This window comes from Nicotiana tabacum, chromosome 19 (assembly GCF_000715075.1).
Source record: "Nicotiana tabacum cultivar K326 chromosome 19, ASM71507v2, whole genome shotgun sequence".
In the NCBI taxonomy this organism is placed as follows: domain Eukaryota; kingdom Viridiplantae; phylum Streptophyta; class Magnoliopsida; order Solanales; family Solanaceae; genus Nicotiana; species Nicotiana tabacum.
In genome coordinates, this window is record NC_134098.1 from 93,784,499 (window position 1) to 93,856,587 (window position 72,089).

General features: G+C 37.0%; 2 protein-coding genes across 2 annotated transcripts; both read right to left on the reverse strand.

Moving 5' to 3' along the window:
* Window positions 1–3,176: 3,176 nt before the first annotated feature.
* LOC107799668 (pyruvate kinase isozyme A, chloroplastic) lies at window positions 3,177–7,679 on the reverse strand. Its single transcript, XM_016622809.2, has 7 exons — window positions 6,668–7,679; window positions 6,129–6,216; window positions 5,852–6,042; window positions 5,364–5,482; window positions 4,910–5,153; window positions 4,166–4,400; window positions 3,177–3,645 (listed from the first exon to the last, which is right to left on the reverse strand). The coding sequence occupies exons 1-7, from the start codon at window positions 7,217–7,219 to the stop codon at window positions 3,317–3,319; spliced, it is 1,758 nt and encodes a 585-aa protein (XP_016478295.1). The 5' UTR covers window positions 7,220–7,679; the 3' UTR covers window positions 3,177–3,316.
* A 7,509-nt stretch (window positions 7,680–15,188) lies between these two features.
* Window positions 15,189–51,815, reverse strand: LOC107776741 (serine/threonine-protein kinase TOR-like). The gene is given in 57 exon segments (NM_001325223.1): window positions 15,189–15,212; window positions 15,214–15,549; window positions 15,624–15,797; window positions 16,293–16,427; window positions 16,517–16,589; window positions 16,663–16,724; window positions 18,064–18,147; window positions 18,270–18,398; window positions 18,482–18,655; window positions 18,809–18,969; window positions 19,069–19,135; window positions 19,217–19,291; window positions 22,491–22,571; window positions 22,849–23,052; window positions 23,130–23,243; window positions 24,004–24,210; window positions 24,580–24,794; window positions 24,926–25,085; window positions 25,192–25,320; window positions 25,437–25,577; window positions 25,899–26,009; window positions 26,099–26,167; window positions 26,262–26,327; window positions 26,426–26,599; window positions 26,680–26,789; window positions 27,240–27,337; window positions 27,486–27,547; window positions 27,637–27,771; window positions 27,865–27,936; window positions 29,076–29,228; window positions 29,380–29,532; window positions 30,455–30,640; window positions 30,745–30,868; window positions 31,425–31,477; window positions 31,571–31,695; window positions 31,784–31,946; window positions 32,065–32,163; window positions 32,255–32,353; window positions 39,530–39,565; window positions 39,722–39,814; window positions 39,882–40,064; window positions 40,147–40,249; window positions 40,545–40,675; window positions 42,294–42,389; window positions 42,462–42,561; window positions 42,654–42,775; window positions 43,854–44,006; window positions 45,595–45,789; window positions 45,866–46,070; window positions 46,160–46,329; window positions 46,502–46,645; window positions 46,761–46,920; window positions 48,061–48,159; window positions 48,274–48,446; window positions 50,090–50,164; window positions 50,236–50,574; window positions 51,705–51,815. Coding segments are annotated over 57 exon segments (7,485 nt in total).
* Between the last annotated feature and the right edge of the window lie 20,274 nt (window positions 51,816–72,089).

Below are 72,089 nucleotides of genomic sequence, written 5' to 3' on the forward strand. Positions count from 1 at the left end.
TTTGTAGGTTTGGTTGAGGTCCCGAGGGCCTCGGGTGATTTTCGGATGGTTAACGAATTAGAATTTGGACTTGGAAGATAGTTGAAGCTTTAGATTTTCTGGTGTCTAGTTTCCTTTTACGCGTTCGCGAAGGTGCTCCCACGTTTGCGCAGAGGAGTTTAAGTGTCACCGGAAACTTTGCCTTCGCGTTCGCGAAGCAGGTCCCACGTTCGCGAAGAAGGTCCCACGTTCGCGAAGCTTTGGGTTCCTAGGTCTACGCGTTCGCGAGACGGTCCACGCATTCGCGAAGAGGAACAGTCAGTGGGGGCAGCAGGCCTTAAACCTACGCGCTCGCGAGTGTTCGCGGAGGCCTGGGGGCAGTAGTTACTGCATTCGCGAGTGGACCCTCGCGTTCGCGTAAGAGGAAAATATGGCCAGTAGCTTTTTGTGCTTCGCGAACGCGAGTCAATTTCCGCGTTCACGAAAAAGAAATACCTAGGCAGCAGTATTAATTTCAAAATCGAGGGTTTTTCTCCCATTTTTATTTTGGGACCTTGAGAGCTCGGATTTAGGAGAGAATTTGAGGGATTTTCAGAGGAAACATTTGGATAAGAATTCCTGACTCATTTTTTCACTATATTCCACTAATCTAGCATTTATTTCTTTATTTAATTAAGGAATTGGGTTGAGAAATTGGGTTAAGAAATGGGGGGGAAAAGTGTTGAGTTCTTAGGCCGAATTTTGGGGTTTTGATCGGGATTTTGGTATCGGATTTGAGTAATTTTGGTATGGGTGAACTCGTGGTATGGGTGAACTCGTGGTTGAATAAGTGTTTGGATTTTGTGACTTTTACCCGATTTCGAGACGTGAGCCCGGGTCGATTTTTTGGAAAAATTTTCTAATTTCTTGTTAAAGTCTTGATTTCATTAATTAGATTAGTTTCTTATAGTTATATTTATAGTATGAAATTGCTTTTGGCTAGATTTGGGTCATTCAGAGTCGGAAAGTTGAGGGAAAGGCGTTCTTATTGACTGATTGAGCTTGATTTGAGGTAAGTGGCTTGTCTAACTTTGTGTAGGGGAAATTCCCTTAGGATTTGGTACTGTTGTAACAACCTCTTATATGCGAGCATCGTGTACGCGAGGTGACGAATGCGTACATGGGCTAATTGTGGAAATTTTGATTCTTGCTGAGTTATTTTTTTTTTTAAATTCCTTAACTGAGTTGCCTTAGCATATGTAGTGATCATGTTTAGCCTAGTATCGCATGTCTACGTGTCTTAACTCTTACTTGCAATTTGTGCAACATGCTTAGTTGAATTACATGTTTCCCTTGATTTGAATTAAATCCTTAACTGTAAGATTTCTTGTTATAATTCGTTGTTCATTTGGTTATCTGCTGCATATTTACTTTGGGACTACGAGGCGATAGCTCGGGAGATCCCCTGTCTTGCATATTTACTTTGGGACTATGAGGCGATACCTTGGGAGATCCCATGTGTTGCATATTTATTTTGGGACTACAAGGCGGTACCTGGGGAGATCCCCCCTCCCTCGGTCGTGCATATTTACCTTTGGGACTACGAGGCGGTACATCGGGAGTGCCCCTGTTGTTTACCTCTATTTGGTGTGCTGTTATTTTATGAAATTTCTCGTTGATTAAATTCTCAATCATTTCAAAATATTATTATATCATCTGTCTTGCTTATCTTTTAAATGAGTAGAGCCCTGGCCTGACCTCTGTCACCACTCTACCGAGGTTAGGCTTGGCATTTATTGGGTACCGTTGTGGTGTACTCATACTACACTTCTGTACATCTTTTTGCGCAGATCCAGGTTCTTTCCACCAGACCAGATACCAGTAAGTTGGATCGCACGTGGAGACTTCAAGGTATATCTGCCAGCGTCCGCAGACCTCGGAGTCCCCCTCTATCCCTATTATGTTGTTTCCCTTATTCTCTTTAGACTTGATGTATAGAGACACTTAGCATTTTCTCTTAGAAGTTTGTGACTTATTTCTATCGGGTTTTGGGAGTTGTAATTATTAAATCGCAGTTTTACTATTTATATATCATGTGTTGAGATTGGAGTGCAGTTTTATATTCAGTTTTTCGTAAATTATTAGGCTTACCTAGTCGTAGAGACTAGGTGCCATCATGACATGTTATGGAGGAAAATTGGAGTCGTGACATACAGTGTTTAAAAAAGTGCCCGCTTCCTCGCTTTAAGCGAGAAGCTACACGCTTCACCCTGCTGAAGCGACTCAGGTGTAGAAAAGCGACCGCTTCCCACTAAAAAGCGAGAAGCGGGTAAGCAATGCGATGCGATGCGAAGAAGCGACCGTTTTTGTGTTTTAAAATAGACTCAGCCCTATTTTATTAAAAACGAGGTCTGGTCTTTCATTAAACGAACAAATGCAATGCGACTAGGGTTTTAAAGACACTGGTCGACTTCTTCTTCTTCATCGACTGAAAGCATCATCTTCTTCAACTTCAAGTTCAAACAACAGGTATGTTCTGATTTTTCTCCTCCTCCTCCTCCTACCCCTCCTCGTCCTCCTCCTCCTTCTCCTCCTCCTCTTCCTCCTCCTCCTCCTCCTTCTTCTCCTTCTTCTTCTTCTTCTTCTTCTTCTTCTTCTTCTTCTTCTTCTTCTTCTTCTTCTTCTTCTTCTTCTTCTTCTTTTTCTTTCACTGTTTCAGTCTTAAATTGCAGCGAAATGTTGCCCAATTTTTTTCGTTTCAGTTGTTGCCATTTTTTTGCTTACAGTTACATGAAAGAAAAAATTGCCCAGTTTACTGTCCAGTTTTTTTTTCTCCTCTGCCCAGTTTTTTTTATTTTACCTCTAATTTTTATATCCTTTATTGTTAGTTCTTATTGTCTTTCTTATGTGCTATGTAGTTGTTCTTTTAATGGCGAAGAAGTTGAAGAAGTTGACGAGCAATATAATAATGATAATGGAATACAATAATTTGACAATCTTGTAGAAGAATAGGATGCTCATTTTGTGCTTTAATTGATGCTACTATTTAGTTTTCACATTGAAGTATTGAACATTTGATTACAATTACATGTGTTGTCTATGCAGTATTTATTTTATTTTATTTATTTATTAAAATTCTGCTTCACTTCAAAAAAGTGAGCGCTTCGCTTCTCGCTTTAAGCGAAATGGGGGTTGTTGCTTTTTTTCGCTTCACGCTCTTCACAACGCTGGTGACATATGAATAGAGTATGGCATCCTTCACGGCCAAGAATACAACAAAGTAATGTCCTCAAAATAGTAAAAAGACTCTCTTCCAAATACACAGGAAATCATAATGCAATGTCTGCTTAAAAATATCCTATGCTATGGTCATCACCTGAATGGACTGGAAAATTGTCTGGGCAGTAGAAAATGGAATGATATCTGATACCACCAAAATAGCATCATCCGTCTTTATCATCCCCTTAGCTTTTATAAGTTGGACAGTTTTCTTAACGTTAGCTTCCATGTCATCGGAAAGGTCAGTGAGTAGGGGAGTAACTCCCCACTGCAAATTGAGAGCCATCCGGGTGCTGCTGTCATTTGTGAATGCAAATATAGGAGGATTTGGACGGTTCCGTGAAAGAAGAGACGCCATCTTCCCGTGCCTTGTGTATACAAATATAGCATCCACCCCTAGGTTGTCAGCTAGAGCGCGTAAAAAGAAACTGGTTAAGATTGATAATAAAGACATGCTATAATTAAGTACATAAAAAGGTATGCTCTATCTAACAACTTAAAATTTTAGATGATTTCAATATGGTATTGGAGAAGGCAAGAGTTTATGAGTTCAAATATCAATACCACCCATTATCAAAAAGAATTTTCAAGCCGCATATGAGGGGTATGTTAAAGATATATTCGGCAAATAAAAGTTTGTTCGTTCTAACAACTTAATCTTTATTCTTTTAGATGAAAATGGCTACACACTTCACTATAAAAGAGGTGGTTACACACTTCAACACATAGAATACCTGAGAGACAGGTATAAAACAAAAACAATGACAATGAGGGGTTTCAAGCCTTTTACCAGCCAAAAGTCAGGATCATTGTTCCATTCATTTCCTTTAAATTTATGTTCAAGAAACAATTCTTCACATTAAAATATGTAATTCTTGACACATAAAGCACATTCATGGATACAATCAAGGGAAGGAGAGGAAAGTACCCATTTCCACTGCACAATTGCAGATTTGCTCAGCAATTTGATCTGGCAAAGATACTCCAAGTTTACGTTGATGCAACAAAGTTTGCCTGTTCTCTTCACGGCATGATTGTTCCATTCGGGTGCTAGTTGTACGCAAGACCGAAAGAGCCTTCATTCCATATGATCCAATGGCTGACTCACCAGATAACATCAATGCATCAGCATACTGTCGAACCGCTTCAGAAACATCTGCAACCTATCACATAAAAAATGTTGCTATTGAAAGATAGATTGGCTTATGGTCTATTAGTAAAAAGTTTTTTCCAAAAGGGAAAGCTCTGAAGTTAAGGCTTCTAGTATTACAACTCCATACTCACAGTTGTAGGAAATTCATATCGGCATTGAAAATAGAAAACTAGAAAGTACTGACAGCATAAACTTTTAAATTTGGTTGCTAAAATATGAAAAGATTATAAGTTCACAGGAAACTTGGTAAACTTTGATATTGAGACAGTGGAACAAATTTCAAAAGACAAAAAAAGTGCAGCCCGGTGCACTAAGCTCCCGCTAAGGTCCGGGGAAGGGCCGGTACCACAAGGGTCTATTGTACGCAACCTTACCCTGCATTTCTGCAAGAGGCTGTTTCCACGGCTTGAACCCGTGATGGTCACATGGCAGCAACTTTACCAGTTACGCCAAGGCTCCCCCTTCAAATTTCAAAAGACAGAAAATGAAAACTTTTAGAAAGGTAAACAAGATTAGTACCTCTGCTCGTGTTGGTGTCGGGTATTCAACCATTGACTCCAGAAGTTGAGAGGCGACAATGACAGGCTTGTTGAGCTGCCTGCAAACATAAGTAATATCTTCCTGAACAGATGGAATTTGTTCAAGTGGAATCTCAACTCCAAGATCTCCCCTTGCTATCATAATCCCATCAGACGCCTCAACAATTTCCTCCAACCTCTGGAGAGACTCTAGACTCTCTATCTTTGCCAACACTTTTATTGCCCTGTAATCAACTCAGAAAAATTTCATGATCCAGAATACACTTTGATTCTATGTCAAAGTTTATAATGAGGATGTATTACAAGTAAGCGGATTAGAAAAAGTAAAATAGATGAAGCAATGCTAATCAATGACGAGCAAACTGCTATCTGTGGACCAAGTGGAAGATAATTGTTGAAGCTAAAAATAATATTTTGCTCAAAACGTGACTTACTTGGGGGATTTAGTTGCGAGGTAGTCCTTCAGATGCTTGATTGCATCGGCATCCTTTACAAATGAAACGGCAATAAAATCGATATCTTCAGATATTCCAAACACAATATCTGACCAATCCTGTGGATCATGAAGTTTGCATCAGCAAGATTAGAGATTCATATTGGAGATATAACTCTTCGGAAAATTAACAACTTTATGTTCAATCACTGGGTAGATCATCATCAGAAAGGTTAGAGATTCGTTCAATCACCAAAAAGCAGATAAAAGGATAGAGATTCAGTTTGGTTACAATCTTCAGATGGTAGATATAAACCTCAATCATTCAAGAACATTCAAAAAGGTTAAAACTGAACAACTCTTGGATCATTTATGTTATATCAAATACTTAGATTGAGCACGTTGAAGAAACACAATCCTGTTTAAGCTAAACTCGAGCATATATATATTTTTTTAATGAGTAAAAACCAGAGCAATAAATTTACTGACCTTTGTTGATAGAGTGGGGAGGTCATAGTCTGTTCCTAAAAGCTTGCCATCTCTCCAAAAACTCAACTTAGCTCTAGGCAGAAGCAGACCGGGGTCTGTGCACTTGCAGCGCAAGTCATTCCCGACTCTCTCTATAACTTCAAAGGTAGCCATTCCTCCATCTATGACAATTTCATCACCAGGATTGACACCTAAATAGAAGAAAGAGGATGTAACCTCAGTCTAACTTTTTGCAACCAAACAGGAAACAATTTATTTTTATCAACGAGATCACTACCTTCAGAAAAACCTTCATAATTTGCTTGAATTGTAAACGGACGAGAACCTTCAAACTTCTCAGTAGTAAAGTACCAGATTGAATCCTCCTAATGCACAACAATGGCCATACCACCATAATTCAAGTTAGACTTCAAACTTTTCCTTTTCAACTAAATTGGTTAATTTCACGTATAATCACTGAACTTTATCCACTATAACAATAAAGTTACAAAGCTAATGTTTTGTTTCACCCACTATAACAATTTAGTCAAAAAATTGATAACCAATATTTTATTAAAAAGACAATTAAAATAACATTTAAATGAAATAAAAAAAATGGATCTCGGTGCTGAAAATTTAGTCATTTGTATTTTCTTAGCAATTCACACATAGTTCAATTAAGCGACTTTACTATTATAGTGGATAAAATTTAGTGACTACAAGCGAAACTAATCCAGCAATATTATACAATAAAAATCACAAAACGGCTGATACACTACCTGTGTTTTCTTAGCAATTCACACATAGTTCAATAATGAGAAGAATTTGGTTAATTACCTCTGCTTTGACAGAAGATGAAGAGCCATGATCAACTACCTGTATTTGATTCCCCTCTGTATCAATCATGACTGATACACTATATCCTTTTTCTTGATTCAACATCTTAATTTTCCTAATCACATCTTGATGCCACTCCCTTGAGTTATGACACATATTTAACCTAGCCACATTCATACCTGCCAAAGCCAACTTCTCCAACTCATCCAAAGAACAACAAGCTGGTCCAATTGTGCAAACCAGCTTTGTTTTCCTTAACCCCAAAAATCCATTTTCCTTTAGTTCCCTTTCTGTCACCACATCAAAGCCTAAATACCCTTCTTTTAAACTCTTCAATTCACTTGAACTTTGAATTTTCTCCAACCCCATTTGCATCACTGCTTTGACAGCAATTCTTGATTTTTTAATTATTTCCAAATTTCTAGCATGAGAAAAACTAAACTTTTGACTTGAAGAAACTGGAACAACAAACACCCTTTTCTCCAATTTACCAATTAACTTATTTGGACTGATCTTAGTCCCCATCAAAGCTAAATCTCCCACTACTGCCATCTTTAGGAGTAAAACCAAAACCCTGAAAATTTTATCAAAGGTTAAGGCCTAAAATAAATTCTAAAAATAGTAGAACTTGTTGTTGTTGTCAAATTAGTAAGCTATATATAGGAAACAGATTGAGAACTCCGCCAAGATTTTGTACCTAGCACCTAGATAACATAAATTCTTTCTTTCTTTCTGTGGAGTTTACAAGGTACACGGAGGAGAATAATAAAAAAGCAGTACGGATTTTGTATAAAAAAAGCATATGCTTTATATGGAAGAAGGGTTTTAGTTAGGAAAAAACAGAAAAACCCTAGTAGACATAGAGAGGGGTCCAACCAATGTCCTAAAGTAAGTAAGGAACAGTTACATTACATTTCTAAAAAGTAGTTGTGCTGAAAAAGGGCGGTACAGTTGGCATAAAATTTGGCCTAACTTAACGGTTAACTCCGTCGGTCCATACAATTGGCCAGCGTGAGCCTTACAAAGTTTTTCGGCCTCTTTAATGCAGGTGTTGTTGTTGACACTTGGTGCAGTTTTTCGCTATTTACAAAATTACAAAATAGCACCAGTTTTTGTTGGACGTGGAGGAAAATAGGCTATGTTTGAAAATGAAAGAATAATCTGAACTCGCAAAAATATTGTAACAGTATTTACAAGTTGAAGTTTCGCCATAAACTTTTGTGATTAGAATTTGAATTCCAGTAAATTAATTACTTTAAAGCTAAAATAAAAGTTTGAAGATGTACTTCAAGTGAATTTTTTTTTTTGGTCAAAATAAAAATTTTATTCAACCAATTGTGTATATATATATATATATATATATCTCCACTAGTTCTATTAGGACTCAAGAACTAGCCATCTCTATTCCTACCTATCTAAGAGCATTCACTATTTGTATTTATAAACATACTATCTACTCTTAGCTAGGATAACTGTTTAATCCGTCTAATATCTTCCTCCATTTCTTGTAATTCTGCCCTCTAATGTATAATTGGAGAACAATTTCTCTAAGTCTACGATGACTTTCCTGCCTTTCATTCTGAAATTTTCTAGCATTTCGTTCACTCCATATGTGATAAACAGTTGCAGCAAACAATCATGCCAGTACTTCTGCTCTAGCTCTGCTTCCTCGACTTTTCTTGGACATCCAGTTCACTTCCTCATTCCATGCCTTGGGTTGTCTACTTCCACCCATTCACCTTAGTAAGGAGGTCCAGATATGTCTTGCATAGCTACATTCAAAGAACAAATCTGCTAATGTTTCTGTGACTCCCATTGAACATAACACACAATCCTTTGGGACATTTATCTCCTATTTCTTTAATTTGTCAACAGTTGCAAGTCTTTGTCTAATGGCTAACCCTAAAATGAATTGATGTCTAGGCAACTGACGTACTCCCATAGTGAGGTGTTTCCATGGAACCTTTGGATATTGTGGCTGGAAGGATAAATAAGCTTTCTTAATGCTGAAGCCACCATCACTGCTGCACTTTTGCAATTCCACCATGAAGTCCATATCTTCAAACCAGCTTCCTTGCATCAAAGATTTTCCTCACGAGCCAGCATGCTTGTGGGGGGGATATTCATTGTAGCTAATGACCATTTATCCTTTATATAGTAACCATGTATCCACTGCACCCACTGGAATTCTTTTCTTGATGCAACTGCCCACAATAGCTTGCAGATAGCTGCTTTTATTCCAAAGATTGAAGTCTATCAACTTTAGACCTCCTGCAGCCCTTGGCATACATAGTGATTCCTATGAGGTCAGTGCTTTCCTTGAGGCTTCACAACTCCCAGTCCATAGAAAGGTTCTGCAAATGCTGGTGATTAGTTGTATAACTTTCTGTGGTAATACAAAGATCTAAGCCCAATATGTTCGCATTTCAAAGAGGACAATCTTGATCAGTTGTACTCTCCCACTATAAGATAAGAATTTGGTAGTCCAGCACCTGATCCTTGATATCATTTTCTCCACAATTGGCATGCATTATTTAATGGTGATCTTCTTGGATGAGAGTGGTACATCCAAATATTTGAATGGCAGCTCACCTAATACAAATTGCGTTTCATTTAGGATATGATCCTTTAATACTTATGGAACACTAGAGATGTATAGTGAACTTTTGTCCAAATTTGCCTTCAAACCAGACACACTAGAGAAATGATTGAAAGCTTGAATCATCAGTCGTATGGAAATTCTATCAGCACTACAGCACATAAGCAAGTCATCAGCAAAGCAAATATGCACCAGCTTCATTCTACTACATCTAGGGTAATAATTGAAGTCCGGGTTATGCTGCAGCTGTTTTAAAGATCTGTTGAGATATTCCATGACCAAGACAAATAGATATGCGGACATGGTGTCACCGTGTCTCAGTCCTTTCTTTGCCATAAACTTTAGAATGATTCCACCATTTATTAAAATGGAATATCTCACAGTAGTCACACACTCCATGATCCACCCAATAAATTTCTCAGAAAATCCAAATTCTAAAACAACAACTTTAAGGAAGTCCCATTCCACTGAGTCATATGCCTTCCTTATATCAACTTTGATAATACATCTAGGAGAGATTCCCTTTTGTGTATAACCTTTTACAAGCTCATGTGCCACAATGATATTATCTAGGATACTTCTTCCTGCTATAAATGCTGATTGTGAGGCTCCAACTATTTGATTTACAATCAATTTAAGTCTAGCAGTGAGAATTCTTGCTATCAGCTTATATAAAGTTGTACAGCAAGCACTGAGCCTGTATTCCTTCACATAAGTAGGATTTGTCACTTTTGGGATTAGGGTAAGAGTAGTGCAATTGGCCTCTCTTAGCATTTTCCCAGATTCAAAAAATTATAAGACAGCTACACTTACCTCCCCTATTACATTCCAGTATTCTTTAAAAAATTCTGCATTGAATCCATCCACCCCTGGAGCCTTATCATTTGGTAGCTCTCTCAATGCCTGAAGAATATCCAACTTTGTGACAGGTTGAATCAGCAGCATTTGTTGATCCCTCTGCAAGCAAGGGCCATCCTTGGCAATGTGAGTGTTTAAACAGGGTAGTTCTTGAGCTCTGCTTCCCATCAGCTTTTGAAAAAATGCTATGAATTCCTACTGCACCTGCTTGGATCTGTTAGTTTTACTATATTCTCATTGCATATAGTTGCAATGTTGTTCCTGGCATGCCTATCTTTGAGTTGAGCATAGAAGAACTTAGAGTTTGAATCCCCATGTGTGATCCAAATAGCTCTGGACTTCTGTCTAAGGACTCTCTCCTGAACTGTGGCCCATTTCTCCAATTCCAGCACTAACTCTTTCTCTTCTATAATCAATTGAGCATTGCAAAGGTCTGCTTCCAGATCTTCCTGTGTATCTTTAAGCTTTGCTTGCAGGTCCTCAATTTTTTGATCCAGCTTATTCATCTCTTAGTTCATCTGCTTCACAGCAAGTTCTATTTGCTTTAACTTCTTACAAACTCCATACATAGCATATTCAGGTACATTGGATTCCCATATAGACTTCACCACTTCTTTGAATAAATGTTGCTGCAGTAGAACGTTAAGGAGTCTGAATGGCTTTGGGAGTTTTTGTCTGACAATATTAGTAGTGAGTAGTATAGGAGAGTGGTCTGAATATCCAGGATTTAAGTAGTGAGCTTCTATACTACTATACATGCTAATCCATTAGGTATTGCCAAATGCCCAGTCTATCAAGCTATAGATCATGTCTCCAGAATCCCTCTTGTTACACCAAGAGTACTGGCATCCCTTTCTTCTGATCTGACCAAGCCAAACCTCATCCATACAGTCTTGAAAATCTTGTGTTTCAATTTGTTGAACTGGTGCTCCATTAATTCTGTCATTAACAGATAATATGGTGTTAAAAGCCCAACCTCTACCATCATGCTGTTGATTGATCTCACTTGTCTCCAGATGTCTTTCCTTCCATCTATGGTGTTGTATCCATATACAAAAGTTGCATAGCATGCAAATTGAAAGTCCTTATCTTTTACCTTGCAGTGAACAATCTGAGGCTTTGAGAACTGGATATCAACTTCCACCAGTTGTGGTTTCCAGAAGACCCATATTCTTCCATTTGGGCAACCTACATAATCACAGTAAACATGCCACTCTACCCCTAACTTCCTTTGTATCTTCCCTGCTCTTCTAGCCTTAACTTTTGTCTCAAGGCATCCCAAAAGAGCCACTTTATTCGTAAGTAGAAAGGATTTGAATTCCTTCTGCTTGTAGGGCTTATTCAGCCCTCTAATGTTCCATGATCCAAAGATCATGGAGGCTGCTTGGTTGGAATAATGCCCCTTACCACTTTGTTAGTGGTAACCTCTGGTTGGATTCTCAAAGCACTGAACTGATTCCTTCTGAGCATAAGTTCTAGTTCATCAATCCCCTGGTGCTTATCAGCAGTAATTGGCATTGCTTTCTTTCCCCTGTCAATTTGTTTCCTCTGTTGTTGCCCATCCCCTTTAGCTTCTTGTTCATTCTTTGGTTGCTCCTTGCTAGTATCCTGCTCAGTTACTTGAGCATTAGTCCGATTGTCCCCTGTCTGATTAGGCACATCCTTAGCTTTCCATTCCAACTTCTTTTGTTTCTTTTTGTTATTTTGTTAAGGATGTTTAGGTTCTGTTGGTCCCTCCCTGCATTTCCCTGTGATATGCCCTACTTTCAAGCAATCTTGACAGTACATTGGCTTCCATTCATACTCAATAGATTGTGAGTAGTATTTTCCATCAGGAAGTTCAAGGAAGAGTGAGTCAGGCAAAGGCTGGGATATATCCACCTCGATCAATATCCTAGCATATGCAATCCTTTGCTCTTGAGCAGTTAGTTTATCAGTACATACAGGATTCCCAAGACAGCTTGCTATTCTACCCAAATTGCCAGGGGACCAGAACTGAATTGGCAGATTTGGAAACATAACCACATAGGAATAATTTGAGTAGATTCCTTATTCATTTGAAACTCTGAATCTCACTGTTTAAGAATGAATGGCCTATAATTGAACATGTATGGCCCTTGTTGGAGAATCGCTACTTTATCTTCCTCATTCTCAAATTTGAAGATAAAATATCCATTATTATGAAGAAATACCTGAGGTGTATTGACGAAATTCCAGACTCCATAGACGAATTTGAGCATTTCCTTGAAGGTAGGGTTACCGCCAATCACATAACCAATTAATGCTAGACTCCACTTCTGATTCTGGTCAGCTATCTCTTCGGGATTTAGTTTGACTAATTTCACTCCGTCTTTCATTACAGGTGGAAAGTAATCTAGCTTCAATCCCGTGTGTTGCTCTTTATTTCCTTTAACTACTTCAGCCATTGTAGCCTTGACTCCACTAGATGTGGCAGAGAAAGTCAATTTCCTCGCCGCATTCGTAGCCCCTGCATCATGCTCCGGCGGAGTTTCTGCAATGTCCGGTTTGGAGCCTGTTTGTAGCACAATAGGAGCACTCCCCATTCCTGGAAGCCAATGGCCTAATTGAATCATAGCTAAGATCTGAGAAACGCCTGATTCTGGTGTTATCTGCCTAGATTCCAGCACTAGAGCTTTGGGCGAGACCGGCGCCGGACCCGGTTGCTTTTTCTTCCTCGTCATCTCAGATTGGGCACACGTTAGTAAACCCTAACGTAACATGCGCCGAGAGATTTTCTTGGCTTCAAAATTCATGTTACTTCAAGTGAAGTTTTCCAAATCGAACTTCTACGATAACGAACGGGAAAAAAATTCCACGATAACTTGGAAAAAAAACTTCTGCTGTAACTTTCTCAAAGTGAAGTTCATGTTCAACCGCTATCTTTTAACTTCAATTTCATATAATTTTTTATCAATTTCAACTAATTTCGTCCATACATATCTTTGAATATTTTAATGAAAAATACTGGAATTTTACAAAGAGTATATTATGCTTAATTTCTTAACCTATTAGGACCGGAAAATATTATACCTCTTTCGCCTATAATATATTGTGTTGGAAGAACTTTCGTCGGCTTCAAAATTAACGAGTAAAATGACATTCACTAATCACTACTGAAATATTTAAAAGGTAAAAAATTATCATTAATTATAATAGAGTATAACATGCTTTTTCTTATCACAAAAGATTACTCTGCTTTACCGAACTTTTCTCAAACCTCTTTTTCATTCAATTGGATAAAACCCTCATTTTACTTTAACTTGGAATATCCAAAAAGTCTCTTCCCTTCAATTCTATTTGATAGTCCCTTCCATCTACTCGAATGATGCACTAAATTAATAAATAGCATTTTCGATGAATTGAAGGAAAAGATGCTAGCAACTAGCTGACTAGTACTACTACAATGCGTGGTTATCATTAATCAACATCGCGGTAGAATATTAGCCAATAATTGTGAAATATTCCAAACACGACTTAATTTTTTTGCTGACAGCGAAAATAGACTTCACCGTTCAAGTTCCTGATGTAGATACGTTACCAACTCCAAAAGAACACACATACACGCGATCCAAGCAGTGGCCCAAGCTACTGAGCAATTACAGAAGATTAAATGTAACGCCCCACCTTAATTCATTCCTAAATATACCTCTAAAAACAGCATGCCCATACACTACCACGATCTCGAACTTTCAGGTTGAGTGAAGAATATGACGCAGAGAAACCCAGATTCATCAATCAATTTTTTACTTTTGGACTCTGCAAGTTGGATGTAAGGTGATATCTTTGTAGATTCGGTCAGTCAGATAAATGGATAGATGAAATTCGCCGATCCATTCATTCATGCGCAAGAGGGTGATAATATCAAACTAGGGGACCGGAGAGAAAATACTCCTTTCATCATCAAACAGGATTACCAGATATGCTGGAGATCATGAATACAAAAGGCTTTAGATGCAGACAACCAACTAATTCTCTTCACAAATATCCATTTCACTAAATAAATTGCTGTACTATTATTTATGCACTATTCTAGGACTCTAAAAGACTTATTTAACTTTACTTGGAGCTAGATTACATACAGCCGATAAGCTGACTTGCTTAATACAACAAATTGCTACCAATAACTTAGGAATTTACATATACCTCTAAATTATGTACATGATGGACTTTCAAGAAGTTCCCAAAGGATACATTATGTACAAATATCTACATATAATTATCATCTTTAACCTACCAAAATGGACACCACCTGAAATAAAAAACAAGCAACCAATGATTAGACCAAAGAACAAATAAATAACTTTTTACTCTGCATTTCAACCCCCAAAGCCCCCGCCCCAAAAAGATAACGAGAAAAAAAGATGACAAAGATCATGATGATGATGATGATTCACTGAAGGCATTCAGTTGGGCATTAGATACCAACAAGCTTCGCAGATCACTTATCTGATCTACTTTAAATTCAAATCAGGACATTAATTACTAGGGGTCTTTGATTTCTCGACTGGACAGTCCTTTAAGGGCTGTGCATAGGAAATAGACATATCTGCTAAAAATGACACAAGGACTAGTACATGAAATCCAACATTCTGCAATCTATGGCATGTAAATGATCAACAATGCAATATATTTGACTATTGGCATGCAAATTCTCAGCAGTTACAGGAAATGTTCTTATGGTCCAAGTGAAATCTCTTTGATTCATATGATCCTTTTTTGGTCGGCGAGTGGCGGGGTTATTCTAGTCTCCTCAATTCTTCTTCTTAAGCCATGAGGCAAATCTACGGGTTTATCATACATTCAAGGAAAATAAGGGCCACCTATTCTTATGAGTTCTCGCATATTGAAAGTTCAATACCAAGGTGAAATATCAGACAGTAGCATATCTGAGAATTGTTTGCTAAAATAGGTCAGAACTACTGAGCAAGTTCACGCTTGGTGGATGCAGGCTCTTTCAGTGCATTTTTAATGTATTCCAAGTGATTTGGAGTATATAATTAACTCAATAATAAAAAACAAAAAAAATACACCAAAAAGTTACGTTCAGAGCAAATGAAACAATCCAATGAGAGAGAGAGAGAGAGAGAGAGAGAGAGGGAGGGTGGGAGAGAGAGAGGTTATCCTGGGAATCTGGATCGTACCCAACATAATTTTGGCAAAGATTTTCATGAGACGACGCTTGTTGAATAAGTTTTTGGACTTGTAGTTTCACTGATAAACCATGATCAGCTTCACGCGTCTCTCCAGAAATTAACGTACTGTGGTCCAGTGCATGTTGTAGAGAGCTCGCAGATGTAGAAGCAGCAGTAAAATCACGTCCTGTGAGTTTATTACTCATTCGAGCCATAACAGCCACAGCACGTTCATTTAGAACCTCATTGGCATCACCTAATTGATTGACCACCTGGAATAAAATTAAAAACGTCAGCATGAAGCATGCATGCCCAGGATACTTGGCAAGCATAATTGATTTAAAACCTGAAGCAGTTCTCTCTCCCTTGCACCCCTTTGTGGCTGAAGAAGCTCTCTATTTGAAGAAGATTCCTCACTGTTCGTAACAGGAGGGACATGTGCACTGGCAAGTGTGGACATTTGCGGAACTTCATTGAAGTTGAAAAGACGCCAATTTATAAGTGGATCGTGAACAAAGGCCTGAAAAGAAAAGAGAAGAGAAAGAGGAAGAATGCAATAAGCTGATAATTTGAAAATGTAATCAAAGATCGCCAACATTTACATTTACAAGACAAAAATGTCAAACTCCCCATTAAGAGCAACCTTCCACATAATTCAAGGAATGAAACCAAGCCATCTCAAAGTGATGAAAGGTGTCCCCCTTTTCACTGTGAGTTTAACTTGCTGTGACAATTATTCATTTTCAATAGTCTTAATTAAGCCTTTCAATCATTCAACATGGAATTAAAGGACCGGATAGATTCTAGTTTTTCAGTTATCTAAGTCATTCCAACTTCAGTTGGACCATAGAACCCTTCTATCATTCGTCTGTACTTGCAGAGTCTATATTCGAGATCTTTTTGGACTTGAAAAAACCCGTAAGTGTACAGCAAAAAAGGAGAGTTCAGCAGAGACCGAAGTACGGTAGCTGGGAGAAAAATATTTAACAAGGGAAGACTGATGCCAAGAAGTTACCTCCATCATAGCCATAACACTATCTTTATGCAGTCGGAGAACTTGCATTACATTCTCACATGTTGACCGGAAATTTCCCTCTATACCACTAACCTCCATTGCTTTTACAAGCATTCTAGTGAGTCGAAAGGGAACCTATACATAAAAGTTTGTTAGGAAGCTATTAGTTCCCGTTAAGAAAGAACGACAATTTGGAAGGCCATCTTTTGAATATAACAGTTTACCTTCTCTGGAAACTTCTCCCGATTCATTGAAGCTTCAAAGCAATCTCCAAAGTCAATATGCAGAATCTTCCCACTGTATGACGAACATAAAAATATTAAAAATTTTGTCATCAGCAAGAAAATGCAATAGCAAAAGTATATAGTACCTGTATCGGTGAAGCATGAGGTTACTAGGATGTCGATCACCCAAACCAAGAAGGTATCCAACCTGGACAGAGCAACCCAGATTCAACAGATGTACACAAGAGAAGCAACTAAAAAGAAAGCATCTCCATGTTTTAGCTTTGCCATTCGAGCTACCCAATTTACGAGATATTAGTTCCATCGAAGATTTCCAATAACTGTTTGACGCCATTACATCAAAGATGTTATCCTACAGAACTTCACATGCAATGATTTTCTATATCAAACTAACTTAACGCCACCTATCTAATATTCTCTTTCACCATTAATAATACAATAAAGAAGCCAAATTCACATCTTAACTTAGTCTCAAACCGAATGACCTTACATAAGATAGGACGAAAGGTGTTTTTGCGAGTAAAACAGTATCTCTTCAGGTCCTAGGTAAGGAAATTAATGACCCTGAATGAGTAGAAAAGTAACTCTTCTTTCCGAACTCGGTCAGCAAATTAACTATTCCTCATCTAAAGTAAGCATTTTAAGATACAACAACAACAACAACAACAACAACAAGCCCAGTGGAACCCCACAAGTGGGGTCTGGGGAGGGTAGTGTGTACCCAGACCTTACCCCTACCCTTAGGAGGTAGAGAGGCTGTTTCCGGAAGACCCTCGGCTCAAGAAGATGAAAAGCAACAATAGAAACAAGAAGTATCAACCACGAAGGCAAGAAAGAAAGTAACAGCAGGAAGGAAGCAATAGCAACAAGCAGTAACAACGGCCATTTTAAGATACAAAGATGTCATATTAATAGCCCAAAAATAGTCCTAGCTGCAGAATTATACAGGTTACTAAATTTCTGATATGCGTTATGCCTTCATAAGGCTGCAATAATTCTGATCAGGCACAGCAAGATCATTTCACCAAAGAGAGGTTCACCATATAAATGCAGCTTATATGAAAGCAAAACTTGTGCGGTTACTATGCATTTGCCTTGTTGTAAAATAATTTCGGCCAACCCAATAATTGCAAATGAAATTCCATAACAAAGTAGTGTTCTCATATATAAAGGCAATGGTTGCATTTAGATTCTGACATATGATTAGAAGCCTCCAAAGACCTTAGCCCCCTGTACCCAGTGTCCTCTTCCTCTTCTCAAATGAAAAGGGGAAAACAAGGAAAGAGGTTATCCAGTGCTAGCCTGTTTTATAGTATTACGCAAGGCTGATAAACAAGTCAATTGATTTACTTTCCTGTTTTTCCAGAGAGAAAAAACGATTATTGTTCATATAGCAAACCCACCCCCACAAAATGCATTGAAGAAAAGAATAAATAAATAAACAGGGAAGCATTGTTCTCATTCGAACCTGAACAGAGAATAAGCTTTAAGAAAGGTTCTGAAAAAAAGAAGGAAGGATCACATACCATACTCATGACAGCCAAACTTCTTGTATAATTTGTTCTTCTGCCCAGCCAGACTTCAGAAGTACGACTCTTTAACCAAAGAACCTATATGACCCAAAAATAAATACCTTAGGAAAACAATAAACAGAACGAAATTGCTAATATTTATCTAACAAAGATGTTACTGCAATAGGCTGAAAGTCAAGTAGTTTTCATAAAATACATACCCTTGATAAGTCATTCCCTTCTGTATTTTGCAAAGCGTATTCAAACACCTCCACCTTAGCAATAAGTGGCAAATTATCATAATCCGGTGCAAAACTCAGCATCAATTTATGCTCTTGATTTAGGGTGATCTGTAAAATTGGAAGAATATATAACATTTAGGCAGAAATACTAGTCTCTTTCAAATAGGAAAAGGTCTAATGATTAAACAAACCTTCCGGGCATCCCTATATTCTCGAATAAGCTGGTGCAAGGTGTCGCAATTTGGAACCCATCCTATCAGTCCGCTATTAGGGGACAATGGAATGACAGCATATCGTTGAATTGATAAATCTTTCTCTGCAGTCTTTCTAGAATTCTCGAGCAAAGTATTAACCAGACCAAACAACTGGTGCATAGCAAAAATCCATTGTATTTTTTAGTTTTAGGTTGAAGGAAGAAAAAAATAAAGCCTCACCAAATGTTTAGGAAACAGAGGTAGCAGAATCCTCCGAACCAGCCTCCCTGTACAAAACATAACTATACACAACCAATTGCTAACCTGCATGACACGTTCATCTTGGCGTAGATCTTCGTGCCCTTTGAGCAAAAAGGCATAGTCTTCTCCATCACTCCCATGGATTGTCAATTTTCGAGGCCGTTGTTTGGATGTAATTACAACAAGTTGGGGTGCAAATGATGCAATTGTCACCACTGGTGCATCTGAGATGAAAATTTTGAAGGATGATATAACGCCACAGTATTAATACGCATGTCACAAAACTGGCTTAACCGGTGTCCGAGTAATAATTTCAAATGTACCTGCTATATAAGTTCCAGGAACAGCTAGCTCCAAATTTCGACACTCCAATAACTCTGGGGAAACAGACTGGCATGAAAAGCAAAAAAACTTAGTTGAAAATGGTGCAACATGACTGATACCAATAACAAAACATAAGATGCTGCTTACCTGCAAATCCAGGGTTGTGAGTGTTTGAAGCTGCTTATCTATCCGCCTGAATACATGATAATAGAGATCCCAAGCCTAGCAAGATGAGAATTTGATTTGTAAAATAATGGACTGTTAACTATAAAGTTTACAGTACCTTCTCAGAAGAAAAAAAAATAGAAAACTATTATACTCTGTCGCAACTAGACAAAACATGAAGATTTCATTTTGAAATAAAATATTTAGGAAAAGAAGAAATTATTTTGTTATGGCCAAGTTAATGGAGATGCGAGAAAGCTTGAGGGACCTTCCTCCTTGCAATTCTTGAGCAGCATAACCACGGCTACTTATGAGCAACAATACTCATTCTACTTCACTCAAGTTTAGGGCCGGGATCAAAAAGCTACCAGCATGTTGCAGAGCTTTCGGCCATGGGAAGATTGGGTCTTTTGGCTCTCCCAGGTCCATGTGAAGCTTCTGCTTTGGCAGCAACGTAATGACGCAAGATTCATATAAAGATATGCACCGTCAGGGGCATATAAATCTTCTCATGTTAACTTTTTTTAACTATTTTAAGGTGAGTAGTGATCCACAAACAAGAAGTGCATCTAGAAACTTATATAGTCATGTCTCGCCAAGTCAAACTGCGAAAAATAAATAAAGTAGGAGGCCCTCCTAGAGAAGTTGATGCTAATTTACAAACTAAACTGGAGAAAGGAGAGATGGGTTAAGGTGTACAATTAGCATCATAACAAGACAATAACACCCTGCTAGTCTACATTCTTTTTTTTTTTTTTGAGAAGCCCTGCTAGTTTACATTGTACAACAAGCTAATTGCTAACAGAACGTACAGTAACGAGGAAAAAGGTCTTCCAATCCATGGACATAAAACCCTTATATTAAGACCAGTACGTACTAGACATACAATGAACTGAATTTACCAAGATGTCAAGAGCCCTATCTCTCCTCATTCTCCTATCATTTTCAAGAGAAGAGTTCAAAAGGACAAGCCTTCCCCAAAATGGGCCTCATTTCCTAGCATCGTTGAGGTGGAAGTCGTGGTCCCTGTTGTAATTTCTTGCAAATATTAAGAGGTTCAACGTCTCAAGTCCGGAGGACCTGAAAAGACGGAACTACTTTCTAAGGTCCTTCTATTATCTCCTTCACGCTACTCAATCCGAACTAATGAGTGCCGGTAGCAGCATTGAGTGATCCTCTTCATCGACACCGATAACCTAGGGGTTACATATTGTGCCAACTCTGCTCTGCTATCTCGAATAAACCGGATAATTTTCTTGCCTCTCTACCTTCACAAGGTAGGGATAAGATCTGCGTACACACCGGATAAGTTATTGTTGTTAGTTTACTTGGAACCCTATACACATATAAATGTTCAAATTATAGCTGAGTGCTGACGAGTGCTTCATGATGTGAAATCCTTTTTGTTTTGAGAAAAGCCCTCCAAGTGTGTCGACTTTCGATATTCCACCCTACTCCCCTAGTGGCTTGTAGTTCGATACTTTGATCTAACATTGTCGAGCTTATTTCGGCATCTCAATAGCAAATACCGACATCATTACAACAGACCTCTTCAACTAGAGAAAAGTTTGGATCGTTACATCTGGACCTACGGGTTTTTAGCTTTCTAATCGGATCTGGACTAGTCTAATTAGTGAACTACTTACATTACTTCTCTAGGCCAGTTCACTAATCCAAGGGAACGAATGCCTATTCTCCCTCATTCTTGATCCTTCTATTCTCACCATTTCAAAATTCCAGACGACCGCACCCCAGGGTGTAGCCTAGTGGTCAATGAAGTAAGTGAGAACCATGAGATCTCAAGTTCAAATTCCAACGGAGTCAAAAACACTAGGTGATTTCTTCTCGTATGTCCAAGCCTTGGTGGACAGAGTTACCTGGTACCTTTTGTTGGCAGGAGGTAGCATGTATCCCGTGGAATTAGTCGAGGTGCGCGCAAGCTGGCCCGAACACCACGGTTATCATAAAAGATCTAGACGACCCCACAATTCTACTTTGTCTTCGACCTAAAAAAATCCTCCTTGCCTACTTTTTTCCTTTCCTGTCTCCCACCCCTATCATCTTTCTTTTCACCTCCCTCTCCCCTAGACCTCAAATATAACCAAAGTCTATATCCTAGTTCTCAACCCCACCCCACCCCCACCCCCCACCCCCCCACCCCACCCCACACACAAAAATTTTGACCCAAGTCATGTCAGCAATGTTACACCCACGAAATATGTGTCTCCCACCTTCTTGAAGAAATCTAAACACCATATTGAACATCCACGAGTCTCCCACATATCTCCCACCCTCTTTAAGAAATTTAAAGAGCACAAGTGTGCTGTGCTAGACTCTCGTGATTCTGATGGGCACTAGTTCTTCTGTTGCTCTTTCATCAATGCACCTAATTGACTCATTCAATCAGTCGGACTTCAGAAATTACTCTCCCGTATCCATCTCTAGTCTTCATCAATACTCTCATGGCTTCTTCATCGTTAGCAAATCAGAGGAGAAATTTGAAGTCTCCTAGTTGCAGGACATCAAGGCCCAATATTCTTCACGCTTATGTTGCCTATTTGAGGACAACTTAACATGATCCACACAAAATTTTCAATTGGGCAAGTAGTCAAGAAGTTTTTTCAGTTTTTGAAGTTGGAATAATTGAATGAGTCAAAGAGATGTGTCAATACTCACGGCTCAGGGCTTCATCGTCGTTAGCAAATCAGATAAGAAATGCGAAGTCTCCAAGCTGCAGGACATTGAAGCCCGATATTCTCCACGATCATGCTGCCTATTTGAGAACAACTTAATATGATCCACCACCCCATAGGACAAAACTTCCAACCAGGCATGTAATCAAGAAGTTTTTTCTCCCCTGAGTGTGTTTGTGGAGGAGTAGATGGTGGGTTCCTTTCGGGCATCTACTCTTCTACATCTTCCTTCTAGTTTCAAAACTTTCCATTTCAAGCTGTATTTGTATGTTTGTAACTTAAGCTTCAGGAATTCTAGGAGAAGTAAGAGCATGTCTCTCTAGCCAATTTATTGCTCGCAGAAAGGACCTCCCATAACAAAAAGGATCATAATTAGTTTCCTATCCTAAAATTGTGAAACGCATCATCCAAATTATTAAGACAAAAGTTATTTAAAAAAACTTTTTAGATACTTGGCACTAGCATTCATCTCATAGAAAATACAAAATAACAAGTTAAAAAGAATTACAAATAAATAAATTAAAAGGCAAAGAACGAGAGAGATGCCAATGTCAAAACTGTACCTGCGTTAATTCAGCATCTTTACCAGTTCTCCGATACTTCATACAACATTCATAGGCCTCCAACAACTCAAGACGGTATGCCTGAAAACATATGTTTCAATCCATCGTTAAATAATGAGTGTTCTCAGTTAGTTAATGAAGTCCAAGAATAATTAACACAACTAATAGTAAGGAAACACCATACACAGAATCTAGCCTTAACTCGCTCAAGCTTAGCCAAACCAATATCATTGCTTCGGCAGACTCACCCAAGCACAGGGAAAAGCAAATGGAAAGGCAGGGAGAATCTACTAACATTGTTAAAGTATGTATGTCACGATAGGGAGAACATAAGCACATTTTAATTAGGAGCAATCACCTGGATGAATGCTTTCTCCTTTATAGTGGTATTGTTCCTCATTGCTCCTTCCTCAAGCATTTCATGCAGAGGCTCTAACACCTTCAGCATGCCCTCGATGTTGTGTTCGCCAAAATATAAACGGCTGGCCTCTTCCAGTGCCTCATGCCACATTTCATGCCACAGTATCGCAACCCTGATAAGCTCCTTTGAGACAAGTTGGGCCTTCAAAATCATGCCAAAAGTCAGAACAGTACATACAGAAACCATCAAACTATCACAGTAAACCAGTTCCAGATCACCTGATCAACGAGTACGCCGCTGTGCTGTCTAACTTTATCGACCACTTCTTGAGCCGCAGCTCTGCGCAAATTGCTAATTGACTTACATGCCACAAGAAGCGGATACATAAGGGCCTGCAGAAAAGGTGCACATATATTAAAAATTGGACAACTAAGAAGAATTATATAAAGGCAACCACAAGAGGTTAAAGATATACTATAGTCTCACTTGCTCAGAACAAAGAAATAAAGTCCTTTTGTGTCTGACCACTAAAATAACTTATAAGCACATGCCATGATACTTTGCTCCTAACTTGAGTGCAATGGTACTGTTACCCTCTCAAGGCTTTCACGTCATTAGGTTTAATTCTGATATACTACGTATTCTCAGCGTTCATTCATTTGCATGTGCATGTCCAGCACTTCTACAATTTAGTAAGACTGCACTTGTTAATTATAGTGTTGCCTAAGTACATTTGCATACACAGATTTTTATAGGAACTAGGTTATTGCTCGTACAGCTCTTCTGTGAAGAGAATGCTGTCCCAAGGTTTAGATCATTTCCATTTATAATCTATCTTTATTATTCTTATAAAGCTGCATGAATAACTTCAAATTACCATGGTAGCTCAGCCATGGATCCTTCATAGCGGGTCTTCCCGTTAAAAAATAGTTAGTTTATGTTCCAATAGCTTATAACAAGGTCAAATATCAAATAAATTAACCCAAAAATAGTAATAGTACACAAGCCATTCACAATTACGCGTTAAAGGAGAAATTAAGAGGGATAAAGTAGGGGGTGGGGATTAAAAGCATATATATTTCACGGGGAAAACAATGATGATAAGATAGCAAAATCAAAATTTTTGCTAGGTGGAAAATATCTAGCAAATACCTGTGGATGACTCTGTCCAATTCGCACTAGCAAGGATTGTATCAGCTCTCTGACAGCATGGTTATTTGAATGTATCCGTGCAATAATCTGAGGTAAAACAACCAACCATGTGTTGATGTTAACATGTGTGAATCCTTTCTGCAATGCCATTTGGACATCCGAAGTAGCTCCGTGGTTAAACCACAAAGTAAGAAGACGAAGAATATCCTGAAACTCAGAAACACGACGATTAGAAAAGTAAAACTATAATGTAACAGAAAAGTCAATGGTGAACATTAGTGAATCTAATAGGAAGGCTTGCTGGATAACAAGGCAACTATGACACAGCGCTGAAAATTAAATTCAATACAACACGTTGATTCAGCTGAACTTGTCCAAAAGATGCATGCGCTTAAAATATAGCAAGAAGCCAGCAAGAAAAGGACACCATGTCACTGCAAGGATACAAAATGCTAAGCAAACACTAAGCTAAAAAAGGACATTTAGCAGCAAGGACAGACCAACGACACCTCCACATCACACAAGGTAGTCTTCTAAGAACAACTGAATTAAATTAGCTGCAGATACACAAATTACCTGTAAACTATCATCAACACCCTTAGCATGTGCTCCGCATGCTATAGAGTGAAAATAACCAGTTACGGCAGCAACAACAAACTGTGAAGCAATATTCGCAAAACCTCTCAGTGTGTAATGAGACATCACTGCGGTATTGAAAAGTGCCCAGGTATGCCATGCCTTTCCCCACTTCGTTGCACAGTGAGTAGCATTTCTAAATGCACTAAGAATTTCTGACAAAGACAATATTATCCAAAAAATAAAAATAGTAAGATACGATATCATTAAGATGTCACACCACCAAGAAGAAAGCCTTATTATCTTTTCTTTTTGAGAAGGGGAGTGGAGTGTCTTCACGCTTTACCTTGTATAGAATCATCATCCAAACCAGGAGAAAGTGCCCACTTCCAAGTGCCGAGTCTGAGATATACACGAGCAACAAGTGGCACACCAGAAGAAGCAACTAATCCATTCTGCATTACTGGTTGAAGAGCTGCTGTTCTTGAGAGGTCCATGGCAAGGTCCTTCGACATCAAAATTAAATACATGAGACAGACCACGAAGTAAGATCATGATATTTATGGCTTGTGACAGGTATGTGATTGTAACTTTATCTCTGAAATGCAATACCTGCAACCTAGCAAAGGCTTCCTTTCGCTTATGATCCTCGCCAAGTGACCATTGGTACTTTAAGTATGCTAGCATCACCTGAGGGGGGCCATGATACCGCACAGTTGCAGGAGTTGATTCTGGATCGAACTGCAGGACAAAAGAGATTCATAGAAAGTCAGAGCACAAATAGAGCAATAACAAGAAAGCTATGCCACAAAATAAAGCACACTTCCGTCCACAACCCATAGGGATAAATTACTAACCTGTAAAAGTTTAACCAATGTAGATCTAGCTTGGCTAATTCTGCCATTCTTCCGGCAAAGTGATGCAAACTTGATCCATGTTTCAATGTCTTCTGTAGGAGGCAATACAAGTGCCCTCACAGCTAAAAGTGCTTGCCAAACCTGCAAAAAATAAGAATATGTTGCAGATAACAGAGGAAGAATGTCAGAGAAATGATCCACCAAAGCGGGAAAAACTTATAACTTTTATATATATACATATATACATATATACAGAGAGAGAGAGAGAGAAAGAAAGACAGACAGAACATGGAATCACATTAAGACAGGAAAAAGACCAGACACACAAAGAGCTTCTGTAAGATGCCATGAATTTGAGAATAATGAAAGCTCTCACCTAAGCACCGCTCAGATTGAAAATGTAAAAGATCATGAATATACATCCAAAAACATTCTCACCCATTGTGAGAAATTTGATATTACCTCAACATTTCTTTTTGTACCCTTTATGCGCTCATTCCACATATTGCGAACAAGAGCTCTTCTTCCTTCAGCAACAGCGTTTCCCATAGGAAGAGTACAGTATTCAATCACCTAATTAGAAAGAAGAAAACAAATCATTAGATCATTAAAAGCATAGTATTTAGGAATAACTCAATTAAAGAGACTAAAAAGTATATCACCTCTTCTAATTCAGAAAGCTGCTGAACACGGACCATGTTGCTGTAAGCACGTTCATAGCTCTCAAGAACCTAAACAAATCAACTGAGAACTGTCAAGATTTTTGCAGTAAAATCATCACCAAATGACTATAAAGTGAGGATATGAGGAGATGAAGAAAGATACCAGTGCAGCGAGCTCGGTCGCCAAACATTTCCTTGCTCTTTCAACATATTCACGTGCTTCATCATACTGATGGAAGAATGAACGCAAGTACAAAAATTACTCACACCAGAGCAGAGCACGTCACAACACAAAGCAAATCAATAAGTGAGAAAATGAAAGACTACCTTCCCTCGCCGAACTAGAAGAACGACCCTGAAAAAGGTGCCATTACTACTTCCATCACCACTGGCAGCAGTATTTCCCAAGACTCGGAGTTTGGTTTCATCACCATCATCAAGCCGAGAAACATACTCTGCCATCTGATCCCACTCACCCATGTTCCAGGCAGCACTAGCAGCCTAAACCAATCCAAACATGCATTCACTACTGATTATCGAAACAATAAAAACTCTTATCAATTACATATAAGTTGACAAACCATTGGTGCCATTTCCAGTCGAGCTGCTGGCTCAGCTGGCGTCCAGTATTCCTTACAAAGATTGTTAAGCTCCTCCCACCGAGCTAGAGCAGCAAGGCATCGCATACGCCCTTAAGGAAACACAGAAAAGATACAGATCTTCATCAAGTAAATTAAGTGCACATAATACGGTAACAAATAATATTCATTGTTCCAACAATAACCAGAAGCATAGCACGAACTTGATGTTACAACTTAACTAAATTCCAAGGGCCTACACTAGCATTTATTTAAGCCACCAAGCAATTTAAGAACAAGTGACAAAACAGCCTCCCCTGAAAGCATGATAGAGATTATCACCAAGAACCATGTAAGTATTACATCAGGTAGTTAGAGGGGGGCAATCATTTTCCTTGGGATCTTACCTTTTTCAGTTGAGGAATCTCAAAAGTAAAGATCAATATTCTTTGAAAGAAAACTCAGATCTAGCACGATTTACCACTTGGATCAAATAAGTTCCATAATTGGGCGAGTAGAAAGCATAGATCAGATTATGCAGTAAGTGATCAACTAATACAAACCTAAAGTAGCATCCAAAGCAAGATGTGGACTCGAAGCTTGTGACGCCTTAGCAGTGTATGCTTTAAGAGCATCATCCCAGCGTTGCAATTTCTCATACCTTGAAAAACAACAAATGAAATGACATCAGAGAACGGGAAGATACATTTGAGACCACCATTTCACGTTTAAAACTTATGCGAACTATAGTGACCAATTAAGATTAACAGGACAAAAGAACACGGCGCTACTAAACAGTATAACAGTACCATGACTCCTTCAATTGAACCCCCAAATGCTGCTGAGCATATGTTAATATTCCAACAGCTGCCTGAAGATGCCAAGCATGACAAAGTTTAATCGCCACAAAGTCACTGTGAAACATAAATAAGATGCAACCAGCAACTAAGAAATCAAGACCTCATGTTGATGTAATTGATTATTTATATGGATTAAAGCTTCAACTACAGCAACAGGATTTGCATCCCTCCTATTTGAAAGTGCGCCTTCAAATTCCATTTCCTTGTAGTGTAGGGCCTTTGCAAATGCTCGACACTGAGAGGAAGAGCTCATTATCGATACACCTATTTTACTAGTAACAACAGATGGTATAGATCAATCAACTGCATAATTTGAAAATACACCCACCTTCTCCGCAAGAGCACCAAGCAGACGGATATCTATAGGAAGGGGTCTCTCATCGTGTTCCATAAACTCCGCCTGCAAAGTACAATCAGCCAAACTACATAAAAATTATAGATTGCTGCTTTATATATGGCAGATTACTGTCTCATTACACAGTTCTTTCATATATTTGAGCCAATCATTTCAAAAAAAATCTAGTTAGTCACCCAAGTAAAAAGTATGGCAGTTTTGAAAATATTTCAGAAACAGTTCCATATCATTTGACGATGCCCATGACTCCATAGTCTAGACTCTTCAGTCATTTTATTAGAATATCATTTATTATCATACTTCACCATCCCTTCCACAAGTTAAAATGCACAAAAAGCTTAGTACTTGTCCTCGAGGAACTAGTATCATAAACTAAGATATGTCAAAAATAGGTGTATTTTGCACCAAGTGCACTCTTTGCCCAAACAGCCTCCACGAACCATTCCAACTTCTTTTCTTAAATAAGTATGAACCTTTCCAACTTGCAAGTAAATTTCCTCTCGGATCCCAATCAAACATACTTCTAACCTAGAAGACCCTAAAAGAGGCAAACGAATATGATCCCATATCAAGTTCCCACACAAACACGAATTTTCCGAGCTCAGGTTACTCCTTCATCAACAGTAGTACTGCGAAAACAAACAAACAGAAATTTTCCAATGCATTCGTTAAAACTACAGTACAATCCTGGTGATTATTCAAAATAATTATCTAGTCATTGCCCCCCATCCCTCCCCCGCCTTATAGTTAAATTATGATATTGTCCCAACCCCTCATCCAAAAAAATCAACATCCAATAACTCAAAGACACGAGATAATACTATTACCATTATGATTTAAAGTGTGGCTGTACAGCTCTGAGCACTTCTGCTTTTCCTAGGGGCATGTCTATTACAGGAAAATTGGAGAGAATATCTTGTTAAGGTAATTCTTCTGGAGATTCTTTTTTTTTGGGGGTAAATAATATATTATATAAATATTTGCACTAAGCCAGTGCAAGAATATGAAACAGCAACATCTTTTATACATACATTGATTCTCCTAACCATAGATGATGAACAAACATGTATATGCCTCTTTTTGGAGCTCAAATTTCGTATTAACCTCATTTCACGTGAACATCAATGGATCAATAGTTTCAAAATCGAAGAACATGCTCCACTTGAGAAGAATGAAAAACTAACCAAGTTCAGAAGTGTAGCAAGAATTTCAGGAGGGATATTTGGAGAAGAAAACGCCATTTCTAGACTACGTACTAGCTGCCTTTGACTAGCCTCATTAAGTTGTGACCAGCAACTAACAAAACCTGCAGCAAACAACTCTCGCCCAACAAAAGGCTGCAAAAGTTCAACATTAGAAAAGAGGAACACAACCAGAAACCCCTGGATATTTCTAGCACCTCCTCTTTGCTTGAAACTCTTTTAACTTTTGTTTCATTTTCTTCTCCTTGAACAACAATGAGGAATAGAAGGTTGAAGAGGATACTACCTGCAGTTGAGCGAGTCTTGCACAAGTTCGCAATGCTGGACTAGGTGATTCTTTCAGAAGTTCAATGCTGAAATGCCTCATCCACTCTGCCCAATCCTCTTTAGTGCTTCGTTGAGAAGCCTCACCAGCGGTACGCAATCTGCCATCATTAACCTACATAAACATAAACTAGAGTCAAAATACCTGACTAAACATCATGGGACTTTTGAAGAAAAGCAAACAAGCAAATAAATAAATGAAATGAAATAAGGCAGACGTGAAAATAGAAATACAACAATCCCTACTACAACTCAAACTACAGGCACTAACTTCATATCTAACATCATGTTTCCTACATTAAGAAAGGAAGGTGCAATGATGGGCAAGGGATTTGACTCCAAAAATGGATTGAAGGCAGCCCCCACCTAACTGGATACCTACAGAATTCCTTTTATTTTTCTATTATATAAGAAAAGATTATATCTCCCTTCTTTGGTAAGTAATAGGGAAGTAACTTTTTTCCAACAAGAAAAAATAAAGGAAAGAGAGGGAGTAAATGAGTTTCATAACCTCCATGTCAGCTTTTTCAGCCCTTTCTAAATTGGACAGACAAGAGGGAATATATATCTGCTTCCCTTACAATGGTACCAAAAACAACACAAGGTAACTAATGAATTATCTACCTAGTGGAAGTGATCAAAATTTCCTTGTTCCTTCACACTTTGTCTCCATTCATGAAATCAACCATACTGTAAATATCTCAAGACAGCAAAGCATATTCTAAGCTCACTCGGAATTAGATTTATAGCAAAGTACAGACAGAAAGGCGCATACTATCACCTTGCCAGACAACTCCGTGCTGTCAGGAGTCTGCAACTTATGGCAAAGCATATAAATAACTAGCAAATAAGTAGGACTCTTCCCCTTATGTGGGGAAGGGAAGCGGCATTTCGTTTCTTTTGTTTGGTAGAGGGAGAAGGTGCTGTTATAGTTATGGATGGTCAAACTCTTAAAGCAGTCAGAAAGGATGTCATCCCTGCCAGTAAGTACAAGAAACTTAAGTTCCAGTCCCTCACAAACAAAGAAGACAAACTACCTGATGGCTTTTAAGCTGCTTATGCATGTCCGTCCCAACCTCGTAGTGGTCATTCTCTCCATCACTCAAAGGATCACTGATGACCTCAACCGGGAACCGCCGATTTAATCTCTGAGCTGCGGTGCTCCCCAAAATCAGTGGCTCACGTTTTTCCAGTCGTCCTCGGATTTCTTCAAATTCCTTGTGCTGTATATGAAATACTTATTGTATCAAGAACAAATTCCTCAGCAGTATAAACCTTAATAATGTTGGGATGCTAGTGATGATAGGGAAAAAAGACTAACTCAGACCTGCAGCCTATGTTTAACCATAAGCTTGTGAATAGAAGGAATAAAAATGGTGAAGTCCTCTCCAAGAGCATGAGCTAGACAACAGAGTGCATCAACAGCATCCTTCCTGAGCTCTTCTTTGTTCCTGTAAATGGAAGGGGCACCCACAATTTATCAACACAAACTCCAAAAAAAATATCTCAGAGATCACATAGTACAAAGCTTTTATCAGGTAAGAACTTGCAATCCGGTCTGCCTCGGAATTAAAACACGATTTGAGTGATAAGGTAAAAGACCAGTAATAGAATCATCCAGCAATTGTCATGAAGAATAAGGTAAGAATTGGCATGAAAAGGAAAGATAACTAATTTTTTAACAGAACTACTAAAATTGAAACACTAATAAAATGAGTAGCCACTCAGAATTCTGAGTTCAGCCAAAAATTACTTGATGACCTTCAGTAAAAGGAAAGGCAGTTACAACTAATATATACTCCAAAGTAATAAATTAAAATAAAAGGTTGTTTTTAACACAAGTGAGTCCATAGATAGAGGATTTGATATCTGAGAGTGTACCCACTAGAGTCAACATCAGAACAACGTAGAACAGTAAATCTTTGTCATTTCATTTGTTATCTATTTCTTGAGAGAATAAGTCTCATATATTCTCGGTGAATAATGTGAGGGAAAAAAAAATCAGACCCGTCCAAGACAAGCTTCAAGTGATGCACAAGAGAAGATATGTGTCCAGTGACCTGCAAAATGGAAATAAAGAGAAGAAAGGAGGTAAGGAAAATATGCCATCAAATGGACAAAATGAGCTTGGAAGGACTCCCTTTTAGACCAACCTGCACACGAGGTATCAATCTTGTGAGAGTTTTGATTGCACCGCGTCTTACTTCTACTGAAGCATCCAATTTAAACAACCGAATAAGTGCAGGAAGAAGCAGATGCATATGCTCATCTAATGTCCCTGCAAAGTAAGATGAGACCAGTAGATACCTCAACATCAAAGTGATACAAACCAAGACATGGAGCAGAGAAAACAAAGGAAGACTGACCACCAAAAACTTCAAGCGTGTGGAGAATAGGAATAACGTATGTGCAGTCATTAAACCTCTCTGCATCAGTAAGAACTTGAATACAGCAGGGAAGTATATCAGCAAGGTACTTTCTGAACTCATCGTTGAGTGCCAAGCAAAGTTGCTCCACGAGATGCAGAATCTAAAATCAGAAAATAAAATGACCAGTAAGATCATTAATCAAAGTATCTGTTCTAAAATGCCCCACACGAAAAGTATGTGCGGTATTTTAATACCAACTGAAATTCTAATGGTCTTACAGGAGCAATGTGAACAGGTCTGTTAGCAACAGGCAAGCTGAAGGATGACCATATTTCTGATATCAGAGAGAGCAATTCTGGCAGATACTTACGGATGTGCTACAAACACAAAATCATTTAAAGATCTGAAGAAAATTACTAATCCAAAAGAATGACAAGACAGATAATATTATTAAAACGAAAATATTACCTGGCGGACAATAGATACCAAGGTTCCAAGCTTCCATGTTATAAATTCTTTAAGACCATCCTCACATGTTCGTACAATATGAAAGAGATCAGGCAAAACCTACAGAAAAAATAAAAGAAAGAGTCATAATTTTGAGCATCTCTGCAAAAACCATTCCGTAACAAATCTATATTATTATAAAAGCATGAATATAATATTGGATTACAAAAATAACCTTCTAATATTAAGCATAATAACTCACAATAAAAGGACATAACCAAAATTCTAGACATTAACCTAATAATCCTATTAGTTTTAGGACATATACTACACGTTAGGAATCCTACATGATTACCTTTAGGAATTCTATTAGTATAATTACTTTCGGGCATAAACATATAATACTACATGTTAGCATGTAAATCTAATACATTTAGGAACACGTTACGTACTTCTTAAAAATTTCTATTACTAATTTAATTTGAAAACGTATTATAATATCCTATTACTAATTTAATTTGAGAATGTATTATATTGTTCAAATCCATTTAGAAAAAGGAGAGCCTATATATATTATTATAAAAGTACGAATACAATATTGATAAACCATAATAATCCTAAAATATTAATTAGAAGAACTCATAGGGAAAGGACATAAATATAATAACCTATTTTTTGGACTGCAATACCTTGTATGTTAATTTTATTAATATTTAAGATTTTAACATTATAAAAATTTATCTATTAAATTCTTATTAAAAATATGTACAAAGGTTTAATAAAATCAATTTCATAAGAATCCTCCGTATTGGCAATACGTTACCACTCCAAAATGTCCAATACCAAGAAAAAATAAAAGTAATGTTAAATGGAATGCATAAAGCATTGAAATTGATAAAATAAAATATCCCCACGATAATATACTTTTATATTTATATTTAAACTGTTTTCCTACTCAAATAAAAATATATTTATCCATTTTTTCGTGTAATATTGAAAAATATACCCAATTATTAAACAACAACTAAGAAAATAAAAATATGTGAGAAAGAGAAAGAAATATGGTTGGTAAGAGTCAATACCAGTAATAATTCTGCAAACATAAAGATCTAAAACTGAAATGTTAGATCGATCTTTTTACTCTTTGAAAATAAAATTTATGGTGAATAAAATTATAATTAAGATTAAATATTCAAAACAAGATATGAACTAATATTAAGATCTAGATCAACATAAAATAAATTATTTTTCATGTTAAGACCAAATAATTAACCCTTTCAATTAATTATTTAGCAAGAGAATCTAATTCAATTATTTTTTTTTATCATCATATGAGTAAAATTATTTTTCAAGTTAAAAAAATCTTAGGGTACATAAATTTATTTCATAAAAAAAAGTGTTAGATTAAAAAAAAATTAGAACACAAAGTAAAAAATGTTAGTATAGTATTAAGAATCAAAATGCCATATAAGTTTTTGGAATAAACACAATCAAAGCTAAATCCTGAACAAGACAAGCTTTCAAGACTATATTATAAAGAATCGGACTCTGGTATAGCGGGATTATCCTTTGTAGATGTCTCCGATGTAATCGAAATAATATTTCTATGTCATGCATTACTTGCAAATGTCATATCAAGGGGCATGATACTAGGGTTGTGCATGGATCGGATCAGATCGGATCGGATTTAGCACATTTCAGATTGAAATTTCGGATTTTTGATTCTACAAAATGCAATCCGAATTAATATCGGATCGGATCGGATCGGATTTTAAAGTTTGGATCAGATAAATATTTCGGATTTTCGGATCGGATTATACGTATTATTAAGACTATTGCTAATCTAATCGGCTAATGCATCTGCCTTATCTGCCTCTTCTGTGTTCTGTGCTAATACAAACATCGCTTTGCTTTTCATCCCTTTTATCAGCATTGCATCTCTAAGAAAATATTTCTCTGGAGGTTCGAGTGTTATGTCTTTAAGTTGCAAAACTCATACTTATATTTTCTTTGTAGAAGAGGCAATACAGCAAGAAAAATTCATGTTTATGCAATTATGAGGGTACTATGGTGCCAATATAGCTAAATTCAGCAATTGTAAAGGTAATAACTTGGAGGAAGAAGTGAAGGAAGTACTGGATATCTGAAATTAAAGTTTAGCATTTATACATGCCCTAATAATTTCGGATCAGTTCGGGTTAAAATTATACCAATCTGAATCCGATCCGGATATCCAAAATTTTAATAAACATAATCCGAAATCCAAAATCCGAAATTGAGCGGATCGGTTCGGATTTTGGATATCTGATCCAAATGCACAGCCCTACATGATACTGTTAGCAATAATAACAAGTGGTGTACCAACAACAATTTTATTACGAGGCCACTCACTTTAGACATGATATTTCTCTTCAAACAACTGAAATAACCATCACAAATATATCAAAAGCAGAGCAATAATACTAAATTTATAACGAAAGCAAAATTGATAATATGGGATGAAGCGTTTATGGCCAAGTATCAGATGATCGAAACAATTGCGTAGAGTTCTAGAGATATATTGAATATCAATGACCCGTTTGACGGAAAATTAATAGTTTGGGAGGTGATTTCTGTCAAGTACTACCGGTAGTTCCAAAATCGACGAAAGTAGAGACTGTAAAAGCTAGCTTGCCAAAATTATAATTATGGCCTCAAATAAAAAAGATCCATATGCTAAGAAATATAGAGTAAGAACATATCCAATATTCAGTAACTTCTTTCTTCGTGTCGGAAACAAAAAAAGAGCATCCAATAAAGATAATTTGGTTATTCCAGAACACTTGGTTATCAACCCCAATGGTAATAGTAGTGCATTTAATAAGGGAAATATTTCTATCATTAGATTAAAACGCAATTCGCAAATTGCATGATAGAAATTAAAAAGTTATCTTAGCTAGCAGAAAAAAATATGTTGATCAACTAAATAAAATGTTGATAACAAATTTTATGGTAAAAACAAAATGTTTTTCCGTTTTTGACTCAGCCGAAGATGATACCAATAGTTACTACGGAAAAAAAATACTTAAATACTTTAATACCAAATGGCCTCCTACCTTACATGTTTGTTGTCAAGTTTATTATTACTTACGTGTGTTAGTTCACCGTATATATTATGGACTAAGTTAAATTGATATTCCATTATATATAAGTTCATTTTGAAGAAAAATATGACCATCATGCTACTGAAAAACTTAGATCCGCCGAATAGCTAATGTAATATCACACATATGATATATAGAAGTTTTGACAATAATGTCATACATGCAAAATTATGATACTGGCAAATGTGCTTCTAAGTATATTTTTATCCCCGAATTCAACTTTCGTCTTCCGAAACTAAAGAATATCCTTTTAAATTTGCGTGAAAATAATTTTCAGTATGTTTATATTTTGCAATTAAAATAAATAAAACACAAGGATAAACATCCTAAATATTGGACTATATTTACCGCAATAAATTTTCTTGCACAAACAACTATATGTTACACTTTCAAGAGGGATATCAATATTGACAACAAAAGTTCTGGTTATGGCAGAGCAACCAAAGCATTAGAAGGAAACATACACAATAATAATATCGTTTACAAAGAATTGTTCAGTAAGATACCATCACATTAAATACTTTTAAACTTTAATACATAATTATCTAACTAACGTGACTAAATTGATCATTTGTGTAAGTTCTGATGAAGTCCTATCATTTTGAATTCACGTATTATACTAATGTAATCAGTAATATTTTTCGGTATTTAGATGATTGTTGTATTATTATACATAATTTTTTTCTCATTAATTAAATTTTGTTGTTCCGTCATATAAATAAATGTTTAAACCATCACGTGCCATTATTACTAGTGTTTAGAAAAAGTATCTGTCATAGATACTTGTGATGACCCAAAAATGTCATCTTTAATTTAAACATTCATTTATGTGTTTTATGAAGACGTTGGGAGCTTACCTGCTATGAGTTAAGTATCACCTGAATAGCTGATGTTAATGACGTTCATTTTCTAGAAATATATTACTTATGAGGCCACGGTTAGTATTGGTTTCATTATATGTTACGTTGATTGGATTATATGTGTGTTGTTAGGATTGGTTTTTTGGATTCTCTGGCAGATGGATAGGCCCAGTTACAAAGGAAACTCTGGCGAAATTTTTGGAAATTTTCGGAGTTAGTAAAATTCGGGAAATTGAAATGTGCGAAAGAAGAGATAAGTTATGTTATGTGTTTGGGGGCAGACTCTACTTTTCATTCGAGGACTATTAACATGATGGACATCTATTGGATATGATAATAAGTGTACGAGGCATATTATAAGTGATATGGGGTCTAAGGAAAGTCCTAAGTCTAAGCCAAGTTGGAAAATTTCATAATAGACTAAAGTTCCAAATGAGTACGCACAAGACCTAATTTGGACGAGCATATCTACATATATATATAAGGAGTTATGTGATGGACAGTCTATCAAATGAAAGATCTTCGAGTCTAGTTTCTAACGCTTCAAACCGTTCGTCATTTGGATATGTATACAGAAAGTTATGGCCATTTTACTGGACTTGTGTCATATGGGCGCCCAGATGTGCGGCCGCGCATACTTGAGACTTTCTGCCTCAGGTGCGCGGCCACTTGCCCAGGTGCGCGACCGCGCACGTAGGAGCTCATTTAATACCCCCAAGGCCGGGTAGGGAGAGGGGTTAAGTCATTTTTGAGCCAAAACCTGATATTTTTAGAGACAAGTGAGAGTGTTCTAGAGAGAGGAAGAAGCTCAAGTGTCTTGTTCATCAAATCTTGCCCAAGCCTTGAAATCCAACAAGAAATTTTTCAAGTTCTTCATCTAAGAGGTAAGGTTTCATACCCTAGTTTTTCAAATTTTGGATTTGGAGAGAAGATGGTTGATTAGGAGTATGATTCTTGGGTGTAAGAGTATTATTTATATATGCTTATACCAATAAGGTTTGTGGGAAGATTTTTGAGTTCAAATGAGTAAAGATTGGGTTGAAAATGGTAGAAATCTTCAAAGACTTTAATTTAAGATTTGAAAGTTCATTTGACATCGAAATTTGATAATTTTTGTATGGTTAGACTCGTCTCGGAACGAGTGTTCAGATTTCGTAAGTTTTTTCGAGATTCGAGACGTGGGCCCCACTGATGATTTTTGAGATGAATTTCGGATTTTAATCCGGAAAATTAGTAAATTCATATGGAATTAATTCCTACGATTTGTATTGAGTATATTGAATTGTTTATGACTAGATTTGAGGATTTTGGACATGAATTATGACTAGATTTGAGAATTTCGGACACGAATTCGCGAGGCAAGGGTTTATTGGATTGATTAAATTGGAACAAGTCGAGGTAAGTGACTTGTCTAACCTTATGTGGGGGAAATTTCCCCTAGGATTGGTATTGATGTGATAATTGTAATGTGTTGAAAGTCGTGTACACAAGGTGACGAGTGTTTACACGGGCTAAATGTGAAAGATTATATTTTTAAATTGTGTAAATCACTGTTGCATATTAATTAAATTATTTTATCTTGTTATACTCTTCTTCATTGATCTGATTTATATACTTTAAATTTGCTTGACCTTCTCCTGCTAATTGTTTTTACCTGTTTAGCTGAAACTTGGTTTCTTTTATTCTGTGCATTATTTGAAGGTGAAATTTTTTTAATTTAAATATTATTAAAAATGAAGTATTTTACATTTAAAAATTTGATATTTAGACAAGGTGTTAAATTTGTAAAATATTATTTTTGCTGAATATTTTGTAAGATTTTCGTACTCATTGTGATGGAGCTGTGAGCTCTATATTGTGAAAAAATATTATTGTTGATTTAGTTTGGCATGAGCCGTGAATTCTTTATTGTGGAAAAATATTGTTGATGTTGTTATTTTGGCAAGTTGAATTATTTGCGCACTTGAGGTGCAAATTGTGATATATTGTGATATTGATACGTATGCGGTGGTATAAGGTCTGGGTGTTGAAACGCATGCAGTGAGATAAGGGTGGCTTGATACGCGTGGCTAGTAGGGGAACTACTAGAAGTCATGCGGTGTGATAAGGGTGGCTAAAACGCGGGATGCTATTTCGGGGAAAAATATTTTCTTTAAAATTAAATGTGAAGGCTCCCGCGGTGATATAAGGAAATGAGATATTGTGAATTTATTTATGATTTGGGATTACGAAGCGGTACCTCGGGAGTGCCCTTGTTGATATTTATTTATGGTCGCAGTTGCCTTTGATTATTGTTGTGATTTTCTTAAAGTTGAAAAGAATTCTGTTTTGTTTCCACGAGCTATTATTTGCCATTATTTTGTGTAATTAAATGGTGACATACTACTTGATTCATTTCCATTGTCATTTTATTTTTATTATATTGTTAAACATTTTACCATGCCATTATTATTTTCCAGTAGGGCCGACCTGACCTCGTCACTACTCTACCGAGGTTAGGCTTGGCACTTACTAGGTACCGTTGTGGTGTACTCATACTACGCTTCTGCACATCTTTTGTGCAGATCCAGGTACATCCTACCAGCCCAAACATCAGTGAGCTACTAGTGTACGGAGACTTCAAGGTATATCTACCAGCGTCCGCAGACTCCGGAGTCCCCTTCATCCTTATTATGTTGCTTCCTTATTTCTTTAGAATCTGATATATATAGAGAAACATTAAGGATAAATTCTTAGAAGCTTGTGACTTATTTCTACCGGGTTTTGGGAGTTGTAATTATGTGAATTGCAGATTTATTTATTTTATATTTTTATTGTTATTCCGCATTGATAGGCTTACCTAGTCTTAGATACTAGGTGCCATCACGACATCCTGCGGAGGGAATTTGGGGTCGTGACAATACTAGTGTTTAGAAAAAGAATATACGAATTACCACCACTAAAATTTCAGTATATTCTACTTTAAGTTTTCAACTTGCCCAGTATCACTAGCTGGTTGTCCCCTACTTTTACATGTTTGAAAGTAAAGATTTGACTTTTCTTTCGGTAATCAAAGAGTAATGCCGTAACGATTTGAGTTATCTTTATTCAGCTCAGATTCATTATCTCTTTCACCTTTTCGGAATGTCTGCCGGGCGTGGAAACTGTTCGCGAACCCTCAAAGAACCACATTTGATGAACTCACATTTCAAACATTAATTTCCAGCCAAATTAAAAAGTAAGGCTACAATGGAATGAGAGCAACAATTCCCGTATCTGTCCTTATTGTAATTTATGTGAGCTAGTAAACTAACCTTAGGCAAATAAGGGACACAGCCGAGGCCCATGGACTGTACATGCAAAAGTGAGAAGACAAAAACAAATAAGTCCCAGGACTAACAGTGCCAAAAGTAGAAAGGAACAAAGCACGATAGTAATATAAGAATCCTGCTTAAGAAAGAGCTGTAAAGCAATGAGAAACAAGATGCCCAACTGAGTCTCCAGACCTTGAAAATAAACATAAGAGATCCAACCACTTTCTGGTGGTAACTTGACAGAGATGGATCCCTGAGTATCCGCATGAGTGAGTTGATAGCAACCTGCAGCAGTAGATTCCAGTTGGACAAGCTAAAAATGAAAACAATAAGTTCCAGGTTTAAGTCTCACAGTGGAATAATAATCTTCAGATGTTGCAAAGGAGGGCCAGAGATCCATAGGCAATTCATCCATTGATCTTATATGTTGACCAGGATCACCGGTCACCCGGGTAACTTCACCATGGGATCCAGGTAAGCTTTGCTGATTGCGCTTGTGCACATGGGGATCTAACGCACCCATGATGCCAAGAACCTACAAAATTTATCCTCAGTGAGCTTACGTACTGCCTAATCCTAGGAAAAAAACAATATCGGACAACAGCGATTGCAGTTACCTTCAAAACCTCTCTTCTGGTTGACCAAGCCAGTTCACCATTAAGCAGTTTCAAGAGTAACCCAAGCAACTGAGGATACTCATTGTATGGAGTTATGACATATCTACAAACATTACAAACAACAAAACTTTCAGGCAAGATTTTTTAATATTCAAAAATTATAGTAGTGCACCGGAACCACGAATAAACGATGTGGTGCAAACTACCAGCAAAAAATAATGGAAGTTTGAAAATTATAGATAGCACGCCCAAGTCCAAATGATAGAAAAAGTACGTATGTAGCACAAAAAGTATTAGGATAAGCCCCCATCATAAATTTTCTAGGAACCAAAAGAAATAGTAAGCAAAAGACTGATCGCAAAGAAATAATGAGATCAAAAGCTGAAGAAACCACATACCCTGTACTCTGTACAACTTGACCAAGTGTTGAAACGGCCACTTCCCGTTTCGTGGCAGCTGCCCCATCCAGTAGAGCTTCAACGATTAATGGCATAAGTTCTGAAATATACTGCCGCATGGCAAAGCCACCCTGAAGAGAGTACAGAAAAGAAGCAAAACACGAGAGTCAGGGGTCTCAAAATGCACAAAACTATCTACATGCATGATGACAACATTTGATCGTCTTGGATCTTTTAATGCAATCAAAATATCTGATATATGCAAGGATGTAGAGTCATGCATGGGCTTTAATTTGTATCTCAATCTAGTGATCTTTTCATTCTAGACCTGATCTTTTGGCCCCTGCCTTGCTAAGCTATGATATCATTTAAGCTGCAAAACAATTCTTGACTGTATAGAAAAACAGAGGGCACAGAAAAGACACCAAAAATGCAGCCGAAAGATCTCAGGGAAAGACCAAACTATAACGTTCAAGAAACACTCCATCTATCTCAATTGTTTAGGACAGTTTAACTGGACACGGACACACGGCGCTAAGAATACACCTTTTAAGACATAGCACAGTTGTGCATAAAATACCAAAAGTAAGTACCATTATACCAAATAATTTAGTTTTCTTATTTAGTACAAAAAGTCCCATCATAACAAAATAATTTGTATTTTAAGTAGTGGGACGTACAACAAGTCACGTCAACGACAAAATGGGAATGTAAAACTTAACTAGTTTCTAGATAGAGAAAAATAACAATCACTTGTTTCTTTTTTTATAACCTAGAAAAATACCAATCAGTTTGAGGCGGACAAAAAAGGAAACAGTGTCAAGCAAATTCAGACAGGGGGAATATATCCTATATAGGCATTCAATCCACCCAGGTCACCGACAGGCTCGGATACAGGCTGACTTAAGCCCCTTATTTAATTTTCAATCGGAAATGCGAGACAAAAGTTGGAGTACAAATAAATCCAATGCGACAAGGAAGTCAACAGCACAGAATATTGGAAACAGCCTATCCATGAAACAGGAATAATCCAGCATTCGTCAGTTCTCCTAGAACTTGAAATGCACTTTTACTAAATGAAAGAGGCTGAGAAAATAAAAAAGAGAAAGGAAGTAAAATTTAACAACAGAGGATCATATCATGTCTTGAGGTAAAGTTAAAAAGTACACATATAACTGAAAAGTACTGTGAAATACCTTTATTTTATTGAAAACTGTAAATCACCTTACGATAGGATGTTCTCACTTAATAATCGAGTAAAATTAACAGACGCATAAAATAAGATCAAGTACCACAAAGCTAAATGCAGAAAAAGGCAACTCTTAGGTCACGGTGATTGTGATGATATAGGAAAAGATTAGAGCAAATAAGCGCACATTGAGCAAATGATATATCTGGGTCTGGGTGAGCTAAAAAAGAAATATGTGGATTCTGTTCATTACCATCGATGCTAGAGAAGCAAGGAGAAAAATAAACTAAACTTCTGGCTAATAGGAAACACACACTATTGAGGAGTTGAAGTCAATTTATTTACAATATCATTTCTGGTAAAGCCCAAAGTCTTTTTTTCCCATCCCAGTGGGGAGAGATGACAACCAACCCTCTTTACAGTATAAGAAAGCATTTTACAGTTTTAATGTATAAAGAGCCAACGAAAGAAACAGTACACAAAGGAAACACGCTAAGCTTCTCTAGACACTGCTGCATGAGAGAGATTAGGTAAGGGGGATCAGTGTGGAGACTACATACCACTCTGGCAAGATCTCCAACAGTCACTAGAACTCCACTAATAATGCCACTATTCGCATTGACTCCTGTGCCTTCACAGAGTTTCGCAACAAGAGCCTGAAATAAATGGAATTACAAAAGAAAAAGGAATGAAAGATGGCACAGTACATATAAGTATAAATGTTGGACCTTGTGTATGGGAGCAATGTATGGAAGAACTAATCGTTCACAATTGCGAATCAAGCAACCCAATAACTTTGCACTCTCTTCTTTACATTTATTATCTGCACTGCTAACAGGGTAAGAGATGTAAACATAACAAGCTTCAAGGAGATCAAAAAGGAAGGAGACTCTTTCCATTATCAAAGGCCATATGAATACCTTTGTTCTAGGTAAGTTAACAGCTGAATAAGATGGCGACGAAGTGCTGGAAGAACATATGCTGGATTCTTTTCAGATAGTCTACCAGCTAGTGAAATTGCATAGTCACGAACTTCAAAATCCTGGAAAAAGAAACTATGCACATAAGCATGGTAAAAGTACATATATGATGGAGAAGAAGACAAGGCAGTCCATGTCCTAATAAATCATATAAAGAGGCATTCTGCTGCATCAACGCTAAAAAATAGGTATTAGATATTCAAAAAAACAGACAGGACTTTTTCGCAGGTTGAAAGTTAGGCTCTTGTATATTTTCCTCATGTCCAATCTCAATGTTTTATACTTCTAAGCTCTTATTAGCCAAAAACTACTTGAAATTTGCACATACACAACGAGCCTAAATATCTGAAATTTTAATTCTGTGTAACAAAGAGCTAGTAACAAAAGAGGATCCATGTGTCCCCCGCTTCTTACACAAGCGATTAAATTGCCTACAACACAATTTATCTTTCTCAAATTGCAAGCGATCAAAATGGCACGCAATGCAGCATGCCATGAGAAAATGGCCTTCAGAATGCTCTAGAGTCTAGACTTCTATAATGACTTCCAAACAAGGGCTTCAGTTAGCATCATTCAGTCAACTTTGTTGACTTTTTCTGTCAATGCTAAAACCTAAAGGACAAATGCATATACTTTCTTAAGTAGCAAAAGCATTTATTCTACTCCTTTCTAATATATAAAATCCGTCTTCTAACAAAAATATCTATAGGAAAGTACACCACTAGAATACTTCCCATTTCGACTACCCATAGCTCAAATGAAAGAGGAGACTTAACATATAGGATTGTTTTGGAAAGTAAACAAGAAAGATTTTGAGTGAGAAAGCTTGCAATAAACAGCGGTTGCAAAATGAACGGCTGAGTTTCGAAAACCATGCATTAGTTTATCCATAAGTTTTTAAGAGCACGGACGTTACTCCCCTTCCCTTTCCTGAATAAGTATATATAAATAACCATGAGAAAGTGCATTTTGCCTTCCATTTTTGCATTCTTAATCTTTTTTCCATTTTGGGAGTTGAACGATGTGCTAAGTAGTTTTATTCATGTACTGAGGCATATAACACTGGCGTCATCTAAGCAGGCAATTACAACACGTTGAAGAGATTGACATTAATAACTACAGACCACGTGAATTAAATACCTCGTCATTTAGAGTGGCAAATATAGCTGTCAAACTATCAGCCTGAGCCAGAAACTCATCGAATCCTCCATCAGCATACAGAGAAGAAAAAATCGAATGCCGAACAGTAACATCAGCGTCCGCAACAGCAGCAATGAGAAGTTTTTGCACAATCTGTCAAAATTAACTCAGTTAAAAAAGACTCCTAAATCACCATGCGGAAGACCAGAAATCAAAACCTTAATATGCATGATGTCAAGGAGTACTTATCCACCAAGTGGAAAAGACACTTAACATGAGAAACTGCTCAAGGTTTATTGACAGTCTTCTGGAGATTTATTTCTGTAACAAGATTTTGAATCACTAAGAACTAAGATTACCAAGTGAAATGACCTCAATGGCCAGCTAATTATATGATCAGGCCAAACATGAAACTACGAACAAGTACAGAGATACTCGCAAGTTTTACTCACACTACAAAAAACATTATCATGAAGAGAATGAAATAAAATGGTAGAATCCAGGAACTTGAAACAATTTATCCCAGTAGACCATACCCATCTGCCATAGAGACCAAATGACTTGAGACACCACCAGAAAAGCACATCATAAAGCTATACAATTTCTCTTTTTCATGAAAAGCCAACCCTTGAAGACCCTTTCTAAAATCAGTCAACGTTCAGTAAGAAAGCACAAAAAAACAAAGAGAACCAAAAGATAAACCTGTGAATCTCCCCTTGCCTAAAACCATCATTATAGTCCTATATTGACAAAGTCTAGAGGGTAAAGTAAATTGAAATCATATGATACCAATTGTTTTGGAAGAACTTATAAAAATGACATTGAAATATGATTTATAGAGTAATGGCATAAAGAAGAGATCAAATGTTGCACAGCACACACTATACAAACACTAATGACCAACGGAAAGAAATTAGGACAGTTCTTGGGATGAAGCAATTAACATGTGCCAAACATTGGACTTAGCTGACCTATGAAAAGAAAGTCTAAGTTGCGCGGACTCTTGGTTTTTGGTGCCGCACCCGTCTCGACACGGGACGGGAGCGGGTGGGGGAGCGGGATACGTCCCGGATTCGGTCAACTAACTTCGGATACTTTGACCAGAGTCCATCGACAAATTTGGGGGGAAATTGAGATTTTGATTTCTCAAAATTAAAAATAAAACAGATTTAAGACATGCGAAATGGCATACCTTCAATATTGTAGTACTTTTGTCTCATATTTGCTGCATTGTGTTCCAGAAAAGAAAAAAAAGAATTCAAGGGGTCGTGTTCTGAGTTCGGACTTATAGCTCTATTTTTTATAATTTTAAATTTTTTTAGCCGAATCCCCGCACCCGTATCCATACCTGGAACCGCACTCCCGAATTTTAAAATTTAGATTTTGCCGAATCCGACACTCGGATCCGTGCCCGTATTTGGGATGGACGGAGTAAGTAACATATGCTAAACTTGGGATCAGTCCAACCACTAAAAGCTAGCTAATCTTTATAGCAGGCATCCAAAACTCAATCCACTAAGAGAGACGCCTGCCACCTCTTTCACGAAAAGGGGATAAACCGGCTGAGAGATTGACAGAAAAACTATATTATTGAAGCTACTAATAAAACTGAATTATACATCCTTATACAGATATTAGGGAAAAGATTCTTTTCATAGGCACGTATTTGAATGCGCAGATAATTAGGAAGTGACGAACCAGGGAACCATATAATACCAAGAAACATTGTTTAAAAGCAAACCTCTTCAACAAGTCGACGTCGCTTTCCACTGGCACGATTGATTCTACTAGGACTAAACTGGGTAGAAGACATCGCCAAGAAAGAATTTGCTACTAGTTTGCAGCAACATAGCGCAGCATCTTTTCGTGTAGCTCCATCCTCATCTTCTAAATATACAACAACAGACTCCCTTGCAAACTCAAGAAGATCATGGCCCTATAATGCCACAGGTCTTCTATCAAAGTAAACTAATGAGAAGGGGAATAGAGTGCACAAAATATAGACGACAAACCTTGAAATTAAAACGAGCTAGAGTCTGCAAAGCAAGTTGAACTAGCGCAGGACCACTCAGTTCTGGTACTTGGGGGATAACTGTTGCAATATGCCCTCGACTCATAGCAGTTGATTGTCTTGAGAGTGCATGATGAGATCTGGAGAGAATTGCTGAAATACATTCAAGCAGTCGATCTTGAATGGTCGGCAACAAAGATGGAATGCTGAGACACAGAAATACACATGTTATCCTTGAGCAACACCAGACAAAAGAACCCAGTTCATGAAACTTCTGCTCAAATTCAGAAATAACCTTTCAGTTATTTGCTCCAAGGCTTCCACTAGTGTCAGGGAAAGCCCAGCAGAAAACATAGCATCCAAGAGACCACGAACATGAGGCTCCATGGCTGGTCCCATTGCTTTAGCAATATTTCCAACACATGCCAGAGCCTCAAATGAGGGCCTGCCTCTGCGGGGAGCAATCTGAGAGAAACATACGCATGTCAGGGTTATTGCTTCAAGCATATACATGTCACAGAAAGAACCTACAACACCTGGAAGATAACTTCTTTTAATATAAAAACCCTGAAAAGATAAGTTATCTGGAAACAGTTTCAGTTACTCAAGTCCATCTGCAATGACATATATGGCATACCGCATCACGCAAGTGAGAGGTTATTGTCGGCAAATAGTTAATGAGTTCACCATCCAGAGCACCAGCCATCTCCCCAAGAGCGATGAACCCACTGGCACGTTCTGCAGGTATTTTAAGGACATGAAGTATATGATTCATGCATATCTGTAGAAGCAAAATCAACAAACTTGAGGTTACAGCAGTCAAGATACAAGATGTAAATCTCAATCACCCAGATTTTCCAGCTTGAATCATTAAAATGAAGTCAAATGTCACAAACCGTTAAATAGTTAGTCACAAATCGATCACGCAGGAAATGGGCAATTCGAGGAAGTAGAGAAGTTATGCTGAGACGAACTAGGCGATCTCGGTGCTCCAGGTATCTTATAACAATTTCCGCAACCTCCCTGTATCTTGACATCATGAACTCTCCTGTATTCCTGCACATTTTGATGAAGAAATCTGCATGCATCAGGTAACATTTATCATACCACATCCAGATAATAGTGGGGCCAATTCCCACATCATGTGACTTGAGCATATTATTCAACTTGCGCCTGTAATCTGACATTGTTTATGAAGGAGACAAAGGCAACTTACTCAAATAATAAGCAAATAAATCCTTGAGACTATAGTAGTCATGGAACATACTAGCATAAGTGCATACATGGCGATACAGCAAAGAAAAATTTGTCCTCCTATAGCTTACTCAACCAGTTGACCACCACCCTCTTTATGCAGTCATTCCTCGCCTCAGTACCTACCCTTCAGTGTTATTCCTCGCCTCAGTACCTACCCTTCAGTGTTATCAAAGGCAAAAAGCGCAAAAAAGCTCTAAGGTCTGTTGGGGCCTCAACCGCAAATAAAGTGTGGGCTTTAATGAAGAAAGGTGAAACTAATTCCAGCAAAACAAAATCACAGCCTATCATAAAACTGAAACGAAGAACACCAACTCACACATGTTTCTGAAGGTATGATACCCATCAAATTTGTTTAAAGTACAAACAGAGAAATCCATGGCAAAGTAACAAGATAATATCTTGTACAACTTGACCACATAGTATAGCTCAACAGAAGATCCTGTACATATACATAGTCAACTAATGATAACTGAGAAGAGGAATACCAGCAACAGCCAAAACCCAATACTTTTTGCAGAGGACTGTGAAAAGGACTGAAAACCCCAATACTTTCTTCATTAAAAGGACTGAAAAAGGAGGTACCTCGACAGATCGTAGTCAAGCTACAGACCACAAATACATTATAGATACAACGGCTAATAAGAACAAGCAGGTAGTACACACTTTTTGGTATAAGTCTTGTACATGGAAATTCTTTCCCTCATTTATAAAATTATTTGCTTTATTCCAAAAAGGGAACAAGAAGGTAGTAGATGATTGCACCTAAAACACACATGTAAGTGGCCTCAGACTTGAGGTAGACTGACTCCTAGGTCCTACATGATATAACCAAAGATTTTAAGTCTCCAGATTATCAGACAGCCATGATAGCAATTTAAAACAGCACAAGGAACTCTCAATTATTTTCCTAAAATGAAAAATTACAGTTTGATAGCAAACCTTAGCAGCTCTCCCACTGCGAGAAGGGAGCCATGTATACTATGAACAGGCGCAGTTCTGGTCAATCCATCTTGGGTAGCCTCAAACATCTTATAATACCTGCCAGCACCACCAATTTTAGAGCAGATGAAATTTGCCACAACGTTCATAAGATATTGATAAAAATGACATTTTACTGAAAAACAATAAGGGAGGAGAGAGAAGTAGACATACCACTGAACACGCCATCGGGTCTCGCGCTTTTCAATAACGCGAAGGCAGGCACGCAATGCCTCGACAGCCTTCTCTCGAACAGCCAATGTTGGATCCTTCAGAGCAACCCAAATAACCTCCACAAAGTCCGGCACATGAACATTGAAAACAGTTGAAGCATTTTCCGCCATTTCCTAAATTCAAGACAAAGATGGAAACAGGAACAGCATCAGCAAGTACTTAGTAACTGGAATTCAATAACAGCTGCTATGTGGTGGGTGATATCGAGAAAGAGAAATTATAGATTTGTTTGGGGGGAAAGAGAATTTTAATTAATCTGTAACATAGATGTATGTTTTTGCTAATTTTTTCTGTGACATGGCATATTTAAATCATGTGAATGCCATACTTGACTTAGTTGGTTCATTACACAATCTGTAATGAACAATTACTGGAACTTGACAATAAATTATCTTTACCTATCAATGAAAAGAAAATTCAGGAAGGTTGGACCCATTTAGAAACTCCAGATTGCCAAATAGGCACTTGAAAATTAATGGGGACTCTGCTGTTTAAAGTTAGCAGCTAGAAATGATTGAATAGTGTACGGATAATAACTTCTTTAACTGTATTACTTGACAGATTAAATCTCAGTGGCATATAATACTTGGCTTTCAGTAATTGATTAAGACAGAATTTGGTTTAAATAACCTACTCTCTAGCAAAGTATGTGTATTTGAATATTGACATGTTACCTTCCCAATTGATCATTTATGGCTATTGCTTACTGAAATGACATTGCAGCTTGAATGTGTGTTTAGCTATTTGAATTTCTTTTGACAAGCTACAACATAAAGAAGTTTATTAAAGTAATATAAGAATGACAACTATATTTCTACAATATGAACCAGTTCACTCTTCGTTCCACGATAGCAGAAAAACACTAGCTAATCTTTAGGATATGATTCTAATAGTAAATACTTTGTATTCAATTTTGAGATAGCTTAGGTACTTTCTAAGACAGTGACTGATACAATGGCAAGTTGGACAGTGGAAAAGTTTTTGGATGATTTGGCGAGGACAGAACAGTAGAATTTTTGAAGGGCGGACTGTGGAGAGACTGTATCAGAAAAAGAAGGCTTCATTTCAGTTGTATCTTCGGTGAAAATAAAATACTCCTCTCTTTTGGGATATTTAAATGAATTTTTTGAGGTCTAAAGTCAAATCGCTATATAATATTACCACAATATTAGTGTGATATCTAATGAAAAGATCTTGATTTAACCTATCAACAAAAAGATCCTGATTTATCCAAAAAAGAGTTACCAACTTAAAATTTATGTAATGAAAATCACCAGCTTAAAGTGTTCAAAATGCTCAATGACGTAAGTTTCACATTATTTCAATGCTCTATGTTCATATACACCAAACAGCCACTGAGCATCCCCTGGGTTAGTAACTACGGTTATGTAATGTTTCAATAGTAACTAATTGCTCCAACATAAAGAATTACACAAGATACTTGTACTTTTATGGAGAATGAATAGCATTAACAAAATGAATAAGACAACACCGAAACTGGAAAATAACAGAACAAAAAAGAATTGACAGAACAATCCGAAGACGACCACCAAATGGTGAAAGACCTATCTTCAAGCAACGGGAAAACATTATATGACAAGTTCACCAGCTTTTTGTTTGTAAGCTAGCAGTCAAGTCTATAACATTTATATATAACTCAAAGCTTCCCCATCACATAAAGATGAAAGAAATAAAACCCAGCTTCAAAGCTTCTGCTTATACATCATCAAATCATGAAGGAAGATGCTAATCGTACCTTTAATATTAAGACGGCAGCAAAGAAACGATACTCAATTCTTTCACCACGAAGCCATCCTAGTGCAACTTTTACCTGAAAACACGAAAGAATTGAGATCCTGATGTCAGAGAATGAGAAATCTGAAGTAGCACAATGTTACGCACCTGACGTTCCACTTCATCTGCAGTCATTGCACCGCCAGATCTAGCTAGGTGACCCAGAACTTTACTAGCAAGGACCAAGATTTCACGATCACGCTTTGTTTCAAAAACAGCTCGCATGTAATTGGAGAATTTTGCCACTTTTGATGCATTTTCACTGATGGTGACATCTATTAGCTCATCAATAGCCCTCAATGCTCCCAGATTTTCAGAAACTTCATTACTATCAAGAAATGTAGTAATACGTTCATATAGATGATCCATAAAACGAGCAAAAGCTTCTCCACTGAGATCACGAGCTTCTTCCTCTACGAGCCGCCTCAAGGCCAATGTAGCTCCATCCTACCAGGGAGTGTAACATAAGTAATACAGGCATGGTGCAAAAGTTTGCAACATCGACACAAGTATTTAAAATGAATTTAGAAGAGAGAGGAGTGCATCCAACAACATGTAATCTAAAACAACAAAAACAACAACACCACACATAACATTTTAAATGCATATACATTTAAAGCAAAAACCCACATCAGTATCAATATGAAGCACTATGTGCAGAAGACTGCTCTGTTAACCCTTCAATAGACAAATGAAACTGGCAAAAGTGAATGAAAATACAAAAAAAAAAAACCTGGTATTCCCATGATTATCCAAGCCAACGGTTCACCAAGATGGTCTGATATAAAATTAAAAAACAGGACTGTTCCATCTTTCTCAATAGATAGAGGAGGAAAATAAACAAGCGTAATTAACAAGAAGCTTAGAGGAGAAGACTTGTATATAAACAGTGATCGGCCACTTCTATCTGATGGCATGATTTCAAACAGGATTAGTCATGATAAATATTAAAAACAGGGAAAGAGAAAAGGAAAAAGGTCAAAAGTGATTATTGACCTTTTCTTTCTTGCCTGAAACTAAAGTGTATCTAGAATTGTGCTGTCTTTCTCGATATCATCTTTTGCATACAGGGTTACAAATAACTATGTCCAAGATTTTCGATGGATAATCAAGAAACAACTCAAGATGTTTTTTGTTTTACTTCTAGTGTGGAATGGAACTTGCAAATGAAGCTGAATCTATCTTAGAGCTCCTATGGATTTAGATAGGATTATACTTAATGTACATAATTCCAGCACATTGTTAGTGCTGTTTATGACCATTTCAAAAAAACGCAAGATATGCCATGAGCTAAAATCTTGGATGAAGTTACTCATAAAAATCTATAATAATAACAATAACTGTGTCCAAGATTTTGTTATGGCATATCTTGTGTCCTCTTTTTATCCTCAATTCATCATACAATCGAAATCAGAGCACTAGATGTATGTCTGGTCACACTTACTCACAATTCAGTCAAATGTAACAGCACAAATAAAAAAAAAATACACAGCAACTTAAAAGAGAATGGCAAAACGAAAATTAAGTTAAAGAACGAATTTAGCAAATAACTCCAAAAAAAGAGAATTTGAAAGAACCTTAGGATTGCCTCTGGTGCAGAGGTCAGCAAGAACTCTATTGAGAGCATCAATATTTCCGGCACCGGTGGTTGCAACTGGATAACGGATCGCCTGACTGGTGGTAGCCATGCTGAATTCACACACGCGCCACCACAAAAAACCCTAACACGATCGACAGAACATTTTATTTTCGTGTGATGTGCTGCTGCTATACACAACAAGAGAAATTATAGCAGTAATTTGTAAGAGAGTGAGTGAGCTTCTCCGGAAGAAAGTAGGATAAATCGACGTTAGGTTTTTAACGGGTAAAAAACCCTTGCCCACTGTGATTCCGTTTTATTACAACGTTGTGTTGGGCCTGTGGGGCGGACACGTTTACGCGCTCCGTTTCCGTTTTATTCTCGGTGAAGGAACGAAACAACATTTGATCATTGCTCTATTTGCTAAATTGCTAGTATTTGATTCTGTAATTAAATGAGACGTTAACTTATAGCTTGTTTGTATGGTTGTTACGTATCCAATGCATTATATTGTATTATTATATTTTAATGTAAATGTTTATTGTTTTTCATGACATCAACAGTATAAAGAGCATTATATTGTATTATTATATTTTAATTAATAAATGTTTATTGGTTTTCGTACCATTAACAATATAAAGAATAAACTTATAATGTAATACACAAAAATTAGGTACGGCATAAATTACTATATAAAAAATGCAGGGTAAAGAATAAAATATGATTATTTAATAATAAGGAATTAATGACAAGATAAGAAAAAAAATAAGATAACGAAATGACCATACCAAATATGATGTTACATGATTTGGCACTTTTCATCATATATGATACGATAAAATTTAAGTAACAATCAAAACAAATATTGTATTTAAGAAGAATTAACCCAAATAGACGTCCACTCAATCACTTAAATTAAAAATAGCCGGTGAATGTATAATATATGCATACTTTATGTATTATACCAATATAATTATGTATAATCAATGAATAGTCTGTGTATATGGTTAGAAAAAATAAACAATTAATATGACCGATTATTTATATAAACATTCGTATATTTATAGTAACAATACCATATAATACATAATAGTCATCCAAACAAACTATTAATTAGTTTGGATTGTACATTATCCGATGAATAACCTATCAAAGCTGAACAGAAGTATAAGCTGCTATAAGATGCTAAATAATTTTGATTCAGTTACTAATTAAGTGAAATTATTATGTAAAGATTGTTTATGCATCAATAATAAAGAGATTGTTATATATGAATTACTTACTTTACAAAAAAAAAAAAAAAAAGGCCAAATACATACACAGCCCATTAAAGTTGTCATGGATTTTAATTTAGACATCTAAACTAAGGCTTGTTCCCATTAGACACTTAAAGTACTTCTAAAATGTATCTATTAAGCCCTTCGCAGATAACCAATCAAACAAATGAAGTGTGTGTAATGCACACGCGGATGATGTGGCAAATTAGCGAATTAAACAAAGACACATGGCGTTCTAGGTTAAAATATAAAAAAAAAAAAAAAAAAAAAGGATTTTGAGCCAAAAAGAAACAGAAAACTATTTTAACGTAAATATCCCTCCCCCTTCATCGTCTTCATTGCCCGCCCCACTCCCACCAATGCTGTCACTCTTTCAATCTTTTTTTTTCATCGCTTCAGTTCAATCTAAGCTACTTTACTAAGGTTGAAGTAAGAGCAAAATGGGCGATTCTCAGCTTCAAAAGCTTTTGGAATACATTGATCCCTCTTTAACCTACGTTACCACTATACCAAATCCATAATCTATCTTCTAAATCTAGTGGCCTTCCTCATTTTTGCAATTAAATAGTGTGTAAATGTACATATTTTTTTCTGAAATGTAAATATTGATATATCCGATTGATTGAGTCTTATTTTCGATGAATTGTTCCCGGAATCATGCTCAATCAAAAACTGACCAAAACCACTGAAGAAGACGGAGGGACTCCTTCTGATGCAGTAAATTTGAAAAACTTGAGAAGTGAGACTTTATGCCATATTTTTCAAATAATGCAAGCTGGATAGTCTTGGTCTGAGCGGAAATAGGATTTCGAATCGCCGTCGCCGATGAGGAGAGAAGATGACAAGAATGGTGGCAATGGTTCTTAGAAAAAGTGATTTTTTAAAAAAAGAAAAAATATAATTTTAGACCAGTTCATGCGCCCAAACAACATGAGAAACACTTCTGTGGCCATGCCAGCCCATTGTGTTTGATAGGTACATTTTATTGAGGTTGGAGTGTCTAATAGGAACAAATCTTAGGCCTCATTTGTTTTTTTTAAGATTAAGACGTATGAAACTAAATACACATTTGAATATCAAGATGTGTATTAAGATATTTGAATCTGAATACACATCTGAATATTAAGAAATGTATTAAGATCTGAATACTAAATGATTAAGACTGTTTGATTTTTAATATTTGAATGTATAAAATTTATCTTTATTTGAAAATTAATAAACATAAAATTTTAATAAAATATTAACTGATCTAATATTCTATCAATAAAATATATAAATTTTTTATAATATGCCGACTAGAGGAGGGGGTTGGTGGTAGGTTTGGTTGATGGTGGTGGTTCAGGGTAGTAGCTAGTGGTGATTAGTAGTAGTGGCAATTATGATTGAGGATGGTGGTGGTGAGTGGTGATAGTTAATAATGGTGGGTGGTGGATGATAATTATGATTGAGGAAGGTGATGGTGGGTGGTGGCAGTTTATAATGATGTGCAGTGCCGATTATGGTTGTTGACGGTGATGGGGTGGTTAGTTGTGGTAGTTGAGGTGGATGAGTGTTATTTGTGGTTGAGAATGATGGTGGTGGGAGTGGTGGGAATAACGGATGGTGGTAGTCGATTATGGTGGTAGTGGTTGAGTATGGTGGTGGCGGTGGTTGAGTATGGTGGCAGTAGTGGCTGCATGATGATAGTTGATAATGGTTGGCGGTGGCGACAATTAATAATGAATATGGATGATAGCATTTTAATAAAATTAAGTTTTTGTTATGTATCTTAATCATACAAACCTATTCAGACCCATTAAGGGGTTCTGAAGTGAAAAAAATAAATACACTTAATGATTAAGATATGAATAATTAAGATTCAGATTTAAAAAATAAATGCACTTAATGTCTGAGATCTGAATGATTAAGATTTAGACCTCCATTAAGTGCAAATAAATGAGGCCTTAGTTTAAGTGTCTAAATGAAAATTCGTGCCAACTGTAAGGGACCGCGTATGTATTTGAACAAAAAATAATAACATCCTATGTTAGTCGGCCCAATCTCACAACCAAAAAGAGCCCATTTTTAAAATTTTACTCGACATAGTTATATAATGTGTAAAAAAAAAAAATTATATCTGTTAACCTAGCGTGAAAAAGAGAGCTGGACAATCTTCTTTATCCATTTTCTTTTATTTTTTCAACTTTCAGAGTGAAGATGTCAATGACGAAGTCAATCAAGAGGTCACCGGCAAAGTTAACGATGTCATCGAAAAATAAATCTTCTGCGGTGGATAATCTTCTTTACCCATTTTTTCCCTTCAATTTTCAAGGTAAAGAGGTCAACACCAAAGTTAACGAGGTCATCGGAGAATGAATATCTGGTGGTGAATAGTCATTTTACCCACTTTATGCTATTTTGTTCTGCCGAAAAAGAATCCATTTAAAGTTGAACCATTTTTGTGTTTTAGCAAATGATTTGTTCTGGTGTATCATTCAGACAATTTTCAAGTTATTCAAATGATATTCAAGTTATTTATCTTCTTTTATAAAATAAAAAAAATCCATCTCCATCTTCTCTCCTCTTTAATTTTTAGATCTCACTTCCTTTGAAAAACTCTCTTTTGATATTTGGTGCTGAAATAGAGGTGTAATTGTGAACACAAGATGTTTTCTGGTGTAAATATTGTATAACCACTCCATACATACTTATACATTGTTTATAAATGTGTATATTTATATATAAATGTGTATATGTTTATAACATTACAAAATTATTTATTTCTCAATGTATAAGGATATATAGTCAAGGGTGAAGCCACAGTATGGGTTGCGGGTTCTGCCGAACCCAATAGCTTTTGTTCAAACCCTGTATTTGTATTAAGAAATCTAATAAATATGTACAACTTATTAATTTAGAACCCAATAATTTAAAAGGATTATACTAGAACCCATAAGATTCAAATCTTAGCTCCGCCTATCGTATATATACATTGTCATTATATAAGAAGCCTCCACCGAAGTTTGACACTTCTCTTCTTCTTCTTTCTCTTATTTTTTGATATACATTATTATGCATTCGATATAAAATTTATACACAGTTATACATCATTATACATATATTGCACATGTATAATGAAATTAAATTTTGTTTCACGTTTTCTTTCTTTTTAGAACAATTCATGTATAAATCTACCTTTCTTGTTGATTTATCCGCCAAATCACGAACTTGCAGCAATTGCTTTTCAATTTTACCATATAAGCTTAATCAACGAAATTGAAAAAATGTAAGCTACTTGGTTCTTTATCTTGTTTACCATTTTTTTTAGGAAGAATCCTTTGGGAAATGTTACATACTTCTTTATGGTCACTATTTATGATAATTTTTTTACAATTATGCGTAGCCTATTTTAGCTCAAACTCTTTATTGTAATTATATAATTATAATTTTTGCAAGCAAGTCGTGCAATTTTATGTTTTGATTTTAGGATGATATAATAGGAGAGATCGCTAAAGATAAATTGGGGGAGAAAGATCAAAATCAGATAATGTAATAATCAGAAAATTCCAAGACTTCATTTGAATAAGATAATAGTCCTAATGAAACTCCTCTGCTGAATAAAAAACCCAGAAAATACTTTTTTTTCAAACTTCAGCTTATTATTTTTGGGCTACATATTTGTAAAGTTATGACTGGCTATTAGATTGCAACACATGACTATGGGTTGTAATTACGTGTAATTCTCCCAAATATTTTTATGTTTAAACTATTTAATTTGTCACATTTTATCCCGGATAACACGTAACACATAGATTCTCACATTATGTGATGGTCAACTCCTAACCTCTATGATAGATTTAGACCTATTATTGTCATGGATTATCAAATTGATGAAATCATGGAACTATAAAATGGATTATCAATCGTATTGATGAGTTTTTTGAAGTCATAAGGACATAGCTGGTGATGATTCGATCGAATTGGTTGTTAACCAACGAGTGTAGCTTGATTTTGCATTGTGATAAAAGATTTTGGTATTTTTTTGTTTTTTTCGTTCTAAATAATGGGTTTATTTTGTGATATTTAATTGTATTGGGAATATTTGGTGTGGATTTGTATCTATATATACTTATACTTATATTTATATTAACTAGTTTAAAAGTGGGAAGCTCTAAAATAGAAAGTTGAAAGACTAAAATATCATTAATAACATTAATAAATAAATAAATAAATAGTATTGGAAACGGTGTCATCCGTTTCTACTTTCTAATAGTTACATCTTTCACTATAAGGTGCGATAGTTATTTTTTCACTACCTATAAATATTAAATTATTATGCAATTTCAAGCACTTTAAACTTTTAATTGTAGCGTCAAAAAGTTTATAGCACTTAGAGTAATTTTAGCACTGGAAAATTCCACCACTTGAAAAATTCCACCAAAATAATCAAGTCTGGAACAATCACATATGTTCCAACCACTATATGATGAACCCTTGTTAGTTCAAGCATTAAAGAAGGGCCTTGTATAGTTTTAACCGGAGACAGACGGATATAACATTTCAAGGGATTGTCATTGATCTTGCTATATGTAAACTACTCCTCTATTAACTAGTACTATCGTAAGTGTTTGTCGATGGACTTGGAAAATATGCCCATGCTAAAGCTCGATTGAAAATGTCAATATTGAAATTTGAATCGAATAGACTTTTATTTTCTAGTCGAAGAGACCCGCATAAATCAAGATATACTTCGAATCGTCATGAGCTTATTTAAGTAGAAAAAATTATTTGATTGCCAATTGTTTTATCTTTTCACAAACATACTATTAATTTATTTTGCAAGGTAACTATTCAAGGAAACTTTTAACAAGTAACCTAGATTATTATGCTGGTGTAAAATAGTGTGGCTAAAATATATTTTAACTTTTCGATACTATTTAAAATAATATAACAACTACATGGCAACTCTAGTTTGTTATTCGAATCTTCGTAAAATATACTAAAAATATGAGGTATTATCAGTAAATGTGTGATATTTTTCACTCATAAGCACAAATATTATTTTCTATATATTGATCATAAGATAATATATATTTTACATTAATTAAAAATAGATATAACTTTTGTTATTGTTGCTATAGCCGGTGAAATTTTTGATTTTGCATTCTATATTGTCATAAGTGTGATTCCTCGTGTATTAAAAATATTGTTCTATCTTCTTATACCTATGAAGACATTTAACCTAGAATTTTCAAGTTCACTAAAAAGGTATAAATACCATATATTGAAGGGTTGAAACACAAATGCAATTAGTGTGAATACAAGTCAATACAATGTTCTACTCTTGTGAAGCTGTTTTTCTACAATTCATTTGAGTTTATTCTTCTATTAAGTTAGCTAAATATGATCAATGTTCATTATTTTCAAGACTACATGCCTTCTTAATTTGATTTTTAATTATTAATATATATATATATATATATATATATATATATATATATATATATATTAACATGGAAATTAGTAGAATAGTTAAATTGATAAAAGCAAGTGCATATTACTTAGAGGAAACTAACTTATAATTAACTATATTAAAGAGAACATGTGCTCGAGATATGTCACAATATCATTTAGAATCTAACTTAAGAATATAAAATCCAAAGAGACAACACGTAGAAGAGGAATAAAATATTTTAAACTAATTTAAAGTTATAATTTAAAACAAAATATGACATTATTTAATTATAGGTAAAATATTAATATGGAAAACTGATTAAAATTTTATAGTAGGGAAGAGAATGTATAAAGACAAAAAATAGAGATAGTGTGAGGATACTTATACTTTAAATTTATTTAAAAATAAATAAATTAAATAATACTCAAAAATATTATTGATAGATTTAGATCATAAAAGAGTTTTGAGTAAGAGCATAAAAACGTAAAAATGCATTAAATTTCAAGAATAAAAAAGTTATATATATCGATGATAATTAAAAAGGTAATAAGCAAGAACCAAAAAAAAAAGTATGTGTAAATATTTAAAATAAGACTTATTTGAATTTTAGATGAAAAACAAAGTGGTAGTGAAATTTTTGTTTGTATGATCTAATGTGCTAAAACTAGACAACTTACCAATGACATTTTAGTATTCTTTAATATTGACGGTGAAATGAAATGTAAGTACTAAAATTACAGGGTTAGATTGTTGTAAATATATATAAAAATAACTTATCCATTATGAAATTTGATAAATGATTTTATGTCTTACTTCTTAATTAATATCTAATGATTATATATAATTTGTATATATTTATATTTTAAGGTTATTTAAATATAATTCAAATAATCCAAATTACGATTCTGATTTGTGTTCTCACATCGCTACTAGTTTGCGTATTAAAGAGAACATGTGCTTGCTATATGTCACAATATCAGTTAGAATCCAACTTAAGAATCCATATCCAAAAAGAGACAACACGTAGAAAAGGCATAAAAATCAAGCTAAGCTATAAGTTACTATGTTTTAATATCTAGGAATATATACAATATTTAAATCATTGAGATTTGCTGCGAGCTGCTAAATATCCTCACGAGTGGTTTTTATAATTCCCATGTGAGATGTGACGGCTACTTTTATTTTTGGTAACCATATTAGTCAAGATATTTTTTAATTGCATTGGCTTCAACAATTACAACCTCGCTTTACAACTTTATGGACTAGAAATAGTAGGCTTTGTAAAATTACAAGCATAATGACACGAATGCATAGATTCCTTCAACTTATTAAACTTTTTAAAAAAATGCTTTTGACTTAATTTCATTTGATTCCCATAATTCATTATTAAAGCACCGTGCATTTTAGCTTTTCAGATATACCAAATAATATTGTCCCTCAATTTCATCAGTTGTAAAGAGTCAAGCAATTGTTTTACTTTTACATTCAAATACAACTGATGGCACAAAACAACAAAATCATTGACCTTTTTCAGTTGGGCATAAAGATATTTGAAAAGCATATATTCTAATGCATACATGACTCGCGAATGACATTAACTCTATTTGCTAAGATGCAGCTAACAGGCAATATATTTTTTATAAAACTGCATTTTAACATCTCATCTGACATTCGCATCAAATAATCAAGCATTCATGTCATTTAAATGATGTTTGCAACGTTACAGTCCTCTTACTTTCCTTCTAGTTTTTCACAGAGAAGGATTTAATCAGCCAAAAGTTTTAGGTTCAGTTCTTCACATTTCATAGAAGACTGTAAACTAGAGCAAACTAACTGTTTTCAAAGAAATGAATATGAAATTGGCCTCTAGGAAACCAACTGGCTTAAGAGATTCGAGTACACTGCTAGCCATTGAAAGAAGGATCTGGTCGGGTGTTTTCACATATGCAATTTAGGGACTCATTCTATAGAAAGAAGGATCTCAAAAATCTCATATTCCCTACACAGGTTGCAATATACACTTAATTTCAGGTCATTTTTATCTCACAAAAGCTAGAGTAAGGTCAGTCTGGTAGGAAGTTCTTTGCTCACGCTTTTTATCATGAAGCAATTTTCACTCTAATTCTTGAAAACTCGGTCTTAGGTTGAAAATAACCAGAAGCACTCTGAGAAAAAGCCATAAAAGTTGGTTCACATAGTAGAATAAGTTTTCAATTCATTGCGAGATTACTTGAAATACTGAAGATCATTGACTATACAAGAACCCGAGGTAAGTTCCCGTATCACAATATATTAGTATAACAAAGAAATCAATGTATTCAAACTAGAGATAAAGTGTGATGACCCAAAAGGTCATCTTTAAATTTAATAATTAATTATGTATTCTAAGACCTTAAAAAAGTACTATTTTATTATTTTTCGACTTACGTACACAGTCCGTATAATTTTTCGGAAAGTTTTTATATGAAAAATTGATTAAAATGTGAAATAGAGCCTTAAAACTCATCTGAGTTGACTTTGGTCAGCATTTTGAGCAAACGGACTCGGATCAGTATTTTGATAGTTCCGGTAAGTCCGTATCGTGATTTGGGACTTGGACGTATACCCGAAATTTAATTTGGAGGTCCCTAGCTTTAATTATCGCCAGTTGGCGAAAACTAGAAGCCTAAAGGCTTAAAGATTTCAAAGTTTAACTACAAATTGACTTTTATTGATATCGGGGTCGGATTCGAATTCTGAAAATTTTTATAGGTCCGTTATGTCATTTATGACTTGTATGTCGAATTTGGTGAGAAACGGAATTGTTTAAAAGTTATATTGGGGGAACGGGTTGCACGCCGCAATAGAAACAAGTTGAGGGATTGTGACTGTTGAGTTGATTTCAATTATTAATATTATTTATTGGTCTTACTAATATTCCCGTTATTATTATTGTTGTTATTACTACATGTTAAATGTAAGTGACCCGCCTTAGCCTCGTCACTACTTCGTCGAGGTTAGGCTCAACACTTATCAGTACACGGGGTCGGTTGTACTGATACCACACTCTGCACTTCTTGTGCATATTTCAGAGTTGGTCCCAGTGGCGTACCATAAACTTGCTCGGATTTCAGGTACTCAGAGGAGACTTGAGGTATAATTGCACAGCGTCCGCAGTTCTGAAGTCCCCGTCTACTTTACTTTAGCTGTGTGTTTGCTTTCAGACGACTTTATTTTATTCAGATCCTTATTTGTATCATTCTAGAAGCTCGTGCACTTGTGACTCCAGTTCTGGGATGATATTTAGATATCGCGATTATTATGAATTATTTCAGACATTATTTTCGCATTTGTTTCCTTGGTATTAATTAATTTAAAATTTTGTTAAAATGGCTAATTATATTCTAACGTTGGCTTGCCTAGCAAGTTTAATGTTAGGCGCTATCACGGTTCCGAAGTTGGGAATTTCAGGCCATGACAGTTGGTATCAGAGCACTAGGTTACATAGGTCTCACGAGTCACGAGCAAACTTAGTAGAGTCTGAAGGATCGGCACAGAGACGTCTGTACTTATCTTTCAGAGGCTATAAAGTTTAGGAACAATATCACTTATGTAAGGCCCCGTAAAATTTTGCAAAAGAAAATAATATTTCGTGGCGCCGAATTGGTTTTACGTGTTGAGGATTATAGAAATTCTTCCATTGGGTGGTTTGAAATTGGGGAAGCAGAGTTGATAGGGCCAAACCTCGTGCATCAGGCTATGAAAAAAGTTAGAACCATTAAGGAGCGGTTGAAGACTGCTCAGAGTCGTGAGAAATCCTATTCGAATGTTCGTCGTAGGGATTTGGAGTTCAAAGAAGATGATTGGGTATTCTTGAAAGTTTTCCCCATGAAGGATGTGACGCGATTTGGTAAGAAAGGGAAATTGAGTCTGAGGTATGTTGGACCGTACAAAATCATTCAGAGGATCGGTGAGGTAGCGTACAAGCTTGAGCTTCCACCTGAGATGTCATTAGTACACCCGGTGTTTCATGTGTCTATGTTAAAGAAAGTAGTTGGAGACCTGACAGTCATTGTTCTGGTTAAGACTATTGAGGTTAATGAAGAATTGACTTATGAAGAAATTCCAATTTCTATTATTGATTGACAAGTCCGAAAGTTGAGAAATTAAAAAATTACATCCGTAAAAGTGCTATGGCGAAACTAACACGTTGAAGAGGCTACTTGGGAGGCCGAAGAAGAAATGAAGAAAAAGTATCCTTATTTGTTTTAATAGCCATGTATTTATAATGTTGTGATCTATGAAAAATATTCTTAGAGTTGCTTTCTATGAATTTTGTATCATTTGTATAATTGGCGTTAAGGGTGTTCTTTTCTGGGTGGTTTGAAATTGGGGAAGCAGAGTTGATAGTTCTAGACCTCGTGCATCAGGCTATGGAAAAAGTTAGAACCATTAAGGAGCGGTTGAAGACTGCTCAGAGTCGTCAGAAATCCTATTCGGATGTTCGTCGTAGGGATTTGGAGTTCAAAGAAGATGATTGGGTATTCTTGAAAGTTTTCCCCATAAAGGGTGTGACGCATTTTGGTAAGAAAGAAAAATTGAGTCTGAGGTATGTTGGACCGTACAAAATTATTCAGAGGATCGGTGAGGTAGCGTACAAGCTTGAGCTACCACCTGAGATGTCATTAGTACACCCGATGTTTTATGTGTCTATGTTAAAAAAGTAGTTGGAGACCTGACGACCATTGTTCCGGTTGAGACTATTGAGGTTAATAAAGAATTGACTTATGAAGAGATTCCATTTTCTATTACTGATCGGCAAGTCCGAAAGTTGAGAAATAAAAAATTACATCCGTAAAAGTGCTATGGCGAAACCAACACGTTGAAAAGGCTACTTGGGAGGGCGAAGAAGAAATGAAGAAAAAATATCCTTATTTGTTTGAATAGCCATGTATTTATAACGTTGTGATCTATGAAAAAATATTCTAAGAGTTGCTTTCTATGAATTTTGTATCATTTGTACAATTGGCGTTAAGGGTGGTCCTTTCTGGAAATATATTGCTTGTGAGACCACAGTTTGTGTTATTTTGTATTATGTTACGTCATTGGATTATGTATATGCTGTTAGGGTGTGTTTTTGGGGCCCTCTAACATGTGGATATGCCTAGTTACAAGGAAAACTTTGGCAAAATATTTTGAAATTTAGGGAGTTAGTCAAATTTGGGACTGCTGGTGTATGGTATGAAAACTGAGTTACATAAGATGCTAATAACAAGTTTTGACCCTCATTCGAGGACGAATGATCCTAAGTGGGGGAGAATGTAAGGTCCCGTAAAATTTTGCAAAAGAAAATAAGGTTTCATGGCGCCGAATTGGTTTTACGTGTTGAGGATTATAGAAACTCTTCGCGGCGAGCTTGCTCGCCGCGGCTCGGACTTTTTGGGTTAAACAATGTACCGAAAAGTAAAGAAAAATTTTTGGCGAAAAAGCGCGTTTATGCGGTCCATTATGTGACCGCATAATCACTCTGCGGCCCGTATAATGGCCGCATAAGTGAGCAGGAAAGGGCTATTCTGGAAGCAGCTATGCGGTGCGACCGCATAGTGACCGCATACACAGACAGATTTTTGATCATTTTTGTCATCAATTATGTGACCGATATGCGGTCCGCATATATATTATGTGGTTGTATATGCGACTGGAGAACCGTTCCGGAGCTTCATTTTTAGGTTTTTAAAACCCGACCCTATTTCGTTAAATGCACTCTTTGGGGCTTTTTGAGCTATAATCTAACATTTTAGAGTGAGAGAGAGTGCCCTAGAGTGAAAAGGTGTTCTTCAATTTTTGCTCAAGTGTTGGAAGATTAAGAAGGGAAACTCGCTAGGTCTTCATCCTAGAGGTAAGATTCTACACCCTAACCCTCAATTTCGAATTTTGTCTAGAAATGGGTAATTAGCAAGCTAATTTTGGGCATGAGGGTTATTTATTTTACATGCATGTGTTATCAAAGGATATAGTGTCACAACCCAAAATCTAACCATGGTCGTGATGGCGCCTATCGTATTACAAGACAAGCCTATTCCCCAAAATATTACTACTAAACCGATTATGAGAATTTAATAAAGCATTTCAACATTTGAATTTCTCATAAACTAAATCAACTTTAAATATAATTTTAGAAATACGGAAACGAGCCCCAAACATCGGGGTGTCACTAAGTCATGAGCGTCTAAATCTATGAACTAAGAAATGAAACTGTCTAACTGTCAATACAATCCAAAAAAAGAAATGATAAAAGGAGTAACAAGGTCCTGCGGACGCTAGCCGCTACCCTGCAATCTCCACAGATAGCCGGCCTGAACTCAACGATCGCCGCGCTCTAACTCACCTGGATCTGCACATAAAGTGCAGGGTATAGTATGAGTACAACCGACTCAGTAGTAATAGAAATAACTAAGGAACTGAGCAGTAGTGACGAGCTAAGTAAAACAGCCCAATTATTTATTTTCACAATTTAAAAATAAACAGAAATAAACAGGTAAATTCCATAACTCAGTAAATGCCACAAAGAAGTTTAACAGATAAATGTAACAACAACACAAATAAATACAACCTCACGGCAGTGTCACTCCATCACTCACCACTCGAACTCAGTACTCAACACTTAAAACACTCAACACTATGCGCTCACTGGGGGTTTGTACAGACTCCGGAGGGGCTCCCAAAGCCCAAGCGCTAAGCACGGACAACTCGCGTGCCATCATATCAATACCCGGATCCGCACGGTCAACTCACGTACTACGCGGACAACTCATGCGCTATGGTATCAATACCTGGACCCGCACAGTCAACTCACGTGCTACGCGGACAACTCACGCGCTATGATATTAATATCCTCACAACTAGGCCCTCGACCTCACTCAATCATGTACCTTACTAGTCTCATCATCACCAACAAATAAGGGAACACAGCCCACATCAAGTATCACCGCATATTAGCAAATAATAAAGACTGAGGTAAACATGTACAATAATTTCTATGACTGAGTACAAATAATGTGAGCATGAATAAAGCCCAAGCATGATCTCTAACATGAAGGCAAGCAGGTTCAACAACAAATAAACACATAACCACATATAATAGCCACTAGGCCTCACAGCCTCACGGGACGGACCAAGTCTCAATCCCTCGCGATGCACACCCACATGCTTGTCACCTAGCGTGGGTATCACTTCCAAACCATTGCGTGATGTCAAATCTGCGGGTTTATACCCTCAAGGCCAGAGTTAAAACTGTTACTTACCTTAACAGCATAAAGATCCTACTCCGGGATGCCCTCGTCTCTGAACTCGGTCTCCAAATGCTCTAAATCTATTCACAATCAGTACAATACCATCAATATATGCTAATGGAATGAATTCCGCAAGAAAAACTATCAAATTATGCCAAAAATTCAAAACCGACCAAAACCCGACCCCGGGCCCACGTCTCGAAATCAGTAAAAAATGGCAGAATAATAAACCTTGACCTCTCCCGAGTCTAACCATACCAAATTCATCAAAATCCGACATCGTTTGTTCCTTCAAATCCTTAAATTACTCTCCAAAAATTCCAAGCCCTAACCCCTCATTTTCACTAATTACCTTGATTAAACAACGGAAAATCACCATATATACAAGTATTAGGGCTCAAGTAACTTACCTCAATGAAACCCCCTTGATTCCCTCTTCAAATCTCTCCCAAAAGCTCCAAAAACCGAATAGAAATGGTGAAGAATGAACCAAAATCGCGAAGTGTGATATATAGGATCTGCCCCAGGGATTCCGCACCTGCGGACCCTTTCTCGCACCTGCGGACTCGCATCTGCGGTCCCAGGTGCACATATGCGAAAGTCACTTAGACGCCAAGCTTCGCACCTGCGGCTGCCCCTTCGCACCTGCGGGCTTGCAGGTGCGATCCTCTCTTCCGCACCTGTGCTCAATGCCAAGCCTCCATTTTCCTCATCTGCGACATGCCATCCGCACCTGCGGTTCCCAATTTGCAGGTGCGGCCACACCAGCAGCTTCCAGCTGCATTTTCCAACTTCCAAACTCCCCGATACCCATCCGAAATCATCCCGAGCCCCTTGGGACCTCAACCAAAAATACGAACAAGTCATATATCAACATACCAACTTAGTCGAACCTTCGAATCACCCAAAACAACATCAAACCGTCAAATCACCCTCGGATTCAAGCCTAAGAACTTCTAAATTTCCAAATTCGGCAACCAATGCCGAAACCAACCAAACCACGTCCGAATGACCTCAAATTTGCACACACGTCACAAATGACACTACAAGCCTACTCCAACTTCCAGAATTCCATTCCGACTCCGATATCAAATATTCCACTGCAAACTGAAATCACCAAATTTCCAACTTTCGCCAATTCAAGCCTAATTCTACCACGGACCTCCAAATTACATTCCGGACACACTCCTAAGTCTAAAATCACCCAACGAAGCTAACCGAATCATAAAAATCCAAGTCCGAACTCGTTTACTCATAAGTCAACTTCCGGTTGACTTTTCTAACTTAGCTTTCTAACTAAGAGACTAAGTGTCTCATTTCACTCCAAAACTACTCTGAACCCAAACCTACCAACTCGATACAACTCAACACAATTGAACAACACATAAATAAGCAGAAATGGGAAAAACAGGTCTATGACTCTTGAAACGACCGGCCGGGTCGTTACATATAGGAAGATTGTTGAGCTAAAAATGGTAAAGATTGGGTTGTGGGATGATGGAATCCTCCACAAAAGGACCTTGAGCCTTAATCCACACTTAGTGTTTGATAAAATGCTCAAATAAGCTAGAACCATGAGCAACTTCCTAATTTTGATTCAATTTGTTATATTTCTACAATAGATTGAAGTTGCTAAGAATTCCGGAACATTTTAGAGTTTAAGGAAGCTTAATTGAGGTATGTTGGCTAAACTCTTCTCTTAGAATTGAATCACACGATATTCATGAAAAATATGTAAGTCCCGAGTGGTTCATTATAAAAATTGGCTATTCCGAGTAAGATTGCGTTAAAAGATATATATATATTCGACAAGTATCTCAAATGCTTTATTCATGTTATGTTATCAATCGAGAATGTGTTAAAATATGGGTTGTGCATTAATAATATTTCGACTTCAAGTCAAGTTCAAACGAAGGCTATTATGCCAAATTTTGTGAAATATCTCCATGTGCTTTAGACTTTAAACTGCTCACATGTGTACTACACACTTTGATTTGAATTGTATTTGTTGTTATTGATGATGATGATATCCGAAATTGAAAAGGGTGAGCATGAAATACTGAATATGGCCAACGTGCCAAGATTGATCTTATAATTATGGCCATTAGTGCCAATGAAATGAAAATATATGAAAGTAATATGAAATGTGATGATTGATATAAAAAGGTTGATGTCTTGAATAAGACAGCCTAGCCGGTCGGGTCGTGATCGGACACCATGCCGCACACATGGTGGTGATTGTGCTGGAAATTATATTTGAAATTGTGATTGTGGTCGATGTCTCTAATGGATAGCCTAGCCGATTGGGTTGTGATCGGACTCCGTGTTAAAGACGGTGGTATTGATATTGAGAGTAATTGTGGTTGATGTCTCTAATGAGATAGCCTAGCTGATCGGGTCGTGATCGGACTCCGTACTGATAATATGGTGGTACTGGTATTGTGAATAATAGTATTGTGAACAATGGTATATCGATACTAAAAACCTCCCAATATGAGATATGGAAATTAATTTGAACACTGTCTTGATCGTAAATTGAGGTTTGATATTGATTAGTGCTTTCATTGATATTATAATAATCTTGTTTGTATTATTTGTCATTCTATTGAGAGGGTTTTTAGTTATACATACTAGTGCTATTCGACGGTACTAACGTCCCTTTTGCCGGGGGCGCTGCATCTTTAAATGGATGCAGGTGGTTCCACAGTAGGAGATATTGATCAGTGATAGAAATACATCTTTTTCCCAGCTGATTTGGTGAGACCCACTTCATCCCGGGGTCATAAATATTTTGTACATTGTGTATTCTGTTTGAGGTATAGCCGGGGCCTTGTTGCCGACATTATCATTATACTTTTCCTTATCTATAGAGGCTCCATAGATATAGTGTGGGTTGTGTATTGGTGCTGGGAAAGACAAACTATGTTATGTTGTGGTTGTATTACTTGTCCATTTGAGACTTTAAAAATGATGAAACTTATGGAAAAAAATTGGTAATTGCAGACATGACCACTTTATTGTTTATTTAAGGAAAACATATATTCTCTTTATCCATGAATGAGTTTGGGTAGAAGGAATCTAACATGCTTGCTCGGCCGGGTTCACTCGGTTAAGCGCCGGTCACGCTCCTCGGTTTTGGGGCATGACAAACTTCTTTCTTATTCTGTCGTGCGATCTTATTCTATCATCGATAATTGAACTATTATATTCTTATTCTCTCGCAGATGGTGAGAACACGTAATACATCTACCGACAGACAGGGACTAGAGCCCCCGGTGGCAACTATGGCCAGTGGTAGAGGTCGAGGCCAATGTCGTGGTCGAGGCCGAGATAGAGGTAGGGCTCAGTCTAGAGCTCGAGCAGCCGCACCTGTTGTAGAACCTTAGGCGGAACTTCAGGAGGAAGTTCCAGTTCAAACTGTACCAGTTGGACCAATTTAGGTCCCGGAAGGATTTATAGCTACTCTAGTGCTTCTGGACACTCTAGTCCATTTGGTAAGTCTTATGGAGGGCGTGGCCCAGAATGGTACATTTCCAGTGGCACCAGCCGTCTCACAGGCTGGGGGAGGAGCACAAACTCCCACTACTCCCGCACCAGAGCAGATGGCTCCCTAGAATCAGGCTCTCACAGCCCCGCCAGTTGGGGTAGTTCAGTAGTTGTTGCGGCATAGACCGGTGATAGGCCTGCCATGTCTTTTAAGGCCTTATTGAGACTGGATAAGTTTACTAAGCTCTTTGCAGTTCACTTCAATGGTACACCTTATGAGGACCCACAAGATTATCTTGATTGCTGCCATGAGGTGCTGCGAAACATGGGTATAGTTGAGGCCAATGGGCTTGATTTTGATGTATTTCAGATGACGGGTTCCGCCAAGAAGTGGTGGAGAGATTATACATTGACCAGACAAGTTGGATCGCCTGCACTTATCTGGGAGCAGTTCTCACAACTATTTGTGGAGAAGTTCCTTCCTATCACACTAAGAGAGGATTACCGCAAGCAATTTGAGCGTGTACAGCAGGGCAACATGACTGTTACTCAGTATGAGTCCCGTTGTGTGGATTTAGCCCGTCATGCTCTCCTTTTACTACCTACTGAGGGAGAGAGAGAGAGAGGAGGTTTATTGAGGGACTCACTCACCCTATCAGGCTTTAGATGGCCAAGGAGACCGGAAGTGAGATTTCCTTTCAGGCAGTTGCTAATGTCGCGAGGAGGATCGAGATGGTTCTTGCACAGGAGAGAGGGCAGAGGTCTGATAAGAGGCCTCGTCAGTTCGGTGGTTTCAGCGGTGCCTCGTTTGGAGGCAGGGTAATTTTGGTAGGGGTCATTCTCCTAGATCGTTTCATTCAGCACTTCAGGCATCTCCCGGTGCTTTAGGGAGTCATGGTCCTATTATGCTTTGCTTTGGGCAGGCAACATTTAGTGCACATTCAGCTCCTATCAGTGCACCACCACTCCAGAGTCACTACAACGGTTATCCGGCCCGTTCGGGTCAGCTTTAGCTTCAGCAGCCACGACATCAGGATGGGTGTTATGAGTATGGGAACATTGGTCACGTCAGAAGATATTGCCCTAGGTTGTTGAGTAACAGATCTCGGCAGGGTTCTCGTGTCATCATACCAGCACCGGTTACTTCACCGCCTGCTCAGCCAGCTAGAGGTAGGGGTCAGGCAGCTAGAGGTGGAGGTCAAGCTATTAGAGGTGGAGGCTAGCCAGTTAGAGGTCGTCCCAAAGACACAGTTCAAAGTGGTGGGGCCCAGCCCCGATTTTATGTTTTTCTAGCTAGGTTTGAGGCCGAGTCATCTGATGTTGTGATCACATGTATTATTCCAGTTTGCCATAGAGATGCTTCAGTTCTATTTTATCCAGGATCTACTTATTCCTATGTGTCCTCCTATTTTGCTTCATATTTGGTTGTGCCTTGTGATTCTCTGAGTGCTTCTGTGTGTGTATCTACACCGTGGGAGACTCTGTTGTAGTAGATCATGTCTATCGTTCGTGTATAGTTGCTATTGGTAGTCTTGAGACTAGTGTGGATCTTCTACTTCTTGATATGGTAAATTTTGATGTCATCTTTGGTATGGATTGGTTGTCACCTTATCATGCTATATTGGATTGTCATGCCAAGACAATGACCCTAGCCATGTCGGGGTTACCTCGGTTAGAGTAGAAAGGAACTCATGGTCATTCTACCAACATGGTTATTTCTTATATGAAAGCTCGATGTATGGTCGAGAAAGGGTGTCTAGCCTATTTGGCTTATATTCACGATCCCAGTGCGGATGTTCCTTCTATGGATTCAGTACCAGTTGTTTGTGAATTTCCAGAAGTATTTCCTGCAGATTTGCTGGGGATGCCACCCGACAGAGATATTGACTTCTGTATTGATTTGGCTCCGGGCACTCAGCCCATTTCTATTCCACCATACCGTATGGCCCCGCTGGAGTTGAAAGAATTGAAGGAGCAGTTACAAGACTTGCTTAATCAGGGATTCATTAGACCCAGTGTCTCGCCCTGGGATACACCAATACTATTTGTAAAGAAGAAAGATGGCTCTATGCGGATATGTATAGATTATCGGCAATTGAACAAGGTCGCTATCAAAAACAAATATCTGCTGCCAACAATTGATGACTTATTTGATCAGCTTCAGAGTGCCAAGTTATTTTTGAAAATCGATTTGAGGTCTGGTTACCATCAGTTGAAGATTAGGTCATCTAATGTCCGTAACACAACTTTTCAGACTCGGTATGGGCATTGCGAATTCCTAGTGATGTCATTTGGGTTGACAAATGCCCCAGCAACATTTATGGATTTGATGAATCGGGTGTTCAAGCCCTATTTGGATTCTTTTGTGGTTTTATTCATCGATGATATATTGATTTACTCCAACAGTCGAGAAGAACATGAACATCATCTTCGGAGTGTGCTCTAGACTTTGAAAAATAATCAGTTATATGCCAAATTTTTAATTGGTTAGACTCAGTTGCCTTTTTTGGGGCATGTTGTATCGGCAAAAAGCATAAAAGTTGATCCTAAGAAGATTGAGGATGTTCAGAATTAGCCTAGACCTACTTCAGTTACAGAGATCCGAAGTTTCCTGGGTTTGGCAAGTTATTATCGTTGGTTCGTGGAGGGGTTTTCATCTATAGCAAGCCCATTGACCAGACTGACCCAGAAAGGTGTCCCATTCAGATGGTCAGACGAGTGTGAGTTGAGTTTTCAGAAGCTCAAGACTGCTTTGACTACGACGCCGGTGTTGGTATTACCCACATGTTCAAGATCTTATACGGTGTATTGTGATGCATCTCGCGTTGGACTTGGTGCAGTATTGATGCAAGATGGAAAGGTGATTGCATATGCATCGCGGCAGTTGAAAGTTCACGAGAAGAATTATCTTGTTC

Excerpts from the sequence above, each read along its gene's own strand:
- LOC107799668 (XM_016622809.2), bottom strand. The coding sequence starts at position 7,219 with ATGGCAGTAGTGGGAGATTTAGCTTTGATGGGGACTAAGATCAGTCCA. Across the intron at positions 6,217-6,667 it reads CATCTTCTGTCAAAGCAGAG|GAGGATTCAATCTGGTACTT; the intron begins GTAATTAACCAA and ends GTTGTGCATTAG. Across the intron at positions 6,043-6,128 it reads TTATGAAGGTTTTTCTGAAG|GTGTCAATCCTGGTGATGAA; the intron begins GTAGTGATCTCG and ends TCTTCTATTTAG.